The following is a 71423-nucleotide window of genomic DNA, read 5'->3' as shown; positions in this document are numbered from 1 at the left end:
CCTCACTTGCGACATATGCCTTCAATGCGATTATGTCTCTAAGTCGTGCCTCGACACGTGGGAGCTGTAGTCGCATCGAGGGTGTTACAAGTTGGTAATCAGAGCCTTCCCCGACCTTAGGAGCCCCCACTGATTGATCGTTTTTAGCAGCCGAGTTGTGTCTAGAAAAATGTTTTGAGTCATTTAGAATTATATATCGGAGAGTTTAGGAATTCTTTTTACTTCCCAGTCTCCTCATCGCTCTGGTAAGGCATCCTCACGTAGAGTTTTGACTCTTCTCTTCTCAAATTTCACTAAAAAAAATTAGGATCACGCGGGTATCTTGGAATCGTTCCGATGGTTTTGTGACGAGAACATTGTCTTGGTGCCTCCTGTCAGGGGTTTTGTGGAAGTGTCCCGGGGAGTTGAGCTCCGAGGTGTTGTCGTCACAATTTTATCGTTGCAGTTCTGGAATACCTGAGTTTAGTACGCCGACATCGAAAATCTCTTTTATGCAGTTCGTTGGTGAGATAACCTCGACGCCACCCAGTACTGGGGCGGGAGTTCGGGAGTATTGCCATAACTTGTATAACGGTCCAGCATGCTCAGCATTACTTGCAGACTGCTTTCACTTGGCTCATGGTGTTACATCAATATCGTTCAGTTTTTGTTCCAGGGAAGCGAATGGGCTGGCACATTTCTTGGCTAGGACTTGTTATGATTCTAAAACTAGCTATGTTTGGGTGGTTGTTACTCCTGAATTCTTATTACCTCGTGTACTTTCATGATGTAACTCTGCCACCACATAAATAAAAGTGCCAGTAGGCTTTCTTTTCAAAAAAATTGTTGTAATTATGAATATTCTGTTTTGATTGCCATGTCGTTATTACTTTCCAATGACTACAGTCCCAGAATTATAACTATACAATTAGTTAGGCTAATTGGTTTGATGCTAACGTCTCATATTAGCAAAATTTTAAAAAAAATCAAATGTTGCCAAAAAATTGGTAACCAATCACTAGCCAATATTTGGCCTTTGTCAAATTTTAGCATCCCGGCTTTTGGCGTCAAACAGAAAATGCTCATTCTCCCTTAAATGTCAATTATTTTTAATGTTACAAAAGGAGTAAGTGCAGACATCCAACGCATCTTGTTGAGTTAACGGCCTATATTTCCTCGACTTTTAGCACTAAACATGTCTAGCACGCTCAATGTTATCATTACCATTAAGTTTGTAATTATTACTATCCAATTATTATTGTCTCGTAATTATTACTTTCCCAAAATTACTACTATCCAATTATTGCCCATCTACCGTACTTGAAATACGTAAGGTTCAATTCAATCGTCGATTCACAAAAAAAAGGATCCTCTTTTTTTGTGGAGAAAATGGGAATTTTATTCCATAACTACAGGGTTACAATCAAGATGCAGAAGTTATTCAAGGGTCAATGTAAGTTGAATAGTTGTCATTCTAAATGGAGTGAATATATCGAGCCTTTTCCTTATGTCATCTTATACAAGAAGGGTAAAGAAAATGTCGTAGCGATTGCTTTTTCTCGCAAATGCATGTTAATCACCCAACTTGAACACTATGTCGTTGGCTTTGATCATATTAAAGATTTGTATGAGCATGATGCTTTCTTTGCGCCTTCTTTTGTTAATTGTCAAAATGGAACTTGTTGGGAACCATATATTACATGAAAGACGGTTATCTAATGCGTGCTAACAAGCTTTATGTTCCCGAGAGTTTTTTTACGTTTACTACTTTTGCAAGAATCACATGGTGGGGGACTCATGAGGCACTTTGCGCGTGAAAAGACTTATGTGACGTTGCCCACAAGTACTTTTGGCCAAGGGTGTTTCGCGATGTTGGACGCTCTGTCAACCGATGCAATACATGCCGCAAAGTTAAGCTCAAAGCTCAATCCCATGATCTTTACATGACATTGCCTATTTCATGTGCACATTGGGATGACATAAGCATGTATTTCATATTTGGTTTGCCTAGGAATAAAAATAAAAAAGACTCGATATTCATAGTTGTTGATAGATTCTCTAAGATGACACACTTTATTCCATGCCACAAGACCGATGATGCTTGACATGTTGCAACTTTATTTTGTAGGGAAATCTGTAGGGTAACGTAGTAATTTCAAAAAAATTCCTACGCACACGCAAGATCATGGTGATGCATAACAACGAGAAGGGAGAGTGTTGTCCACATACCCTCGTAGACCGAAAGCGGAAGTATTATGACAACGCGGTTGATGTAGTCGTACGTCTTCATGATCGACCGATCCTAGCACCGAAAGTACGGCACCCCCACGATCTGCACATGTTCGGCTCGGTGACGTCCCACGAACTCACGATCTAGCAGAGTGTCGAGGGAGAGCTTCGTCATCACGACAGCATGATGACGGTGATGATGAAGCTACCAGCGCAGGGCTTCGCCTAAGCACTACGACGATATGACCGAGGTGCATTATGGTGGAGGGGGGCACCGCACACGGCTAAGAGATCAATGATCAACTTGTGTGTCTATGGGGTGCCCCCTCTCCCGTATATAAAGGAGTGGAGGAGGGGGAGAGGGCCGGCCTCCTAGGCGCGCCCAAGGGGGGAGTCCTACTCCCGGTGGGAGTAGGATTCCTGCTTCCCTAGTTGGAGTAAGAGAGGGAAGGAAGGGGGAGAAGGAGAGAAGGAAAGGGGGCCTGGCCCCCCTCCCAATTCGGATTGGGCTTAGGGGGGGGGGCGCCCCAACCTTGGCCGCCTCCTCCTCCTTTCCACTATGGCCCATTAAGGCCCATTGACTCCCCGGGTGGTTCCGGTAACCCCCCGGTACTCCGGTATATGCCCAAACTCTCTCGAAACCTTTTCGATGTCTAAACATAGTCATCCAATATATCGATCTTTATATCTCGACCATTTCGAGACTCCTCGTCATGTCCGTGATCATATCCGGGACTCCGAACTACCTTCGGTACATCAAAACACATAAACTCATAATACCGATCGTCACCGAACGCTAAGCGTGTGGACCCTATGGGTTCGAGAACTATGTAGACATGACCGAGACATGTCTCCGGTTAATAACCAATAGCGGAACCTGGATGTTCATATTGGCTCCCACATATTCTACGAAGATCTTTATTGGTCAAACCGCATAATGACATACATTGTTCCCTTTGTCATCGGTATGTTACTTGCCCGAGATTCGATCGTCGATATCTCAATACCTAGTTCAATCTCGTTATCGGCAAGTCTCTTTACTCATTCCGTAATGCATCATCCCGCAACTAACTCATTAGTCATATTGCTTGCAAGGCTTATAGTGATGTGCATTACCGAGAGGGCCGAGAGATACCTCTCCGACAATTGGAGTGACAAATCCTAATCTCGATCTATGCCAACTCAACAAGTACCATCGGAGACACCTGTAGAGCACATTTATAATCACCCAGTTATGTTGTGACGTTTGGTAGTACACAAAGTGTTCCTCCGGTATTCGGGAGTTGCATAATCTTATAGTCATAGGAACATGTATAAGTCATGAAGAAAGCAATAGCAATATACTAAACGATCAAGTGCTAAGCTAACGGAATGGGTCAAGTCAATCACATCATTCTCTAATGATGTGATCCCGTTAATCAAATGACAACTCATGTCTATGGCTAGGAAACTTAACCATCTTTGATTCAACGAGCTAGTTATTTGTCTATGTATTCACACATGTACTAAGTTTCCGGTTAATACAATTCTAGCATGAATAGTAAACATTTATCATGATATAAGGAAATATAAATAACAACTTTATTATTGCCTCTAGGGCATATTTCCTTCAAAATCTTGTGTGTACATGGAGCGCCCAAGATAACCATCTAATACCGTGATGTTAAATACTAGAGCTAATTTCGGAAGACTCTTTGCGCCAAGCTAGGAATCAAGCTCTTGTTCTCATTGGTGTATCATCCTCAAACAAATGGCCAAACGAAGGTGGTCAATCACACACTATCTATCCTACTTCGCTTACTCATTAAAAAAACGCCAGGGAGTGGGAAGAGTGCTTACCCATTACCGAGTTCGCCTACAATCATGGAAGACATTTGACAATGATGAAGTCTCCCTTAGAAGTGGTCTATGGCTTGGATATCCTTCCGCTTCCTCTACAGGAGTGCACCAACAATGGATTTTCAAGTCTCAAGCCAACTACATGAAGAAGATGCATGAAGAGACAATACTCACCATCGAGCACAAGTGCAATGGCATGCAATATCAACGCCAAAAAGAGACACATGGTGTTCAACCCCGGAGACCTTCTGTGGCTACACCTTCGAAAGGATCGCTGATACGTCTCCAACGTATCTATAATTTTTGATTGCTCCATGCTATTCTATCTACTATTTCGGACAATATTGGGCTTTATCATCCACTTTTATATTATTTTTTATTGCTCCATGCTATTTTATCTACTTTTTTTTGCCTATTTCAGTGTTTCGAAGAAAAGGAATATCAAACGGAGTCGAAACAGAACGAAATCAACTGGAGAAGTTATTTTTGGAAGGAAAGCTACCGGATGGACTTGGACCCTACGTCAGGAGATAAGGGAGGTGCTCGCGAGGGTGGGGGCGCGCCCACCCTCCTAGGGCGCGCCCCCTGCCTCGTGGGGCCCCGAAGCTCCACCGTCGTACTCCTTGCACCCATATATACTCTCGTACCCTAAAACTTCGAGAACAGAGATTAGATCAGAAGTTCCGCCGCCGCAAGCCTCTGTAGCCACGAGAAAGTCAATCTAGGCCCTCTCCGGCACCCTGCCGGAGGGGGCCATCATCACCAGTGGCCATGGAGGAGTATCCCGGAGGGGCCATCATCACCATGAAGGCCAAGGACCAGAGGTTGGAGGCCATGGAGGAGGAGCACAAGGGGGAGAACCTCTCCTCCTCTCTTCTGGTGGCGCCGGAGTGCCATCAGGAGGGGAATCATCGCCACGGTGATTGTCTTCATCAACATCACCATCATCATCGTCACCATCCTCATCTCGTTTACACGGTCCACTCTCCCGCACACCGCTGTAATCCCTACTTGAACATGGTGCTTTATGCCACATATTATGATCCAATGATGTTTTGCCATCCTATGATGTTTTGAGTAGATATCTTTTGTCTTTGGGTTGATTGATGATCTAGATTGGTATGAGTTGTATGTTTTACTTTGGTGCTGTCCTATGGTGCCCTCCGTCTTTGGGTTGATTGATGATCTAGATTGGTATGAGTTGTATGTTTTACTTTGGTGCTGTCCTATGGTGCCCTCCGTGTCGCGCAAGCGTGAGGGATTCCCGCTGTAGGGTGTTGCAATACGTTCATGATTCGCTTATGGTGGGTTGCTAGAGTGACAGAAGCTTAAACCCGAGTAAGAGGGATTGTTGCGTATGGGAATAAAGAGGACTTGATGCTTTAATGCTATGGTTGGGTTTTACCTTAATGATCTTTAGTAGTTGCGGATGCTTGCTAGAGTTCCAATCATAAGTGCATATGATCCAAGTAGAGAAAGTATGTTAGCTTATGCCTCTCCCTCATATGAAACTGCAATAGTGATTACCGGTCTTGTTAACAATTGCCTAGGACAATTCCGCACACCGATCCACCATTATTCCACACTCGCTATTTATATTATTTAGTAATATATTCTAACTTCATGATAACATCACCTACTTTTATGTTTTAGCTCTCCGTTACCATGCAAAGTTATCTTCTTCATACCCACAATGTAGTTTTATTTCTCGTTGCTAGTTCGAAGCAAACGTTCGGTGCACGTAAAGTCGTATCAGTGACAGATAGGGCTTGAGAGAATATTGATCTTACCTTTAGCTCCTTGTGGGTTCGACACTCCATACTTATCACTTCCACCTTTGGAAAGTGCTACGATGATTCCTTGCACTTGGGGATTATCAATCGCTTTCCGGAATAATGCAAGTCCAAGCTTCTACCCAAGCCGATGGCCCCTTTAGGGTTCTATAAAGGGTCAATAACAACGCCTACAAGATCGACATCCCTTGTGAAAAGTACTCGCTGAGCGAAAATTTCAGTGTCATCGACTAGAGCGAAAAGTTCACGATCCGAGAGCGGACCCCCCCCCCCCCCCGAAGGGGGGGGGAGATGGTGCGGACCGCCCCACGAACATCCCCATGGATTCTACACCAACACCTGAGGTGCTAAGTGGAACGATGACTGGAGCACATGCATGCGCCACCGAGAAGGAGGTTAACTCGCTCCTCTTTGAACCACCCTTAACTTCATATGAGACATGGCTACTACCTCAAGAGGAGACCTTGTGCATACTTAGTTACCATGGAAATGGCCATGGAGAAGCAAGGGAGCAATACCAAGCTAGGACGTGAGAGGTGTAGGGTTAAGGAAAGAAGTTCGGTCCAAGTGGCCATCCATACATCTGTTGGGTTTCGTAGTAATTTCAAAAAATTTCCTACGCACATGCAAGATCATGTGATGCATAGCAACGAGGGGGAGAGTGTTGTCTACGTACCCAACGCAGACCGACTGCAGAAGCGATGACACGACGTAGAGGAAGTAGTCGTACGTCTTCACGATCCAACCGATCAAGCACCGAAACTACGGCACCTCCGAGTTCGAGCACACATTCAGCTCGATGACAATCCCCGGACTCCAATCCAGCAAAGTGTCGGGGTAGAGTTTCGTCAGCACGACGGCGTGGTGACGATCTTGATGAACTACAGCAGCAGGGCTTCGCCTAAACTCCGCTACAGTATTATCGAGGTATATGGTGGCAGGGGGCACCGCACACGGCTAAGGAATAGATCACGTGGATCAACTTGTGTGTTCTAGGGTGCCTCTACCTCAGTATATAAAGGAGCCAAGAGGGGAGGGGGGCGCCGGCCAGGGAGAGAGGCGCAGGAGGAGTCCTACTCCTTCCGGGAGTAGGACTCCCCCCCCCAATCCTATTCCAACTAGGATTCCCAAGGGGGGAGAGAGAGAAAGGGGGGCCGGCCACCTTCTCCTAGTCCTAATAGGACTAGGGGAGGGGGAAGTGGCGCAGCCACCTTGGGCTGCCCCTTTCTCCTTTCCACTAAGGCCCATGAAGGCCCATATGGCTCCCGGGGGGTTCCGGTAACCTCCCGGTAATCCGGTAAAATCCCGATTTCACCCGGAACACTTCCGATGTCCAAACATAGGCTTCCAATATATCAATCTTTACGTCTCGACCATTTAGAGACTCCTCGTCATGTCCGTGATCATATCCGGGACTCCGAACAATCTTCGGTACATCAAAATGCATAAACTCATAATGTAACTGTCATCGTAACCTTAAGCAACGAATGTCTTGCCTTCGGATCTGTGATAGAAGGTGTACCCAACAGTCTCCTTTGGGTATCCTATGAAGACACATTTCTCCGATTTGGGTTCGAGCTTATCAGGTTGAAGCTTTTTCACATAAGCATCGCAGCCCCAAACTTTAAGAAACGACAACTTTGGTTTATTGCCAAACCATAGTTCATAAGGCGTCGTCTCAACGGATTTTGATGGTGCCCTATTTAACATGAATGCGGCCGTCTCTAAAGCATAACCCCAAAATGATAGCGGTAAATCAGTAAGAGACATCATAGATCGCACCATATCTAGTAAAGTATGATTACGACGTTCGGACACACCATTACGCTGTGGTGTTCCGGGTGGCGTGAGTTGCGAAACTATTCCACAGTTTTTCAAATGTACACCAAACTCGTAACTCAAATATTCTCCTCCACGATCAGATCGTAGAAACTTTATTTTCTTGTTACGATGATTTTCAACTTCACTCTGAAATTCTTTGAACTTTTCAAATGTTTCAGACTTATGTTTCATTAAGTAGATATATCCATATCTGCTTAAATCATCTATGAAGGTGAGAAAATAACGATATCCGCCACGAGCCTCAATATTCATCGGACCACATACATCGGTATGTATGATTTCTAACAAATCTGTTGCTCTCTCCATAGTACCGGAGAACGGTGTTTTAGTCATCTTGCCCATGAGGCACGGTTCGCAAGTACCAAGTGATTCATAATCAAGTGGTTCCAAAAGTCCATCAGTATGGAGTTTCTTCATGCGCTTTATACCGATATGACCTAAACGACAGTGCCACAAATAAGTTGCACTTTCATTATCAACTCTGCATCTTTTGGCTTCAAAATATGTGTATTACTACTATCGAGATTCAATAAGAATAGACCACTCTTCAAGGGTGCATGACCATAAAAGATATTACTCATATAAATAGAACAACCATTATTCTCTGATTTAAATGAATAACCATCTCGCATTAAACAAGATCCAGATATAATGTTCATGCTCAACGCTGGCACCAAATAACAATTATTTAGGTCTAATATTAATCCCGAAGGTAGATGTAGAGGTAGCGTGCCGACCGCGATCACATCGACTTTGGAACCGTTTCCCACGCGCATCGTCACCTCGTGCTTTGCCAGTGCCCGCTTATTCCATAGTCCCTGTTTCGAGTTGCAAATATTAGCAACAGAACCAGTATCAAATACCCAGGTGCTACTGCGAGCTCTAGTAAGGTACACATCAATAACATGTATATCACATATACCTTTGTTCACCTTGCCATCCTTCTTATCCGCCAAATACTTGGGGCAGTTCCGCTTCCAGTGACCAGTCTGCTTGCAGTAGAAGCACTCAGTTTCAGGCTTAGGTCCAGACTTGGGTTTCTTCTCCTGAGCAGCAACTTGTTTGCCGTTCTTCTTGAAGTTCCCCTTCTTCTTCCCTTTGCCCTTTTTCTTGAAACTAGTGGTTTTATTAACCATCAACACTTGATGCTCCTTTTTGATTTCTACCTCCGCAGCTTTCAGCATTGCGAAGAGCTCGGGAATAGTCTTGTTCATCCCTTGCATATTATAGTTCATCACGAAGCTCTTGTAGCTTGGTGGCAGTGATTGGAGAATTCTGTCAATGACGCAATCATCCGGAAGATTAACTCCCAATTGAATCAAGTGATTATTATACCCAGACATTTTGAGTATATGCTCACTGACAGAACTGTTCTCCTCCATCTTGCAGCTGTAGAACTTATTGGAGACTTCATATCTCTCAATCCAGGCATTTGCTTAAAATATTAACTTCAACTCCTGGAACATCTCATATGCTCCATGACGTTCAAAACGTCGTTGAAGTCCCGATTCTAAGCCGTAAAGCATGGCACACTGAACTATCGAGTAGTCATCAGCTTTGCTCTGCCAGACGTTCATAACATCTGGTGTTGCTCCAGCAGCAGGCCTAGCACCCAGTGGTGCTTCCAGGACGTAATTCTTCTGTGCAGCAATGAGGATAATCCTCAAGTTACGGACCCAGTCCGTGTAATTGCTACCATCATCTTTCAACTTTGCTTTCTCAAGGAACGCATTAAAATTCAACGGAACAACAGCACGAGCCATCTATCTACAATCAACATAAACAAGCAAGATACTATCAGGTACTAAGTTCATGATAAATTTAAGTTCAATTAATCATATTACTTAAGAACTCCCACTTAGATAGACATCCCTCTAATCTTCTAAGTGATTACGTGATCCAAATCAACTAAACCATAACCGATCATCACGTGAGATGGAGTAGCTTTCAATGGTGAACATCGTTTATGTTGATCATATCTACTATATGATTCACGCTCGACCTTTCGGTCTCCGTGTTCCGAGGCCATATCTGCATATGCTAGGCTCGTCAAGTTTAACCTGAGTATTCTGCGTGTGCAAAACTGGCTTGCACCCGTTGTAGATGGACGTAGAGCTTATCACACCCGATCATCACGTGGTGTCTGGGCACGACGAACTTTGGCAACGGTGCATACTCAGGGAGAACACTTCTTGATAATTTAGTGAGAGATCATCTTATAATGCTACCGTCAATCAAAGCAAGATAAGATGCATTAAAGGATAAACATCACATGCAATCAATATAAGTGGTATGATATGGCCATCATCATCTTGTGCTTGTGATCTCCATCTCCGAAGCACCGTCATGATCACCATCGTCACCGGCGCGACACCTTGATCTCCATCGTAGCATCGTTGTCGTCTCGCCAATCTCATGCTTCCACGACTATCACTACCGTTTAGTAATAAAGTAAAGCATTACATCGCGATTGCATTGCATACAATAAAGCGACAACCATATGGCTCCTGCCAGTTGCCGATAACTCGGTTACAAAACATGATCATCTCATACAATAAAATTCAGCATCATGCCTTGACCATATCACATCACAACATGCCCTGCAAAAACAAGTTAGACGTCCTCTACTTTGTTGTTGCAAGTTTTACGTGGCTGCTACGGGCTTAAGTAAGAACCAATCTCACCTACGCATCAAAACCACAACGATAGTTTGTCAAATAGACTCCGTTTTAACCTTCGCAAGGACCGGGCGTAGCCACACTCGGTTCAACTAAAGTTGGAGAGACAGTCGCCCGCAAGCCATCTATGTGCGAAGCACGTCGAGGGAACCGGTCTTGCGTAAGCGTACGCGTAAGGTTGGTCCGGGTCGTCTCGTCCAACAATACCGCTGAACCAAAGTATGACATGCTGGTAGGCAGTATGACTTGTATCGTCCACAACTCACTTGTGTTCTACTCGTGCATATAACATCAACATAAATAACCTAGGCTCGGATGCCACTGTTGGGTTTCGTAGTAATTTCAAAAAATTTCCTACGCACACGCAAGATCATGTGATGCATAGCAACGAGGGGGAGAGTGTTGTCTACGTACCCAACGCAGACCGACTGCGGAAGCGATGACACGACGTAGAGGAAGTAGTCGTACGTCTTCACGATCCAACCGATCAAGCACCGAAACTACGACACCTCCGAGTTCGAGCACACGTTCAGCTCGATGACGATCCCCGGACTCCGATCCAGCAAAGTGTCGGGGTAGAGTTTCGTCAGCACGACGGCGTGGTGACGATCTTGATGAACTACAGCAGCAGGGCTTCGCCTAAACTCCGCTACAGTATTATCAAGGTATATGGTGGCAGGGGGCACCGCACACGGCTAAGGAATAGATCACGTGGATCAACTTGTGTGTTCTAGGGTGCCTCTACCTCAGTATATAAAGGAGCCAAGAGGGGAGGGGGGCGCCGGCCAGGGAGAGAGGCGCAGGAGGAGTCCTACTCCTTCCGGGAGTAGGACTCCCCCCCCAATCCTATTCCAACTAGGATTCCCAGGGGGGGAGAGAGAGAGGGGGCCCGACCACCTTCTCCTAGTCCTAATAGGACTAGGGGAGGGGGAAGTGGCGCAGCCACCTTGGGCCGCCCCTTTCTCCTTTCCACTAAGGCCCATGAAGGCCTATATGGCTCCCGGGGGGTTCCGGTAACCTCCCGGTAATCCGGTAAAATCCCGATTTCACCCGGAACACTTCTGGTGTCCAAACATAGGCTTCCAATATATCAATCTTCACGTCTCGACCATTTCGAGACTCCTCATCATGTCCGTGATCATATCCGGGACTCCGAACAACCTTCGGTACATCAAAATGCATAAACTCATAATGTAACTGTCATCGTAACCTTAAGCGTGCGGACCCTACGGGTTCGAGAACAATGTAGACATGACCGAGACATGTCTCCGGTCAATAACCAATAGCGGGACCTGGATGCCCATATTGGCTCCTACATATTCTACGAAGATCTTTATCGGTCAGACTGCATAACAACATACGTTGTTCCCTTTGTCATCGGTATGTTACTTGCCCGAGATTCGATCGTCGGTATCCAATACCTAGTTCAATCTCGTTACCGGCAAGTCTCTTTACTCGTTCCGTAATACATCATCTCACAACTAACATATTTAGTTGTAATGCTTGCAAGGCTTATGTGATGTGTATTACCAAGAGGGCCCAGAGATACCTCTCCGACAATTGGAGTGACAAATCCTAATCTCGAAATACGCCAACCCAACATCTACTTTTGGAGACACCTGTAATGCTCCTTTATAATCACCCAGTTACGTTGTGACGTTTGGTAGCACCCAAAGTGTTCCTCCGGTAAACGGGAGTTGCATAATCTCATAGTCATAGGAACATGTATAAGTCATGAAGAAAGCAATAGCAACATACTAAACGATCGGGTGCTAAGCTAATGGAATGGGTCATGTCAATCAGATCATTCAACTAATGATGTGACCTCGTTAATCAAATAACAACTCATTGTTCATGGTCAGGAAACATAACCATCTTTGATTAACGAGCTAGTAGAGGCATACTAGTGACACTTTGTTTGTCTATGTATTCACACATGTATTATGTTTCCGGTTAATACAATTCTAGCATGAATAATAAACATTTATCATGATTATAAGGAAATAAATAATAACTTTATTATTGCCTCTAGGGCATATTTCCTTCAACATCTAGGCCCTGTCCATGAGCAGTTCATCCCAAGTGACCATGTATCCCCCTCTCTCACCCCTGTGACTATAAATAGTCGTCCCCATCTTCCTCTGTAGGGTTTAGCAAAGTATACTGAAGGATATTGAGAGAGTTTTGCTCCTTGTACCTCCTCCTAGAGGAACAAGACCTCCATCTTGGAGAGGATCTCTCTAGATCTCAAGACCTCAATCTAGGAGAAGGATCTCATCATAGGTCTTGAAGAGCTCCTAAGGGAGAAGGATGCATCAGATCATCAAGCCGTCATCTCCACATGTGGATTTGGGAAGAACTACCCTAGCTACGCTGTCTCTTAGTTGATTGTGGATCTTGTTACCTAGCGTGAATTTTTGTGGAAGGAGTGCATGTGTGATCAGATTTTGTTTGAGTGTTTCTTTTCCTTGTTTTCTTCTTATTCCTCTTGATCCATCTTCAAGTGTGAAAAGATTGGCCCACCTAGGGCTTTCCCTACATCAAATGCACATGATCAGGAAAACACAATCATCATTAATGCGTGAGCTAGTCTTAGGGGCATGACTAGGGATCATATTGGTGTTTATGTTTCCGTACATGCAATTGAGCCATGCTTCGAATTCATATTCAAGAATCAATGCAATTATAGAACAGAAATATAAACTTGATTGTGAACATGAAACTAGAATAATATATTTATTATTGTCTTCATGGCATATTTCTAATAAAAAATTCAACACTCATCAGCATTGCCTTCAGACCTATCCTAGAGCTCAAAAGCAAGTGGGAAGAAATCTCTAGGTCTGAGGCACCCAGCAAGTAGTTGGCGTTCATATCACATATGAAGACCATATCAAACCTTGCAAACAATTGAGCTCCATCCTCATTTAGCCGTGCACACATTGGGCATAGTGCATCGTCGATCTACATCCATACATCGGTGTTGAATCCCGAAACTAGCAGGAAGGCTGTTGTGTGAAATACACCGTAGAAACTGCTTGGCTGTCATGGTACATGGTGTATTCCATATGTTAAATTCGTTTTTTCCGATGTACAGGAAAATTCGGTTTCCTGTGTTACTCACCAAAAAAAAATCGGTCAGTTCGGTATTTTAGCTGGTTAATCGAAGAAGCCGAATTCATCCCGCCCCACATGTTCAGTACAAGCTCTCCCGGCCCAATTAGAGACGCCTGGATGGCAAGGCCCAACCGCCTGGCGTTCTTTCAATCTTTGTTCACCAGTAATGACATGTATCGCTCATTATGAGCATTAAAACTCCGATCGCCCACTAGCATAGGAACATGAGCCGACCATTAGGAATCGTAACGAAGCATGTGTCGAACCACTAGGAGAGGTGCAGATTAGTTTTAGAAATCTTTGAAGGTTTCCGAACCATTTTTTACTCATTTTCTGGTTTACCTTTTATTTATTTATTTTAGATTATTTCATTTTTCCTATGTTCCTTTCCTTTTTTATTTTATTCTCTTTTTTGATTTCAAACTTCATAAATTAATTTTTTTTAAAAAATATCAAAAAATATATTCAAAATTACAAAGTTTGTTTGCTTTTTAAAAATGTTCATAATTTAAATTTCTCTTCATGATTTTGAATTTTTTTTCACGAATTTAAAGTTTGTCCAGCGAATGAGATTTGAAAATGTCCTGGAAAATTTCATGAATTTGAAAATTGTTTGATTATTTCAAAAAAATGTTTAGTGAAGAATGTTTGTGAATCTGGAAATTGTTCAGAGACCGAGATTTTAAAAATGTCCAGTGGAAAATGTTCATGAATTTGAAAAAAAAGAGAGTGAGTGGTTTTCAACTCATGCAAAACTTCATGAAGAATTACACATTCACAAGATTTGAAAATTGTTTAGTGAAAAGTGTTCACAGCTTTTTCAAGTTCGTGTAAAACTTCATGAACTTGAAATTTGTACGATGAACAAGATTTGAAAATTGTCCAGTAAAAAAATGTTCATGAATCCGAAAAGTGTTCGGGTTCTCATTTTCTTTCAAAATTTACTTAAAGGTCATGAATTTGAAATTTGAACAATATTCAAAAATATTTGTGAATTTGAAAGAAATGCAAAATCCCTACATTTTTTTGTTTGAGCGGTACAAACGAGTTAAAGGAAGCTCGAATAGTTGATCGCTGGTGCTAGGGCCTCCCTTTTTCCCGTTAGAGATGACAACAAAGTATCATCATGCTAAATTCAGCCAAGAATCTTGCCAATTAAAGGCTATGATATGTAGTAGTGAATCTTAGCAAGAATCTTTATCAATTAAAGGTCGAAGATCTTCTGGCTAGGCTTTTCAAAATGCAAAGGAATTACCAGATACTTTATAGGAAAATCACCTACTACACACTAGTAAAATATATCCGCAAAAGCATGTAATTCAATAGTATCCATGTTAATAGGCACCAAAGCAGTCTTGTGATAATTAATCCCCGTTCCAGAAACTTGTTCAAAAGAAGCCAAAATCCACTTAAGGCTAAGAGATATTCAATGACCATTCTCCAAAAAAGGAGGGTGTGTCTCCATATTGGAGGCACATGAACCCCTCCACTAAATTAGGAGACAACCCCACTAATCAAACTTGCTTGAGAGCCTTTGACTAACATCCCAGAGAAGGCATCTACTATCAGGTTAAGCAAGAGAGGAGACAAAGGGTTACCCTGTCCTAAAGCTTAACCAGTAAGAAAAGAAGTCATTATCCTCCTTATTTAACAAGTTTAGCCGTGCACACATTGGGCACGATGCGTCGATCTCCATCCATACCTTGGCGCTAAACCCTGAAATGCATAGAGAGGCTGTGTGTGGAAATACGTCATAAAAACTTCTTTGTTGACGGTGTACATGGTGCGTCCCATTATCATCGTCATGGCATAACATTCGGTTTTTCATTTTCTAGATGGAATAGCATTCGGTTTTCCGGTGCACAGGAAGATTCGGTTTCCCGTGTTACTCTTTTTTTAGCAAAGTTTGCTGTGTTACTGGGACTGACCAAACAAAATTCAATCGGTTCGTTATTTTAACACATACATACAGGTGTTTTTTTTAGAACAGAAATCGTCATTTTAGCAGGTTAACCGAAGAAGCCGAATTCATCCCGGCCCAGATGTTGAGAGTACAAGGCATCCCGGCCCAATTAGAGCCGCCGCCTAGGTCACGCCCCCCACCCCGACTCAGCCGCCGCAACCGCATCTTTTTCCCCATCCTCACCCCGACTCCCGACGGCCGACGGGCCATCATCCCGATCTCCGTCCCTCCCTGCTCGGCACCCGCCACCCCCATGGCGATGAGGGCGCCGGTCGACGACGCCATGGGCGCGGTCTTCATGCGCCTGCCGGCGGACGACCCCAGGAGCCTCGCCCGCGCCGCCGCCGTCTGCAGGAGCTGGTGCGCCATCCTCTCCGACCCCGGCTTCGCCCACGGCTACCGCGCGCTCCACGGGGGGCCGCCCATGCTCGGCTTCCTCCACAACGAGTACCGCAACGGCAACCGCTTCGTCCCCACTTCGACCTTCCGCCGCCGGCCGTCCCAGGACCGCCCAGACTGCCAGGTCCTCGACTCCCGGCACGGCCTCGTCCTCCTCTACGCCCCTGCGTACGACCCCCCTTTTGAGGCCCGCGACCTCGTCACCGGCAACTGGTGGGACATCGACGACGACCCCAAGTGCCGCGACATCATGCACTGGCCGGGCGACGGCCCCGACGACTTCTTCAGCGGGACTGGGATACGCTGTAATGCCACGGCGCTCTGCGCCAAAGATCGATGTGGCCATCTCGACTGCCATGGCGGCGGTCCTTTCCTCGTGGCCTTGGTGGGCTCTGTGGAGGAAGGAGGCATTGCCCTCGCCACTGTCTACTCGTCGGAGACTTGTCAGTGGAGCGACAAGATCTCTGTTCGGAGCCCGGGTTTGCACACTGACGACGGAGGGCACACTGCTGTGGTGGGAGATAAGGTCTATGTCCCCAGTTATGAGTGTGACAGTCTCGTGGAGTTCAACATTCGTGAGCAACAACTATCTGTGATCAATGTGCCAGAGAACCTGGGCCAGGGATTCCTTTACCTCATCGGTGTGGAGGACGGCATGCTGCTGTTTGCATCCGTGCTCAAGCCTAGACTCTATCTATTGTCAATGGAGGCTGGTCCTAGAGGAGCTGCGGCATGGGCACGATGCAGGGTCGTCGAGCTCGAGCCATTGCTCCCTCCCCGTGCCCTCTTGGACATGTCGGAGTCGAACATCTGGGCGGTTGGTTTTGCGGAAGGGGTTAGCGTCATCTTCCTCAGAACACCTGCTGGGTGTTACGCAATTGACCTTAATTCAGGCCGAGCCAACAAGGTGGGTGAATTTAGCATTGAAAAGGTCATGCCCTACGCGAGGTTCTGCACTGGAGGTACTTTTTCCATTTTTATATACAAGACCACAAACTCAAATTACAGGTACCAATGTAAAAGTTAATTTCTACTTTGAAAGTCAGCTTTTCTTTTCGTTTAGTGAGATCATTAATACCCCACATGCATGCAAGAAAATTGAGTGGAGGAAGTAGCTGACTGTCATTATGACTGCATGCATGCAACTATTAAAGAGGTTGCTAGTACGAGAAAATCTCATTAATTTTGCCTCAATTAATGTTGATGGCCTTGTATAGATGCAAAACATATATTTCATAGTGGTCTTGTATATAAAAATGGAGGGAGTACATACAGACTAGTCAACAAGGTGCATGATGAACAGGGCATTGAAAAGGTCATCACCCCCATGGCGATGCCGCTGAGTCCGCCGCCGCTGGTTGACGACGCCATGCGCGCGGTCTTCATGCGCCTCCCGGCGGACGACCCCAGGAGCCTCATCCGCGCCGCCGCCGTCTGCAGGGGCTGGCGCGCCATCCTCTCCGACCCCGGCTTCGCCCGCGGCTACCGCGCTCTCCACGGGGCGCCGCCCATGCTGGGCTTCCTCCACAACGAATACCGCAGGGGCAACCGCTTTGTCTCCACCTCGACCTTCCGCCGGACGGCATCCCATGACCACCGGGACTGCCACGTTCTTGATTCCCGGCACGGCCTCGCCCTCCTCTACGCCCCTGGGTACCATGCCCCCTTCGATGTTTGCGACCTCGTCACCGATAACTGGCGGGAGATCGACGACGACCCCAAGTGCCACAACATCATGCACTGGCTGGGCGACGACCCCGACGACTATTACAATGGCAGCATACACTGTAATGCCACGGTGTTCTGCGCCATAGACCGATGTGACCACCTCGACTGCCATGGTGGCCCTTTCCTCGTGGCCCTGGTGGGCTCTGCGGATGAAGGAGACTCATCGGAGACTCGTCAGTGGAGCGACATGATCTCCGTTCAGACCCCGGGTCTTCAAATCGATACCGGGGGGCGCACTGCTGTGGTGGGAAATAATAAGGTATATGTCCCCAATTATGAGGGTGACAGCGTCGTGGAGTACAACATTCGTGAGCAACAACTGTCTGTGATCAAGGCGCCAGAGATCCTGGACCAGGGATACCTTGACCTCCTGGGTGTGGAGGATGGCATGTTGCTGTTTGCGTCAGTGCGCAAGCCTAGACTCTATCTATGGTCAATGGAGGCTGGTCCTGGAGGAGCTGCGGCATGGACACGACGCAGGGTCGTCGAGCTCGAGCCGTTGCTCCCTCCTCGTGCCCTCTTGGACATGTCGAGCTCGGATGTGTGGACGGTTGGTTTTGCTGAAGGAGTTAGGGTAATCTTCCTCAGAACTCCGGCTGGGTTGTACGCAGTTGAGCTTAATTCAGGCCGAGCCAACAAGATGGGTGAATTTAGCATTGAAAAGGTCATGCCCTACACGAGGTTCTGCATTGGAGGTACATACAGACTATCTCGTACTGTTTTTTCAAACACGTGCACCAAGATATGAATGCTAAACATGCCATTGACTAGAATTTCAGTGTTTTTGCTTGTGGCTTACATTGTTGAGTAGTTTAAGTTCAAGAGTGCCCAAATACGTTGATGAATATGTTGCTTTATTCCTCTCATTTTCTGCTTAGGTAGATAGATATTTGTATTCAGGTCTGCTCGCCTTCTCTGGTTTTCTGTCTCTAGATATGTAGTACTGCTACATTATTCTGATGTTGAGTCATGCCGCAAAGTCGGCTTATTGTAGGCAACCACTAGTAGTCTGTGATTTTTCCTGTCATGCCGTCTTTGATGTTGATACAAGCCAGAGGAAAGAAAGAGTAGTTGGTGCTGATTAAGTAGGCAGCTGACCTGAAAACTCAATGGTGAATGTGTAGTAGGGGCTATATCCTGTATGTTTTGTTTGGATGCTCTAGTATGTATGTTTTTTCGCTGGTTATGCTCAAGAGTTGGTTAACCTAGTCAAAGCTTTGCTAATCAGACACTGAGCAGTTTTCGTTGTTGTGTACCTCCAACGCGGATGCATTCCATCTATATATAGTTTGGTGGATATGGACAGCTAAAGATGAAATGATTTTGAGGGGGCAAAGTGCTCCTTTCCCTGTTTTGTTCGTCATGTTATCTGATCAATTCTTTGTTACGGTGCAGCATGGGGCCGGTTGCCGGCCTCCAATGAAGCCCCACACGCAGTTGCTGGTGGTACGATGATGTAACCAAATGGCGTCAAGAAAGATGGATCTCTCTACTTTTGCCTCCCAGAAAGACTTTGAAGATGAGCTGCTGCTGCTGGCTGCGTTGGATGGTTTGGTTAGGGTTATTTACAAGAACAAGAGCTCTTTGTATCTGCTACCTCTGTCTTTGTGTCTTCGTGTCAGGGGTCATCCTCCTTTTCGGAAAAAAAAAGAACTTCTGTCTTCGTGTTTTAGGAGTATGTCATGCTATGAAATTCAAATTTCAAATACAGCCCATGTCTTGACAAAGACAAGCTTGGTTTCAACCAGTGGTATTAATGTGGCTGGATTTACAGCTTATTATGATGAGTAAGGTGCTACTCAAAACTGGATTGCCTTGTTTTCACTTGAGTTATGGATCGTGCTTAGATTTCAAAACATTGTGAATGGCGCACACATGCTATTCATTTTAAAGAAGCTCGTCTTCTTACAAGCTATGTCATGGCAAGCATCTCAATATCAGGAGCAGATGCATTCAGTGAAGTTTGTTGAATCTTTGTTTTGCATATTTACACGCATGCGTGTGTATGATAAGGATACACTGGAATTCATGTATTTGTTCTCGGTTTGTATCATTTTTATCTTAGGGTAATTTCTATCAAGTACTACTAGTCCGACATCAAATTCTGAATAAATAAATTTACAGAGCTCCATCTTTCATCGAACTTATACGATACTTTGAAGATTAACAGTAGCAAGAAACTGCTAATAGTGCAAGAAAGCAGAGTAATAACCAGTGACAGCAACAACACATCAACATCACAGCATTGCATTGCACCATATGGGGTGCTTCTTTCAGACCCCAGACTTGGTTCCAGGTGCCTCAAACTCACCAGTATAGTGTGGATCCCTTAACCTTCACCGAAGGCGCACCGGAGTCGTCGTGTTTTCCTCAACATTGTATTCCTGTTCCATGTCCATCCCATACATGACCATTAAACACCATTATTGTAAGATCTCCATAAACCGCCTGTTGCAGCTGTTCACATGGCATAAAATGCCATACCTTGTTGTCCTAAGCCTAGAAGTAATCAAATGATTGAACCCTACTCTTCTTCAGAAAATAGATCATGGCCTACACCATCTAGCTTACTGAGGAACCCAGAATCCAAACCAATTTACTAGTGACAAAAAAAAACATGAGTGGTTGTACCTGATGAAGCACCTGAATGGCGAAAATCTTCCGGTACTTTGGCAGTGGCTCTCTTTCCTCAAGGTTGGGCAATCAGCATTTTCCCAACCTCCGCAGTTACTTTTTTCTAGCAAAAACAAAAGAAGCACAATTAGTCCATCCGTAGAAAGAGCATATCAACGCTGATTTTCGTATCAGATGATAACCCAATACACCCATTTATATTGGTCAAACATCATTCTAAACATAGGTGAGGGTATTATACAAGGTAAAATTGGAAAGCAAAGAAGATGTAAAGCCAAAGAGGAAGTGCACAAATTATGTGGATATGGTATCATCGCACACTCACATTCTTAATCGCCATTCATCTTAGAAACTAAACATATTTGTTGTTGGATGGTAGAATGACATTATAAATAGTGACAAATGGAGCACATTTTGCTGCCTCTGATTATGCTACTAAAACAAGACAATAATTGAACCAATTTTTAAGTAACAACATTTATCACAAAGGCAGAAGGGTATAATTGGCAAAGGAAACTTGCATCAAACTCAGTTCTAGACTTCTACTGCCCCATTTCACTAGGCAACTGCAGCCTCATTGAACTACATTACAGAGAAGTAAATTGCTAGGACCATGACGCTTAACTACAGAAGAGGAGCTACAGCCGTATCGATATCTTTATGTGCAGAAATACAGAAGAAGTTACAAAGAATGTTGCTGAAGAAGATTCTGAAGATAATGATAGCACCCTTTAGATTCAAGACCGGGCCAAACTGTGAACTGATGACATATTTTAGAACGGCAATTTAACCTCTGATGCGTGGTAACCAGAAGGCAAAGGTGGTGACATTTCAGATGAGGAAGATCACTTAGTAAAATGCTTAACTATTGTGATTAAAAATTTGAGCAGTCTCAACAAAGAATTGGTAATTGATCAAAGAAATTGGCTTTTATCAGCATATTCTCTGTACCCAACAACTACACAGAATCAAGTTGTATTGGTTCAGGAGTGGAGGGGCTTCTTCTGCCTATTAAAACAAGTTAAAAGGAACTACAGAGATGATTTGCAACAGAAGTAGGCCATTAACAAAGTTTCTAGTAATCTGTAAACAAGTACTACCAATATTTTTTTTGTGAGGGCGACTTTGTTTACGGTCAAGAGCACACTTTACCTCTCCCTCAAACCAATTCTATCTCAACAGAGTTCCAATTTGGTTCTGTTCCACAGATTGCTTTCCTCTTTTGATCTATAGGCTGAACAGCAGATCGTTGGTCCGATCGACCATTCTCGTAAATTAATGATGCATCTTTTCAAGAAAAACATCTGGGAGTTATATGATATCTCTGAGAGTTAAGATTTTATCTGGTACAGCAAATAAAAGTTCACACCATTGGAAAGGCGCCAAAAGTGTTGCATTTCTGCAGTGATCTAGCAGGATCCATGTTGAAACAATTAGGTTCTCATTTTGAGGATGACATGTGTGCTCTTCTTACGGTAGAGCAGAGAGATCATCATGTTGGCATATCAATAAAGATTTTGAATCTGTTAAAATCAGATCTGAACTTACTTCTCTAGAAACTGCCAATGTAAAAAGAATGTATCCTTGTATGAGAAGATTTCCCCATTTTTTTCTTTCTATTCTTCACTTTTTTATTTTAGAAATCTTGACAAATTTCGAAAAAGTTCAAAGTCTTCAGAATTTGTTTGAAATTACAAAATTTATTCACCTTTTCAGAAAAAAAATTGAATTTCAAATTTGTTCACTCTTTTAAAAAAATGTTTGGGAATTAAATTATCCTGTGAACGAGTTTTGAAAAATATTCGGTGAAAAAATTCAAGAATTTAAAACCCCTACAATATTTTGTCTGAGCGATACAGACGCGCTAGATTAGTCCATGGACTGGCTAGATTAGCAAAGTTCTTTGATTCTGGTGTTTGGATGAATGAAGCTCCTGTTTCGATCACCCATCTTCTTATAAACACGCAACACTTATTATAAATGAATAAAGAGGAGGTTTTTTAGTTTAAAAACGCACAGATTTTTTTGAGGTGTAAAAAAACACAGGTTAACCTTTTTTATTTTGAGTGCTTAACACAGTTTTTTTTAGGCAAGAGTGCTTAAGACAGGTTAACCTTTTTTTAGACAAGCTTAAGACAGGTTAACCGAAGAAGCCGAATTCATCCCGGCCCAGACGTTCTGTGCAAAGCCAGCCCGGCCCAATTAGAGACGCCTTGACGACTAGAACTAAGGTCACCCCGACTCGGCCGCCGCCACGACTCCACCCCCATCCCTGACCCCGCCGGCCGACGGGCAATCCTCGCGACCTCCACGCCCCCTGCTCGGCGCCCGCCATCCGCATGTCGATGGCGCCGAGTCCGCCGGCGCTGGTCGACGAAGCCATGCGCGAGGTCTTCACGCGCCTGCCGGCGGACGACCCCAGGAGCCTCGTCCGCGCCGCCGCCGTCTGCAGGAGCTGGCGCGGCATCCTCTCCGACCCCGGCTTCGCCCGCGGCTACCGCGCGTTCCACGGGGCGGCGCCCATGCTGGGCTCCCTCCACAACAAGTACCGCAACGGCAACCGCTTCGTCCCCACTTCGACCTTCCGGCGGCGGGCGTCCGAGGACCGCCCAGACTGCCAGGTCCTCGTCCTCCTCTACGCCCCCGCGTACCAAGTCCCCTTGGACGCCTGCGACCTCGTCGCCAACAAGTGGTGGGAGATCGAGGCCGTCCCCAGGTGCGGCGACACCATGCACTGGCACGACATCTACGAGGGCGTGCTACACTGCAATGCCACGGTGCTCTGCGCCAGAGACCGGTGCGACCACCTCGACTGCCATGGCGGCGGCCCTTTCCTCGTGGCCTTGGTGGGCTCCGCGGACGAAGGAGGCATCGCCCTCGCCACCGCCTACTCGTCGGAGACTCGTGAGTGGAGCGACAAGATCTCCGTTCGGAGCCCGGGCTTGCAGATCGACGACGGAGGGCACACCGCTGTGGTGGGAAACAAGGTCTACGTCCCCAGCTACGAGTGTGACAGTGTCGTGGAGTACAACATTCGTGAGCAAACACTATCTGTGATCAACGTGCCGGAGAGCCTGGACGAGGCACACCTTGACCTCATAGCTAGGCGCGGAGGACGGCATGCTGCTGTTCGCGTCCGTGCTCAAGCCCAGACTCTATCTATGGTCCATGGAGGCTGGTCCTAGGGGAGCTGCGGGATGGGCGCGACGCAGGGTCGTCGAGCTCGAGCCGTTGCTCCCTCCCCGTGCCCTCTTGGACATGTCGGACTCGGACGTGTGGGCGGTTGGTTTCGCGGAAGGGGTTAGCGTCATCTTCCTCGAAACACCGGCTGGGTTGTACACAATTGCGCTTAATTCAGGCCGAGCAAACAAGGTGGGTGAATGGAGCATTGAGAAGGTCATGCCCTACACCAGCTTCTGCACTCGAGGTACAAACTAGCCTCATACTGTTTTTTTCAAACACATTCGTCAAGTTATGGACTCTAAACACGCCATCGGTCATATCATCTGATCAAGCCTTTGTCTGTTACGGTGCAGCATTCCGTCGGGTGCTGGCCTCTGACGAAGCCTCACGCGCGCTTGTCGGTGGCGGTACGACGGCGTGACCAAGTGGCGTCGAGATGATGGATCTGTCTACTTTTTTCCTCCCAGGAAGACTTTGAAGATGAGCTCCGGTGGGTGTCTTCTGCTGCCGGCTGTGTTGGGCAGTTTGGTTATCTCTCTGGTGTTGCCTGAACTCAAGTTAGTTTGAGTGTGTGTGTGACCCAGCAGAGCAGGACATCTATGGTTCTACCTTGCAAGTTGACACAGACTTGGTTTCAATAGCATTATTATTAATGTAATTTTGTTTTGGGATTCAGCATTTCAATAATAAGGATACAATGCAATTCATATATGTATCCTCGGTTTCTATCATTTCTAGTAGCACCAAACACATAAACTGAAGTGCTCCTCGTCGACAATCAAATTCTGAATACATAAATTTACAGAGCCCCATCTTCCATTGTAAATGTACATGCAACTTTGAAGACTGGTAGTAGCAAGAAACTGATAATAATACATGAAAGCAGCGTAACCAGTGACAACAACACATCAACACCACAACATTGCATTGCACCAGAAGCCAGAAGGATGCTCTTCCAGATTACAGACTTGGTTCCAGGCTCTGGTGCCTCAAACTCACTAGCAGTGTGGATCCCTTATTCTTCATCAAAGGTGCAGCAGAGTTGTCGTGTTTCTTTGCGACATTGTATCCCTGTTCCATGTACATACCATAAATGGCAATTAAACACCATTATTGCAAGATCTCCGTAAACCGTCTGTCGCAGCTGCGCAGATAGTAGTATCAAATATACCATACCTTTTTGTACTAAGCCAGTAAGAAAAATCAAATGATGATCGGAGCCCCACTCTTGTTCCGGAAGGAAATCACAGCCAACACCAACTAGCTGGCTGAGGTACCCATAACCCAAACTAAGTAACTTGTGAGAACAAACATTAGTAGTTGTACCTGGTGAAGCTCCCGAATGGCCAAGATCTTCCAGTACTTCGGCAGTGGTCTTCGTTCCTTAATATTAGGCAAGCAGCATTTTCACAACCCACGCAGTTACTTTTCTAGCAAAATCAAAAGAAGCCCAATCAGTCCATCTGATAGAAAGAGCATATCAACACTGACTTTCGTACAAGATGATAACCCAATGCACTCACTTATAGTATTGGCTAAAAATCATTCTAAGAAAAAAGTGAGGATATTATAAAAGGGAAAATTGGAAAGCAAAGAAGATGTAATGCCAAAGAGGAAGTACACAAATATGTGGATACGATGTATTGTCTCACACTCACATTCTTAATCACCGTTCATCTTAGAAACTATTCATCTTTGTTATCGGATGGTAGAATCGCATCATAAATAGTGAGAAATGGAGTCTTTGCTGTCTCTCATAATGCTACTAAAACAAGAGAATAATTGAACCAATTTTTAAATGATGACATTTATCACAAAGGCAGAAGGGTGTAATTAGCAAAGGAAACTTGCATCAAATTCAGTTCTAGTGCGCTGTTTCACTAGGCAACTGTAACCTCATGACATACATTACAGAGAAGGAAACTACGAGACCATGAGGAGAGTTGTTTAACTACAAAAGAGAAGAAGTTACAGGCATGCCTGACGCATTTATGTGCAGAACTGCAGACGGAGTTAGAAATTATCATGTTTAAGCGTTGACGGATGAAACTAAGGGACTGAATTTAGCAGCTAGGATACTAGTTAAATTGGCTAAAAGTTTGTAGGCTTGTAGTCTGCAAAGAATGTTGCTGAAGAAGATCGTGATGGCACCCTTTCCATTCAAGACCGGGCCAAACTGCCAACTGGTGATATTATAGTATAGCAGCAAACGTCAGACAGCAAAATTTAACCTCTGATGCGTGTAAACAGAAGAGAAAGGTGGTGATATTTCAGATGAGGAAGAATGCTTAGTAAATGCTTAACTTCTTGCGATTAAAATAAGAGCAGTTTCAACAAAGCATTAATACTTGATCAAGAAAATTGGATTTTATCAGCATATTCTCTGTACTAACAACTACAGAATCCAGTTGTGTTGGTCCAGATAGGGCATATGGTCCAACGTCAGAAGTGGAGGTGCTTATTCTGGCTATTAAAACAAGTTAAAAGGAACTACAGAGAAAATTTGCAGCAAAAGTAAGTCATTAACAAAGTTTCTATTTATCTGTGAACAAGTACTACCAACGTATTTTTGTGAGGGCAACTTAGTTTATGGCCAAGAACACACTTTACCTCTCCCTCAAACCAATTCTATCTCAACTGAGTTTCGATTTGAGTCTGTTCCAGATTGCTCTGCTTTTCCGATTCATAGACTGAAGGGCAGATCGTCGGTCCAAGTGACCATTCTCGTAAATTCATGATGCATCTTTTGAAGAACATCTGGGAGTTATAACTTTGCACCATTGGAAAGGCACCGCGAGGTGTTGTATTTCTGCAGTGATCTAGCAGGATTCATGTCAAAACAATCAGATTCTCATTTTGAGGATGACATGTGTGCTCTTCTTACAGTACAGCAGATAGATCATCATGGTGCCATATCAATAAAGATTCTGAATCAGTTGAAAGAAATTCTGGACTTGCTACTCTAGAAACTGTCAATGTAAAAAGAATGTATCCTTGTACAAGAGTGACCCATAGTATGTCGAGAGGTAGTCCCATCTGATCTTACGACCAGAGCTAGTGCCCTGTACCACTGATTCAAGCAATCTTGAGTGTTACACCTTCTGAGAGACTCTAATCTTGCTATCTCAATATTTGAAACTCCTTCTTTCACTAGAATTGGTTTTAATGCCTTGAAAGTTACATCGTTTGGTGGTGTGCTCGATGCCAACATCTTCTGAAATATTTTCACAGCCTCCTCCATTTTCCCACCAGATACGTACATCTGAATCACAGAATTATAACTTAATGCTTGAGTTAGAAGCCCTAAAGCTTGCATTTCCTTGGAGATCCTGTGAGCTTCATCGTAGCGAGCAACTTTCTTGTACAAGCACACCATCATCGCATATGAAAATTCATTTGCGCTTCCCGTAATCTTCAAATTCTCAAAAAGCTCACGTGCTTCGTTCACCATACAATGGTCACTGTAGAGGCCAATCATGCAGTTGGATGCATAAAGGTTGGTGTCAGTATCTAATGATTTCAGAAGCTTGTATGTTTTTTGAGCCTCTGCCAGATACCCTGCTTTTGTGTAGAGTTTGATCAAAGAATTATAGATCGAAGCACTCTCACATAAACCAGCCTTTGTCACTAAACCAAAATATGCTGCAGCTTGCTGGACATTTCCAACTTCAGCATATGTATCAATTAAGATAGAGTAAACATATGCATCCGCGTGGACCCCCAAAGTGACCATTTCTCTAAATAGGCATTCAACCATGTGCAAATTCCCATTCTTAGTAAAGCTGCTAATCACCACAGAATATGGAACACAGTCAATCGGCATTTTAGCTGCTTGCATCTTTCTCAAGTAGTAGAGTGCTTTCTCTGGCAGTTTAGCAGTTGACAGGAGCTGAATGAGAGAACTGTAAGTCAAGTAATCAGGTAGCACGCCGTACCTCTCCATGCCAGCAGCTATCTCACAGGCCTCATCAAGCTTCTCTGCTAACCCATATGCTTTGATCATAACATTGCACACAGAAACGCTAAGCTTCTTCCTCTCCAGGCAACACACAAAGGCCTTTTCCGCGAGGTTTATGTACCCTTTCTTCCCAAATGCATCAATATTTGCAGAAAAGCACTCGGACTCCATCTGATTACAGAACCTCTCAAACCAACACCACGACTGCTCAAGCATCCCAGCATTTACATACATCCTGGTTAGAGCTGACTGCGTGTATTCATCGATCACCAGGCCACTCTCGTCCATTTCTTTAACAAGGGCTTCTGCTTTACTGACCATTCCCCTGGTACAGTACCCATACAATAGCGTGCGGCAGCTCACAACATCCGGCACCAAATTTTCGGCTTTCATCTTACAGAAGTAGTGCTCCGCGACATCAATTTCATTGCTTTCTCTGTACAGTGAGATGAGTGTATTGTAAGTCCTGGTGTCAGGAGGGCACTGAAACTCCTCCATCATCCTCACCAAAGAAGCCACCTGCTCCATCCTATGGTGTTTACCCCAGACATGAATCAGTGTGTTGAATGTAATAATGCTCGGCGCAACACCTTCCCTCAACATTTGGTTGAACATGTCTGACACTTTCTCAAGCTGCCCAGACTTTCCATAAGTATCAATCAAGGTGTTGTAAGTGTACAAGCTATAGCAGAGATGTCCATCCGACCCTGTATCTGATTCAGAAGACCATCTTTGAAAGAAAATCTCTGCCTTGTCATACTCTCCAGCCTTCTTATGCGCATGAAGGACAGTGCTCATGGTGACCTCGTCAGGCACCAAGCCGCGCTTGCACATGTCCCCGAGCCACAGCAACGCCGCCGTCTCCCTGCCCCCTTTGCAGTACACATCGATCAGCGTACCGTACGTCGCGTTATCCGGCGCCACGCCGCAGGAATGCATCTGGCGCCACAGGCCCGCGACGAGGTCCCATCTCCTCGCGCGCCCGACCGCGCAGAGCACGACATTGTAGTGGATGACATTGACCTCGTGCCCCCTCTGCCCGCGGAACCAGTCGAAGATCTCGACCGCCCGCCGCCAGTCCTTCTGCTCCTTGAGGATGATGGTCCTCTCCCGGCTGCTCAGCGTGTCCCTCCACGGCCACAGCGCCTCCCCGACGTCCCGGACGCGCTCCAGCGCGTACAGCATCGCCGGGATGGACCCGCCGTAGCCGGCCAACCTGCCCCTACCCTTTCCCATTTGCGCGGCAGCACTCTGCCCGGTGGTGCCGGCGACGGTGGGTGGAACCACCACCGCATTGGGGCAAGCCTCGGCGGTTCTCGCCGGAGCCGCTGAGACCGCGTTGCTCTGGAGCGCGAGGCCTTTGTCCCTGCGGCTGGCGCCGGGCACCGAGGCCGCGAGGCTCGACTGCGGATTCAGCGGCGGCGGCGGCGCGGGAGCACGGTGGAGGAACCGGTCGCACGGGCTCAGCATCGCGCCCTGCAAAACAGCCGGGCGTGAGTTCCGCCGGTATTTGGGTCCAGAAATGGGAACAAAGCGGCGAGCTCATACCTCGAAAATCAATGGCCGGGGACTGCGGGCCGGGCGGGGGAGGCAGCGGGAGCGCGACGAGGGAAAGGGGGAAACGGCGGCGGCGGCGGCGGCGCGGGTGTTTCAGGCGTCGGCGGTGGGCGATGGGCGGCGCCGAGGTGCGGCACGGCAGGCGGTGGCGGGCTAGAGGAGAGATTTTGGGGCGGCTTTGGGTTGGGTCAGCAGCAGGAGGAAGGAGATGAGTTTGGGGGGATGTGGATGTGGATGTCAAAATCACTATCTCTCACTCTACCTGACCGGAAGTTTGCTCTGATATTTCACCCTAAAATTTCGAAAGTTGCTTTCAAATTTTTGAAAACTCGTCACAATTTTTGTGAGAGGTGGTCTCGTTTCAGAATGTTTATCCTAATCTTTTGACAAATTACTCTGTTTTTTAGAAAAAAATATGACAAAGACTCTAAAAAAACATGACAAACTTTATTAAAAGAGTGTCATGGGTTGGGTTGTGAAAGCGGGAGAGTGAGTGGGGCGGTCTTACATCATCACTTGTCACAGATCTTTATTTATTTAAGAATATTAGGCTACCACTTTTCTTGACCATTTTATTAAAAAAAGGTTTTATCATTTGTCACTAGTTGTGTCCCACTACTCAGTATTTTCATTAAAAGTTATAATTGATAAAAAAAATCATCGTTTCATGAGATGTTTGCTCAAAAATGCCATTAGAAACCTAAAAAATTCCATCATTTTGTTAGGTGTTTGCTCAAAAATATCATTGGACAGTGTTACTATCAGGTCCAACCCATTGACTAGACCCGGTCATGGACAACCCGGCCCGCCGGCCCGAACCCGAAGCCCGACATTCGGGCCGGGCTCAGGCTCCATTTTCTGACCCGAAGCCCGACCCGAAAGCCCGAATAAAGCCTAAAATATGTATAAAAACATATTTTATTCAAAATATAGGTATAATAAATTAATATAATATTTTGAAAATGATTAATTTAATTAAAATATGTCACTGTTCATGTACTTCGGGCCGGGCCGGGCCAGGCTTGGGCTTGGGATTTTATCTTCGGACTTTGTCAAGCCCGGCGCGAACCCGACCCGGCCCGACGTTTGCCCGGGTTTACCATTGACCATGTTACATGACCAAAATATCCCTAGACTTAAATATCATCTCTTCCTATCTCACAATGATAAGTGTGTAACCCACTTGTTAGGAGTAAACAAGTGAATAATTTTAAAGAAAAATATGAACGTTGTCGGGGATCGAGTGGGACACACATTATCATAATGAGGTAGAAGGATAGTTGACATGTTGGTCCATGGGTTTTTGGTCATATAGCATGGTAAAGGGGCTTTGAGCTGACAGTAATAGTTCAAATTTACTTATGCAGGAGCCGTCCATCGCATGGAACACCGCACCCGTCCGCGGACCACCCTGAGGGGTGGGGGGAAGGGAGTCGGCCATCCAATCGTAGCCGCATACATTTTCAACTGAATTCCAACTAACCGGACAATTTCATCAAACTCGACGGAATTCATCAAAGTTCGGATGTAAAATAGCACAAAACATCTATAAATAACATGCAAATATGTCTAGTACAACAATAGTTCAAATTTAAGGAGATTTAACCGGATGTCCAACAAGTTTTTATGAATGGATCATGTTATCTCACACATACTGCCCCTAGAGCTTCATCCAACAATGTATGTGCATGTATGGTCTGTCCTCAGACCGGTAGTACATCACGGTAGCGCGTGCAGGCTACACGTGTAGAGCAACAATGAGTGAATGAATCAGTGAACAACAATGAGTGAGTGAATGAATCAATCGCGCCACAATACTTCATGACGGAGTTTTGGATGTGTACCATTGATACGCTAAGGACTTGACACCGTGTTCATGGATGATGTGCATGTCATAGGACGCGTTGTGCTTTCGCGCATGAAACGAACCTTGCACGCGCTGACAACGAAGTTCGTAGGTACGGTCAATCACGCATCGCATAACAACTCATCCTCCTTCATCGAGTACCCCGCCATCCTTCCTACTCTAAAGAACGACACGAAGTTCGAAAATAAGCTGCCATTTTTTTTGAAAGACCCGTCTGATCACTGGCTTCATTGATTTAGCAGAAAGCAGTGGAAACATGTAGATCAAGTGGATGAAATTAGAAAAGTACAGTTAGCTCTCCTCTCTTGCGGCTATTTTTCACTAATTGTGTCCCCGAAAGGAGGCTCTATGCATTTGGCTCCGGCCAATCTCCATTACTCGATATTGGTCCTGATCGCAGCGACGACATCTTCAACCCGAGGCGTTTTTGCCCGAAAAAACGCAGTGGTTTCTTTCCCTCCATAATTCCCAGGCGATCATGATGATCAGAGCTCTGACTCCGTGCCTGTTTGCAGTAGCAGTCTTGCTGATGAGGAGTTGGCAAGTTTGTGCCGAGCTGAGCCGAGACCTCACTTCTGGTGCGAGCGTAGAGCAACCCAACCATCTGGCGCATTTCCCCTAGACCTGTTGCAGCCCCAAATTAGATGAGTAGATGTCTCCAAGTTTCTGGTGCACAGGGGGCAGAAATAGCCATTGGGCCAGCCTCTTCTCTGCAATCTGTCATTGCACCAAAGGCGATCCCTGACTAGGAGCCACATGAACATTTTGAGCTTGTTGGGAGCCCAGACCTTCCAAATGGAGCTGTTGAAGTTTGTGTTGTGGGGCTACTGACATTGCATCTGGTAAGCGGATTTGGCAGTGTATGTACCGTCGCGAGTGAGCTTCCAAGTGATTTCATCTTCTTGGTCAGGAGCCATGGCAATGCGTGCTGCGTCAATCAGCCGCCACATCTGCAGAAACTGAGGTGTTATTGCGGCAGTATCTCCATGTTGCAAATCTAGTATCCACTGATCATTGGTGAGAGCCGTCCCAACCGACCTGTTTCTGCGACTCGCGTGGCTGAACATAGCAGGGAAGGTTATGGACAGTGGCTCATTGCCGATGCAGCAATCCTTCCAGAAGTTGGTCTTATTTCCATTGCCAACTTGAATCGATGTCGCTTTGCCGAACAGAGCCCTTTCTTGATCGTCAGGAGTTGGGATCACGACAACCCATGGCTTATCCGACCGCGCCCATGCGAGCCACTGCCATCTTAATCTTAGCGCACGGTTGAATTTGTGCAGATCCAGTAGGCCAAGGCCTCCGTGATCGAGAGGGGAGCAAACCTTGTCCCAGGCGACCTTGCACTTTCCACCAGAGAGCTCATCGTCTTGTGCCCATAGGAATCGTCGTCGTGATTTGTCCATCTCCTTCAGAATTTTCTTTGGCATCTTCAGTGTTGTCATCGCAAAAGTTGGGAGGGAAGAGAGGATGCATCTAACTAGAACTCTTCTTCCAGCTATGTTGAGAAGCTTGCCCTTCCATCCGGCCAACCTTGCTTTCACCCTATCAATCAGAAATTGAAAATGCACCATTCTGAGGCGAGTTGGCGAGATTGGGAGGCCCAGGTAAGTTATTGGAAAACTGGCAACTTGTCCACCAAATCCCTGTAGCATTTCCGGCACATTCACTTCTTCACAACGAATTGCAACAACTGATGATTTTCTTTGATTCAGTTTCAGTCCAGTGGCTTGTCCGGAACTGTCCAGCAGATCAACCAGCTTGCCCACCTCCTGAGCTGATGGGTTTGCAAAGATGACCGCGTCATCGGTGTATAAGCTAACCCGCAAGCTTGGACCGCGGCCCGGCAGAGGTGCCAAAACCCCAAGATCCGACGCAGCTGCAAGCAGATGGTGGAGCGGGTCAATTGCAAGGATGAAGAGCAGTGAGGAGAGGGGGTTGCCCTGTCTTAATCCTTGCATGTGCCAGAAGTGATCGCCCGGCTCCCCGTTTAGCAGCACCGAAGAAGAGGCCGACGAAAGCATAACGCGATCCAATCTTGCCATCTCGGAGGAAAACCCAGCTTTTGCATAAGCTCCAGTAGGTAAGCCCAGGAGATTGAATCGAAAACTTTTGCAATATCCAATTTGAACAGAAGGGCCCTTTTTTCTGCCGGTGTAGCGCCCTGACATAGCCGTGCACATATTGATAACTTTCATGCAAGCATTTTCCTTTTTGAAACGTCGTTTGTGCAGGGGAAATCAGGTCTTGCAGTCGAGACGCCAGCCTCATCGACAAAACTTTTGCAATCAGCTTAGCAATGGAATATATGAGGCTGATTGGTCGGAAGTGGCCCATCTCTGTTGCTCCATCCTTCTTTGGCAGCAAGGCGATGAAGGCAGTATTCAGATCTGCAAAGTTGTCACCCGCTAGGTTGTAGAATTTTTGAAAAACCGCCATGATATCATGTTTGATAATGTGCCAACATGATCTGAAAAATTTGCGGGTGTAGCCATCCGGCCCAGGTGCTTTTTCAGTCGGAGAATAATAAGCTGCCATTTGACCAAACACCTGCCGGCGTGTGGTGTTCGTCATGGACCGCCTTGGCGAGGGGGGGGGGTACCTACATGCACACAAATCCTAGGTGGACGGCCGTGGGTGGGGGGCCGCGACCGTCCGACAATGCCTGGGCGGCAGCCGTAGAGTAAAGCAGCGGTGTCAGACGAGGAGGTTGCAGATGCAAACCAAGGGTTGTAGGGGCGGAGTGGAAGTGAATGGGATCGTAAGAGAGGATTTGAGTGGGTAGGGGGTGTCGGAGTCCTACGTGGAGGCGGTCCATACTCCCGCAAAGCCCCCTAGTTTGCTTCTAATTTGCTGGGAAAAGGACGTCCGGATCTCTCCACAGACAGATATGATACCATGTTGGTTAGCAGAATGAGTCCAGAAACTCAGTTCGAACGGATGCAGGCGGTTTGAGGATCAGAGTTGGAGATGCCTTTAGTAGTTAAAATGGATGGAAGTGTCACAACAGAAGCAAAATGCAGGCTTAATGTCAGATAATAAAGAAAAAGTTTTGAACAGTACTTAGTACATCAAATAGGAAAACAAAATTGATGGCAGCCTTTAAGGAATTGTCTTGACGCGCAGAGAGGAGCTGCCACTGCCAGGTCGTGTGCACACCACACCACAGTCCACAGCCGCCGTCACAAACTCGCGCTTGGCTTCCCTGGAATGCTGCAGGAACGTGCGTACAGTACAGTAGAGGCAGCAGGCCGTTGAAAAAAGGGACGAAGGCAGGTTGCTTGCTTGGGCGACGCGCCGACGACTCGCTACATATGCATCCGTGGCGTGGCGCTCTCTCAACCACGGACGGACCCGTTGCTCCATTTTGACGGCCATTCGCTATATATATTATCCGGGTCGCAGGGCACGCCATAGCCTCGCTACTTCAGGCGACGCCTCTGATCCGATCGGAGCAGTCCATGGACCTCCGGCTCCGGCAGCACACCATCCAGCTCGGTGCGACTCATGGCGCAGCGGCGACGCAGCCGGGCGACGGTGGCGCGATGAGCTCCGAGCTGTACCTCGCCGTGTGCGGGGGGGAGAAGGAGGAGGCCATGGCGCTGCTTCGCCAGCTGCACCACGGCGGCTCTGCTGCGGATGATCGGGCTGCTGGTAATGTTCACCAAACTTGTACTAGCTGCTGGGCTATCTCCGATCATTCGTGCGTTCACATATTTAGAGTATACTTTTTCTGTTCGCCGATCAAAGTCAAACCAATTCTGAATCACACCCAGGTTTGGTAGTACTAGAAATTCTGAATCGAACCAATTCTGTTCGCCGCTCAAAGTCAACCGCAGGCAAAACTCAGGCACACGCACTCGTTAGGTTCACATTTGAACACCACCGCAAATCGCAAATCTTGTTTTTTTTCCTTTCGGTTCGACCAAATTGCTACGATTTCTAGATTTTATTTTCCCCGGGTTTCTACCAGAGTTTGAGAAAAATTGACTAAAGTTCAAGTTCTGTCTAAGTTTGTCTGAATTCATGTGTGGCCGATAATTTGCAAATAAAAATAAAAAATGCGTCATCGATACATTTTGGCCGATATCCGGATATCTTGGTGCCTAGTGATTTAACTGAGATTTCAGAATTCCATGTGGAATTTCATTCAAAACGGCGAATTGTTTCAGGCATACACCTGGTGAGCGCAAAGAGTAACAATGTTCTTCACTTAGCCGCGGAGCACGGGCGCGACGAGCTGATCCATCATCTCGTCGGCTTCGGGGGGAAGAGTTTGCTCTCTGCCCAGAACTCTGCTCTCGACACGCCTCTGCACTGCGCGGCGAGGGCGGGGCATTGCAAGGCCGTGTCTGCTCTCGTCCAGCTCGCGCTGGACTACGGAGACGAGAGCGCGCTGTGGTGCAAGAATGCGGCTGGGGACACGGCCCTTCATCTGGCAGCGAGGCTCGGCCATGGCGTGGCGGTTGAGGCCATGGTCTCGGCGGCGTCTGGGCTGGCCTCTGAGGTCAACCACGCGGGCGTTTCGCCGCTGTACCTGGCGGTGATGAGCAGGTCGGTGCGCGCCGTCAGAGCGATAACGACCAGGTGCAGGGACGCGTCGGCCGCCGGCCCGAGCTCGCAGAATGCGCTGCATGCCGCCGTCTTCCAGGGCTCAGGTCAGCTAGCTAGCGAGCTCCGTCATGCATGATCCGTGGACTCCGAAATTGGATGCATTTGTTGAAACTCGGCTGACATATCTGAACTTTGTTAGAAATGGTTAGCCTGCTGCTGGAGTGGAAGCCATGCGGCCCATCCCTGGCTAGCCAAGCGGACGACACGGGCAGCACCCCGCTCCACTTCGCCTCGTCCGACGGCGACCGCTCCGTCGTAGGTGCCATCCTGAGCGCGACGCCGCCGTGCGCGGTGCGCGTGCGGGACTCTGGCGGCCTCTCTGCTCTGCACGTCGCGGCCGGGATGGGCCACGCCCACGTCGCCATGGCGCTGATGGACGCCTGCCCGGACGCTGCCGAGCTCCAGGACGACAGCGGCGGAACCTTCCTGCACGCCGCGGCCAGGGGAGGCCACTCGGAGGTCGTGCGGCTCGCCATCAAGAAGCCGATGCTGGGCGGCGGCGGCCTCCTGAACACGCAGGACGGGGACGGCAACACGCCTCTCCACCTGGCGGTGGCCGCGCGCGAGCCGGCCATCGCGGAGGCCCTGCTGTGGACGGGCCAGGTGCGAGCCGACGTGACGAACAACGACGGCCACACGCCGCTGGACCTCGCCGCGAGATCAACCGATTTCTACTCCATGGTGAGCCTGGTGGTGACACTGACGGCATTCGGAGCGCAGTTCCGCCCGCAGAGGCGGGACCACGTGCAGCGATGGGACAGCCGCAACATAACAAAGGCAATCGAGAAGACGTCCGACAGCCTCGCGGTGGTCGCCGTCCTCGTCGCCGGCGTGGCCTTCACCGCCGCCAACAACCTCCCCGGGTCGTACGAGCAGGAGGGGAACACAAATGGGATGGCGGTCCTCCGGAGGAAGACCATCTTCAAATGCTTCCTCATCCTGGACGGCGTCGCCCTGGTGACCTCCATCCTCGCGGTGGTCCTGCTCGTCTACGGCAAGGCCTCGCGCTCCGCCCGGTCGTGGAAAAGCTTCGCGGCGGCGCTGCATTGCATATGGGCGTCCCTGATCAGCATGCTCCTGGCGTTCTACGCGGCCATAGCAGCCGTGACGAGCACCACGGGGGTCTACGACATCAGGGTCTTCGTCGTGAATCTCGTCCTCGTCGTGCTCTTCATCGTGCTCTCCGCCTTCGTCAGCCCTCCGGTGTCGCACCTCATAATGTGCAAGTTCCTGTGGCAATGTGGCTTCAGAGGACGCCAAGGTGGTGTCGTCCGCAGGCGTATCAGCCAGCAGTATCCAGTCGTGGGTGCTTTCGTCTTCAACCTGCTTCTATTCAGGGCTGCGCATTACGTTATACTGTTTGCCGGCTTCATCATTGTCTCCACCCTGCGTGGCGGCTCCGACGTTCGTTAGAGCATGCTCACTAGTGTAGCCAGCTGCTTGCTATTTGTTCTTGTCATGTTATCTATATTTGATCTTATAGGTAGCATAACATGTATAGTAGTCAGTTGTAAATAGATATCACTGTTAGAATAGGTATGTGCAGACGACTAGGACTTGGACTAGGACTTGGATTCCATGGTGTATACGGACCTGTACGGCACCGCCTCAATCTGTAAACAATCGCTGCATCTCTGTAATATAAATATACGTCAAGGTGTACCCAACAGGGCACCACGCATCAACCAATCCATCTCTGTTTTTTACATGGTTTCAGAGCCTTCTCTTCTAAATCATATCTACTCCCTCCGTTTCGAATTACTTGTCTTGGATTTGTCTACATACGAATGTATCTACACTCATTTTAATGCTAGATACCTCCGTATCTAGACAAATCTAAGACAAGTAATTTGGAACGGAGGGAGTAGATGTCTATCGTTCCCTTCGGCCGTTCCTCCGGTGCTTCTTCCTCGATCAGCCAGCCCATGGCGACGTTTGGCGACACCGCCCGTGAGAAGCTCGGCCGCGACAACTTCCTTCTATGGAAGGCGACGGTTCTTGTTAGAATTAATGGGCAAGGCCCATAGCAATTTCTGAAATCTCAAAGCCCATGTGTAAAATGGCAAGTGGTGGTGCTAAGTTTAGTCCCACCTTGGAAGTTGAAGAAGAGTTGGACCTTTTTATATAGTGGGTTCTCTCTACCACTCTAAGTGATGTGTGAGAAGAGAAAGGGAAAACCACACGCGCGCGCTCGCTCGCCTCGTTTTTTGATTTCTTGTCCGGTAAGTATACGAATTAGAAACCGAGTCGGTTTGGGATTGTGGTCGCGACACAATACCGCCTCTGGTCCTAATATATATACAGCTACCGGCTGCGGCCAGATATACACCGAAAAACACCTAGGGTTTTGCCTCATCTCACAACTTGCGCCGCCATCGTAGTCTACTCCATCCCAAACGCCGGCGTGCATCGGCGCGTGGGAGAGCAGGTCTCCGGAACCGTTCATCTTTGCGATCCTGCACTGGGAGAGGACGAATTAGGTTTTTGGGAAGCGCTGTGCGCGACTGCTCAAATTCGTCATCACGGGTCGTCTTCCGTCCAAGTCGGGCGGTGCTACTCATCGTCGTATTCATCGCCGTCAGCAGCAGATCGTCGCCAACATCGTCATCAACACTGTCGCACCCATAATAGCTAACGATCAATACGTCCAACATCCTCGGTTCATGTCTGTTTCTACAGCTACTGTTATGTGTTTGCTGCTGTTATGCATGTCTTGCTGTTTTTCTAGTTTGCTAGATTTTTGCATGCTACTATCTCTTCTAGTCATGGATTATTTACTGGAATTAATCATGAACTTGCCTAATTTTCCAACAATCCAAAAACCTAATTATAGGCAATTTCCTGAGTTAACTATGGTTGGATTCACTGATGCACTGAGGCCGGATAAGTTTACCGGTGTGCACTTTAAGAGGTGGCAGGTGAAGACCACGCTCTGGCTTACTGCTCTGAAAGTTTTCCACGCTAGTGTTGGTGCTCCAGAGGGAATGACCGACGAAGATCGGAGAAAATTCCAGGAAGCCAATACTATGTTTGTGGGATGCATTCTGAGTGTTCTTGCTGACCGTCTGTGTGATGTGTACATGCACATAAACGACGGAAAAATTCTGTGGGATGCACTGAATGCAAAATTCGGTGCAACAGATGCAGGCAGTGAACTGTACATCATGGAGAGTTTTCATGACTACAAGATGGTGAATAACCGTTCTGTGGTTGAACAAGCTCATGAGATACAGTGCATTGTGAAGGAACTTGAACTCCTTAAATGTGTTCTACCCGACAAATTCGTGGCTGGGTGCATGATTGCAAAGTTGCCTCCTTCATGGAGGAATTTCGCCACAACTCTGAAGCATAAGAGACAGAAGATATCAGTTGAAAATCTGATTGCATCTCTTGATGTTGAAGAAAAAGCTCGGGCTAAAGATACCACTGAAAAAGGAGGTGAGGTTCAGCCTACTGCTAACATGGTGCAGAGGTACCCACAGAACAAGAACAAAGGGAAGAACAAACCTATTTTCAACAAGCCTACCAAGACTACTACCTTCAAGAAGAAGAAGTTCAACAAGGCTGAGCTAGAGTGCTACGCCTGTGGGAAGCCTGGACACTTTTCCATGGAATGCCCTGAACGTGCAGACCGCAGAGGGAAAACAAGCTCCAAGACTGTCAACATGGTGACCGCTAGCAATACTGATGGGTATGGTAATTTACCTATTGTGCTTTCAGTATTTCAATCATCTTCGTGGTGGATTGATTCGGGTGCTAACGTTCATGTGTGTGCTGACATCTCCCTGTTTACTTCTTATCAGGTCGCAAGGGATTCTTCCGTCCTAATGGGGAATGGGTCACATGCTTCTGTTCGTGGCATTGGCACGGTGGATCTGAAGTTTACTTCGGGAAAGATCGTGCAACTAAGGAACGTGCAACATGTCCCTACTATGAACAAGAATCTAGTTAGCAGCTCCCTTCTATGTCGAGATGGATTTAAGGTAGTTTTAGAGTCCAAAAAAGTAATCGTGTCAAGATTTGGACAATTTATAGGAAAAGGCTATGAGTGCGGAGGCTTGTTCCGCTTTTCTCTTTCAGATTTTTGCAATAAGTCAATAAACCAAATTTGTGCTAGTGTTAATGATGATGCAAGTATTTGGCACTCTCGTTTATGTCATATTAATTTTGGTTTAATGTCTCGGCTATCCAGCATGAGTTTAATTCCGAACTTCACAGTTGCCAAAGGTTCTAAGTGCCATAGTTGTGTGCAATCTAAGCAACCTCGAAAGCCTCATAAGGCTGCCGAGGAGAGAAACTTGGCACCTCTAGAACTCATACATTCTGATCTTTGTGAGATGAATGGTGTGTTGACAAAAGGTGGAAAGAGATATTTCATGACTTTGATTGATGATGCGACTAGATTTTGCTATGTTTATTTGTTGCAAACTAAAGATGAAGCATTAGACTACTTTAAAATCTATAAAGCTGAAGTAGAAAATCAACTAGAGAGAAAGATCAAGCGTCTTAGGTCCGATCGTGGTGGAGAGTATTTTCCAAAAGTTTTTGATGAATTTTGTGAGGAACATGGTATTATTCATGAGAGGACGCCTCCCTATTCACCTCAATCAAATGGAGTGGCCGAGAGGAAAAACCGCACATTGACTGACTTGGTGAATGCCATGTTAGACACTGCTGGTTTATCTAAGGCATGGTGGGCGAGGCTCTATTGACTTCATTTCATGTCCTGAATAGAGTTCCCAACAATAATAAAGAGAAAACCCCTTATGAGGAGTGGGTTGGGAGAAAACCATCACTTTCTTATTTGCGCACTTGGGGATGTTTGGCAAAGGTCAATATTCCTATTCCTAAGAAACGTAAACTTGGACCAAAGACAGTTGATTGTGTCTTTCTAGGGTATGCTCAACGGAGCATTGCTTATAGGTTTTTAGTGGTAAAATCTGAAGTACCTGATATGCATGTTGATACTATAATGGAATCTCGTGATGCAACATTTTTTGAGAACATATTTCCTATGAAAGATATGCATAGCATTGCTAGATTTTCTTCTGAGATAATTCCTGAATCTAGTACAACTGATGAATATTTCGAACAATCACATGAGGAAGTCCTTGAGAAGGATAACAATGAAGTTCCTAGAAGGAACAAGAGACAAAGGATTGCAAAATCCTTTGGTGATGATTTCATTGTATACCTTGTGGACGACACACCCAAGACGATTGCAGAAGCATATGCATCTCCGGATGTAGATGATTGGAAAGAAGCTGTTCATAATGAGATGGACTCAATTCTTTCTAATGGAACTTGGGGACTAACTGATAGACCATATGGTTGTAAACCTGTGGGTTGTAAGTGGGTGTTCAAAAAGAAGCTAAAGCCTGATGGTACTATTGATAAATACAAGGCGCGGCTAGTGGCCAAGGGCTACACTCAGAAAGAAGGCGAAGATTACTTTGACACCTATTCACCTGTTGCTAGAATGACCACCATTCGAGTGTTACTTTCCTTGGCTGCCTCTTATGGTCTTACCATTCATCAAATGGATGTAAAGACAGCTTTTCTCAATGGAGAGTTGGAAGAGGAGATCTATATGGATCAGCCTGACGGGTTTGTGGTAAAGGGTGAAGAGAGAAAGGTGTGCAAGTTGTTAAAATCTTTGTATGGTCTGAAATAGGCACCTAAGCAATGGCATGAGAAGTTTGAAAGAACTTTGACTTCTGCAGGATTTGTCATTAACGAGGCTGATAGGTGTGTTTACTATAGCCATGGTGGGGGCAATAGTGTCATATTATGTTTGTATGTGGACGACATACTGATCTTTGGTACAAACATTAATGCAATTAATGAGGTCAAGTCTTTTCTATCAAAAAGTTTTGACATGAAAGATCTGGGAGAAGCCGATGTAATTCTAAACATCAAACTTATTAAGGATGAGAGTGGGATTACATTAACGCAATCTCACTATGTTGAGAAGGTCTTGAACCGATTCAGTTTTATGGATAGCAAGCCTTCTCCAACACCTTATGATCCCAGCGTGACACTCAGAAAGAACAAGAAAGAAACGAGAGATCAATTAAGATACTCTCAAATTGTCGGTTCACTCATGTACTTAGCTAGCGCTACAAGACCCGATATCTCTTTTGCTGTGAGCAAACTGAGTAGGTTCATGTCCAACCCGGGTGATGATCATTGGCATGCACTAGAAAGGGTCTTGCGTTATCTGAGAGGTACTATGAGTTACGGAATTACTTATTCAGGGCATCCTGCTGTGCTAGAAGGATATAGTGATTCAAATTGGATCTCCGATGTTGATGTACTTTACGCAACAAGTGGGTATGTATTTACACATGGTGGTGGCGCAGTGTCATGGAGGTCTTGCAAGCAAACCATATTGACGAGGTCAACTATGGAAGCAGAATTAACTGCTTTGGACACAGCTACTGTTGAGGCAGAATGGCTGCGTGAGCTCTTGATGGACTTGCCGGTTGTTGAAAAACCTGTACCGGCTATTCTTATGAATTGTGATAACCAAACGGTTATCGCTAAAGTGAAAAATTCTAAAGATAATGCAAAGTCATCAAGACACGTGAAAAGACGTTTGAAGTCCGTCAGGAAGTTGAGAAACTCCGGAGTAATAACTGTTACGTATATACAAACAGACAAAAACCTAGCAGATCCCTTTACAAAGGGACTATCACGAAATGTGATAGATATTGCATCGAGGGAGATGGGTATGAGACCCATAGATGTTACACCATAGTAGTAACCCAACCTTTGTGATCGGAGATCCCGTGAATTAGGATCTGGGAAGAACAAGCTATTGGTTAACTGAGGAGAGTAATAACTTATGATCGTCTCCAAGTGAAGATGCAAAACTCTCAGAGCTGTAAGGCTCAGATCTGTAAGGCAGGTCGGCAACATGCCTTAATGTGGTTCTATTGGCTATAATTAGCAAAGATGTTGTCCTACAGAGCAGTCTTGAAAGAACACACCTATATGAGTTCTGACTGTAAACGTCGCAGTCTATGAGATTTGGGTGATCTCTAGTAAACTCACGAAGAGACCAGGGAGTATGACGTATAAGCTCCAAACCGCGGGGTAGCCTACTGACGGTCAGGTACTGGTTAAGACTTTGAGTGAAACCTGTTCACACAAAACTAGCAATTCAAGGCATAGTCCATTGTCAAGTTGTGAATGGATGTAGCTTAAAGTTCTAGGCAGAAGTTCAACTTAACAGTCTCTGCTGAAACACTGGTATATTAAACAAGTGGTGAGAGAAGGCAAATCTCTAAATGGGTATTTGAGATCTGGTGGGGGATTGTTAGAATTAATGGGCTAGGCCCATAGCAATTTCTGAAATCTCAAAGCCCATGTGTAAAATGGCAAGTGGTGGTGCTAAGTTTAGTCCCACCTTGGAAGTTGAAGAAGAGTTGGACCTCTTTATATAGTGGGTTCTCTCTACCACTCTAAGTGATGTGTGAGAAGAGAAAGGGAAAACCACACGCGCGCGCTCGCTCGCCTCGCCTGGCCTGGCCTGGCCGGGCCGGGCCGTGGCGTGGCGTGGCGTGGCGAGGCGAGGCGAGGCGAGGCGAGGCGAGGCGAGGCGAGGCGTACATGCGACATACGCGTGAATGGTCCGCCGAAATCCGGTCCGTCTCCTTGCAGGAGCGCAGCTTCCTTTTGCCGTTTTATTTTTATGTCTTGGCAGACAAGTTTTTTAATTTCTTGTCCGGTAAGTGTACGAATTAGAAACCGAGTCGGTTTGGGATTGTGGTCGCGACACAATACCGCCTCTGGTCCTAATATATATACAGCTACCGGCTACGGCCAGATATACACCGAAAAATACCTAGGGTTTTGCCTCATCTCACAACTTGCGCCGCCATCGTAGTCTACTCCATCCCAAACGCCGGCGTGCATCGGCGCGTGGGAGAGCAGGTCTCCGGAACCGTTCGTCTTTGCGATCCTGCACCGGGAGAGGACGAATTAGGTTTTTGGGAAGCGCTATGCGCGACTGCTCAAATTCCTCATCACGGGTCGTCTTCCGTCCAAGTCGGGCGGTGCTACTCATCGTCGTATTCATCGCCGTCAGCAGCAGATCGTCGCCAACATCGTCATCAACACTGTCGCACCCATAATAGCTAACGATCAGTACGTCCAACATCCTCGGTTCATGTCTGTTTCTACAGCTACTGTTACGTGTTTGCTGCTGTTATGCATGTCTTGCTGTTCTTCTAGTTTGCTAGATTTTTGCATGCTAGTATCTCTTCTAGTCATGAATTATTTACTGGAATTAATCATGAACTTGCCTAATTTTCCAACAGTTCTACCCCCAATTCGAGGAGCACAGCTTGATGGATACCTCGACGGCACAATTGAAGTCCCGGCCAAGACCATTGATGTCCAGAAGGCTCACAAATCAGGCACGGAGACGGTGCCAAACCCCGAGTACGCTCGCTGGGTAGCCCAAGACCAGCAAGTTCTTGGATCGCTGCTGACCTCTCTCTCCCGTGAAGTACTCACTCAAGTCGTCTCTATGAGGACTTCCGCTCAGGTCTGGACAGCTCTTGAGGAGATGTACTCCTCTGTCTCTCGGTCACGGATTATCCAACTCCGGACCCAGTTCGCTGGCACTCGAAAGAACGAGATGACTGCCACAACATACTTCACAAAGATGCGAGGCATTGCCGATGAACTCACAGCAGCAGGGAAGAAGATCGAAGACGACGATCTCATCTCTCAAATTCTTGCAGGATTAGACGTAGAATACAATCCTTTTGTCTCCTCCATTGCCGCAAGAACCGACGCCTATTCCCTGAGCGAAATTTATGCTCAGTTTCTTGCCTTTGAAGCACGCCTGGAGTCTCAGAATTCTGGGTCACAACAGTACAACTCTTCCGTGAACCTAGCTGCACGAGGAGGACGCGGCAAGGGAAATCGAGGCGGCAGAAGCAATGGTGGCGGGAACCGCGGTGGCTACGGCAACAACAACCGCGGCGGCTACAACAACTACAGTAACAGCAGCCATAACTATGGCAACAATAGCTACCCCAACAATAATCGTGGCGGAGGACGATCAGGAGGTGGAGCAAATTTTCCCCATGGTGAAAATCCTACCTGCCAGATCTGTGGCAAGGTTGGGCATCCAGCTCATAAGTGTTGGCATAGGTTTGACCCAGAGTATGTCACCGAAGAGAGATATGGTGGAGCAGCCACTACTTCGTATGGAGCTGACTCAAATTGGTACTTTGACACCGGAGCAACCGATCATATTATAGGGGAGCTCGACAGGCTGACGACACGCGAGCGCTACAATGGTCCTGAACAAGTTCATGCAGCTAATGGTGCAGGTATGGCTATTAGTCACATCGGTCATGCAGTCATCAATTCTTTTGATCATACTCGAAAATTTCATCTTAACGATGTACTTCATGTTCCCCAAGCCACTAAAAGCCTAGTTTCGGCAAGTCGTTTTGCTTCTGATAATAATACCATTGTGGAAATTCACCCTCATTCTTTTTTTGTAAAGGACCCAGCAACGAAGGCAATCCTTCTAAGCGGCCGATGTGAGCAGAGTCGTCTCCCTTCTCCAATAGTCAAGTTAGTCAAGTCTTTGGTGCTTCAAGACCGTCATTGACAAGGTGGCATGATCGCCTTGGTCATCCAGCCTCTCCAATAGTCAAACAAATTCTTAGGAATTTTAATTTGCCATGTTCCAATGAGTCCAGTAGTGAGTCTGTGTGTGATTCATGCCAAAAGGCTAAAAGTCACCAACTTTCGTATCCTAGGTCTTCGAGTATATCTAGTGCTCCTTTAGAGCTTGTTTTCTCTGATGTTTGGGGTCAAGCACCCGAGTCTGTTGGTCGAAATAAATACTATGTAAGTTTTATTGGTGATTATAGTAAATGTACTTGGATATATCTCTTGCGAAATAAATCTGATGTATTCCAATGCTTTCATGATTCTCAACGATTAGTTGAGCGCATTTTTAACACCAAAATCATAGCCATGCAAACGGATTGGGGTGGTGAGTATCACAAACTCAACTACTTTTTCCAACGTATTGGCATCACTCATCATGTTTCGTGTCCACATGCACACCAACAAAACGGTTCTGCTGAGAGAAAGCATCGTCATATTGTTGAAGTTAGGCTTGCATTGCTTGCTCATGCTTCCATGCCTCTTAAATTCTGGGATGAAGCGTTTCTTTCCGCTGTCTATCTTATTAATCGTGTTCCTAGTCGTGTCATCAATATGATTTCCCCGCTTGAACGACTCTTCAATGAAAAACCTGAGTATTCATCTCTTCGTGTTTTTGGTTATGCATGTTGACCTAATCTTCGACCATATAACACTCGCAAATTAGCTTTTCGTTCTATTCAGTGTGCATTCCTAGGCTACAGTAACAAACACAAGGGATACAAATGTCTTGACATTTCCTCCGGTCGTATATATATCTCGCGTGATGTTATTTTTGACGAGTCTGTGTTCCCTTTCTCGCAACTTCATCCCAATGCCGGAGCACGTCTTAGAGCCGAAATTCTACTTTTGCCTCCAAACCTTGAGAATTCTACGAGTATTGATCAAGGGGGTGATGATTTGCATGATCATGTAACTAATCCTACTAATGAACCTGATGCTTGTGTTGACAGTACTCAGGAACATGAACATCAGAGGCAAAATTTGGTGCAAAACACCTCTGGTGGCTCTGATTTTATGTGTGCAGCCGATGGCGCAGGGCACGAGGCGGACTGCAGCGGGCCGCGCCCATCTGCAGGTTCTACGGCGTCGGGACCCGCTCCTTCCGCGGGCCAGCATGGCGAGCCGATCTCCAGTTCCCAGCCGCCATGTGGTGCACGCGGGTCCTCTTCTTCAGGCGCCGAAGCGAGCACGCCCACCCGTGGGAAGCATGTGGCTCGTGCCCAATCAGAGACGCATGTGCCTCGGTCTTCTATGCATGGAACGAGTGCATCTCCCGCACAAGGCCAACAGACGCCCTCAACTGCTTCCTTTTCGGGATCATCAGCCAACGAACCGTCCTCAGGTGACAACAACGATGGATCTTCTGTGGCTTCCCCTGTTCAACAAATAGTGCAGCAGCCTGGATCTTCTCCTGTTCAGCAAACAGTGCAGCAATCTTCTGTTCCGGATCGTGCTTTGACCCGCTCACGCAATAATATTTTCAGACCCAAGATTATCACAGATGGACGAGTTCGATGGTGCAAATTGTGTACGACAGGTGAGCCAAATAATCTGACCGAAGCTCTTCATGATAAAAACTGAAAAGAAGCTATGGACGAGGAATATTCTGCGTTGATAGAAAATAATAATACATGGCATCTTGTGCCAGCTCAGAAGGGTACAAATATCATAGACTGCAAGTGGGTCTACAAAATAAAAAGGAAATCCAACGGAGAGATTGATAGATACAAAGCACGTCTTGTTGCCAAGGGATTCAAGCAGAGATATGGGATAGATTATGAAGATCCTTTTAGTCCGGTTGTCAAAGCGGCAACAATTTGGTTAGTTCTTGCTTTGGCTGTGTCCAACAATTGGTGTCTTCGTCAGCTAGATGTGAAGAACGCGTTCCTTCATGGTGTTCTAGAAGAGAATGTGTACATGAAGCAACCTCCAGGATATGAAGATCCAACCAAGAGGCAATATGTGTGTAAATTGGATAAAGCTCTATATGGTCTGAAACAAGCTCCTCGGGCGTGGTTTGCTAGACTCAGCTCGAAACTATTGGCTTTGGGATTTTCCTCTTCACGGGCGGACACATCATTGTTCTTCTTCAAGCGAGGTGGAGTTTCAATGTATCTTCTTATCTATGTGGATGACATCATAGTTGTGAGTTCATCCGATTCTGCAGTGGAAGCCTTGCTCAAAGATCTTCTATGTGACTTTGCTCTCAAAGATTTGGAAATCTCCATTATTTTCTTGGCATTGAGGTGAAAAGGAAAAATAACGGAATATTGTTGACACAAGAGAAATATGCGAATGATATCCTCAAACGAGTTGCAATGCAACATTGCAAACCGTTGGATACACCACTCTCAGTTTCAGAAAAGTTGTCAGCCGAAGATGGTGATCAGCTAGGTGATGAGGATGGAACTAGATACAGAAGTATAGTGGGAGCATTGCAGTACTTGACCTTGACAAGACCGGATATTGCTTTTGCTGTGAACAAGGTTTGCCAGTTTCTTCATTCACCCACTAGTACACACTGGACTGCAGTTAAGCGAATTCTACGATACATCAAAGGTACGATTGGAGTAGGACTAAACATTACAAAGTCGAAGTCTACTCTTGTGAGCGCCTTCTCAGATGCAGACTGGGCTGGTAATCCTGATGATCGTCGATCCACAGGAGGTTTTGCTGTATATTTTGGTGACAATCTTGTTTCTTGGAGTGCTCGAAAGCAGGCAACAGTCTCGAGGTCAAGCACAGAAGCAGAGTACAAATCCCTAGCCAATGCGACAGCCGAAATCATTTGGATCCAAACACTTCTCAAGGAGCTCGGAGTCAATCAACCTAGGGCCGCATGTCTATGGTGTGATAATCTTGGAGCAACATATCTCTCAGCTAATCCAATATTTCATGCTCGGACTAAACACATTGAGGTTGACTATCACTTTGTTAGAGAGAGAGTTGCAGACAAGCTTCTTGAGATTAGATTCATTCCTTCCGGTGATCAGGTAGCGGATGGCTTCACGAAAGCACTTGCTACTAGACAATTAGAAGTATTCAAACGCAATCTTAACTTAGATAAGCTATGATTAAGGGGGTGTGTTAGAATAGGTATGTGCAGACGACTAGGACTTGGACTAGGACTTGGATTCCATCGTGTATACGGACCTGTACGGCACCGCCTCAATCTGTAAACAATCGCTGCATCTCTGTAATATAAATATACGTCAAGGTGTACCCAACAGGGCACCACGCATCAACCAATTGATCTCTGTTTTTTACAATCACTTTATTAATAATAGAGAAAAATAGGTTTATGGTCCCTCAAGTTCTTCAAAAGTATAGACTTGGTTCCTTCAAATTTTTTGGTAGACATTTAATTCTTCAAGTATCAAAATCAGATAAGTTTGGTCAAAAGCCAGATTTTAAGCACGTTAAGCATGTTTTGACCATGTTGACCAAGTTCATCGGTCAAACCTGGTCAACATGGTCACCGGTCAAACAAATTAAAAATATACTGATTTTTTTTAATTTACTGTTCATCGGTAAAATCCGGTTAACATGGTCAAACCCGATCAAAATCTGGTTTGGATGAAACTTATACGGTTTTAAGACTTGAAGGACCAAATATCTACCAAAAAAATCTTAAGGGACCAAATCTATATTTTTGAGAAACTTAAAGGACCAAAACATACTTTTCTCTTATTAATATCCGGCACATCTTACTCTCTCATAAAGTTCCTTAAAGCCTGTTGTTCGCTTTTAAAAAGGAGGATTACACCCACCTCGTATCGATTGATGCACAATGTATGCAGGCTTTCTCATGAGAGGTAACAGTTGTAGAATGGCCTCCAGAGATGTTGTTAAGATGCTCACGCTCGTATGCGGCTCTACTAGCAGAAAGTCGTTTCGCTGGATACGATTCAAGGAAGACGGTAAAGAAAAGTTCTTTATGGCTCAATTTTTTTTTGATTTTTTTTGTATGTGCATACATATATGTGTAGTATTTATGTATGAAGTTTAATCAATATACATATTTAATGTGATGCATACAAAAAAGATAAATACATGAACCAAGGTGGGCTTGACTTTTGTTGTTCTTGGGCTAGTTTTTGTCTTTTTGTCTATAATACATCATAGTATTAGTTGTTGTGACTCTTTGGGCGTAAGGCGATCCACGAAAATATTTTTCAGCCTCCATTTTCAACTCATTTGTTTGTTAATAGTTTCCTGGCTGATCTTGATCAACTCCCCAAAAGCAAAAGGATGTTTGTTGTTTGCTGCTCGGGGGTCAGGACATCTCCAACGCTGACGTGTAAATTCTATCCAGCATCCGTTCACGAACAGGGGGGTCAATCCGTGAACACGAATGTGGGAGACTGTCATCCAACACTACCAGTGTACATTTCAAACACGGTTCAACTAAACCGGATGAAATTCATGCAAACACTGCGGATTTTGTTAAAGTTAGGATATAATTTACATAAACGGATGATGTTTCGACAGTTTAACTAAAAACCATAAAAAAACCAATCCCTATATCGGACAACCACCTCGTACGCGTGGTCGCTCTATCTTGCCGCACTGCCGTCGCCGTTGCCGCTGGAGGGACCCGTGTCGTCGTTGTCATCGATGTTGTCCCTCCAGCAGCGGAAGGACGTGGAGGGCCGCGGCAGCCTTGTGTGGTGGATGCCTGCTGCTCGCGGAGGAGCCGCTCCGCCTTCTGTTGCGCGGTGCGGATGGCCGCCTGTGCCACTATCGCCGGCGCCGGCGGAGCCCTAGCGGTAGCTTTGCCCCATCCGACGTTGGAGGACAGTCGCTAAGAGACCAGTCCCCGCTGATCTTGGCGAGCGGCCGTCTCCGTGGTGGTGACAGAGCGATCGAGCGCCCACGAAGCGGTGAGGTTCGGGTCATTCTGGACCCATTCCGGTGCCACGCCGTTCTTGGCGAACACGGAGCGATGACCGGCATTGCGTCGGTCGTACCGTGCATGCTGCCTTGCTGTGCGCTCCTCCTTGGATAAGAAGACCCTCGAGCCCGAGGCACCGTCGTAACCTCCTCCTCCAAGGTAGTGGAGGATGCGGCCACGCGCCTTCGTGATCGCAGGTGGCAGCACCTTTTTATCGAGCCGCTGCATGCTCTGGGCTGACATGACTGTAGCGTGGCAATTGGCGCGTGCGTTTGATGGAAAGTGCGGGTGGCATTTTTGAATGGGTCAAGGTAGTCAGAAGCGGATGTGGCAGCAGTCTAGACACTCGCACCCCCCACTTTGTCTCCGATTTGCGAGAAAAGGTGCGTTCGGACCGCCGAGCAGACCGCTATAGGACCATGTTGGATGGAAAATCATGTCTGGACCGCGCCGTCCGGGTGTATGTAGGCTGTTTGAGGGTCGGCGTTGTCAAGGTGTCTTCAAAATTAATGCATATGGTGCTGTTAGTAGGGACAATCAGCACACGCGCGCGCGGAGGGGGGGGGGGTTGATGCAGTTTGTCGGTAAAAACCATATGGGACCATCTTCCATTACTGTCAATGGTGTCATGGATGTCCCTACACTTGAAGCGATGGGTACCGGGAGGCACATGTGCTTGCTCTTGACCTAGTGCCATCTCGAGTTCTTATATCTAATTGTAAATCGGTAATTTAAGATATTGAAGAGAATATGGGAGGAGCCCTTGCCGCGGTGATCAAAGAAGCTAATAGCACTACTGTTGGGTGCCTCATACCCGCCTCAAACGCCCAGGCGGGCGGCCAGATCACTGACCAGGTAAAAAACCTGACTCACCCAGACGCCCCAAACCGGTCTCAAACGTCGGGGTTGACCGGCGCCTGTCATATCCAGCACAAATCTAGGCAGGTATGGGGCCGCCCGGATGAAATCCAACAGTCTGATGGTCGACTCCTCCGGGGGGGTGTGAACATCGTGTGGCGCCACTCCGGCTTGCCACCCGAGGGCCAAAGTCTAGCTATTTAAGCCGGATATCGACCCTCGGTCCTAGCCACATCCGCTTCCTCTTCGCGCCGTCAACCCGAGCCAAATCCACTCTTCTCCCTTTGTGCCTCCCTCTCTTCTTGCCATTCAAGCTCACCATGGCCCAATAGAGGGTGACCACGTATGTGATGCTGACGCTGGAGCGACGCCTCCAGCTCTCGAGGAGATCCGGGCTTGGCGCATCACCCGGATTGCAGTCGGTCTACCTCTAGATTCGATGGAGCCAGAGGAGGATAAAGAGGAGGAGGAGGAAGAGAAGGGGGATCCGTAGCTGGAAGGGGAGGCGCAGCAGCAACCACCCATGAAGGGGGCAGATCAGTAAGAGGAGGATGCGGCGGAGCCACAGTTGTTCGAGGTTGCCCAAGCAGCGGAGATGACAGAGTAGAGCAACATCTTGGAGTCCATCCAGGATAAGGCCTATGTGGAGACCAACTGACGCTTCATCCGACAAGAACATGCGGAGATCTAAGAGCATTTTGCCAAACTAGAAGCGGAGGAGGAGGTGGAGGGCGACGCGGAGGCAGAGCCGGAGGAGCCGGAGTTACGGCTGTCGCCGATATACCCGGAGCCCGACACGGAGATCATGGACATCTCCGACGAGAATGATAGTGTGGTGTAGGTTTTAGTTGATCTACATAGTACGTAGGTTTTCCTTTTTACATGCTTTGTATGGATTTAAGGTTTGAAATATGAGGTATTCAGATGCAGACAAGAGACAAGGAAATTTGAGGGTTGCCCGTTCGCTGCCCGTAGACGCTTCTAGGCACGTCCACGGGCGTACGAGAGGGCCGGATCTGATGTCCGCGGTTGTAGATGCTCTAATGATACAAGAAGGGATTTTCAAGATTGTTGTATTATTCATGAGTCAAGATGTAGAAAATATGAAGCCGACAGTTTAGCCAAATTATCTTTATCTCTAGATTTCAATACACGTGTGGTTCGGTGTTTCACACGATATTGTAACCATTCCTCCAAACTTTGTTGAATAAATAAGACGAGGTTTCTAGAGAAAACATCATATTAGTTAATGAATTTTTACAGGTACATAGAGACCATCCATTATGTACTATTTTTGGGGATTTTTTCCCCAATGAAGCCCGGCAAGGTGTGAAAATGCTGCACTCATTCTGCTAGCTCTCACGGACTAGAATATCTAGTGTCAGACTAGAATATCTAGCTTGACCAAAATTCAGATAGTGGGCGCTAGAAGAAAAAAAAAATCCTATGCGACCTAGTCGTACCCAACTAAACAAGAGACCCTTTCCCCTGTGTTGACAGCTGGCAATACGAATCTCAAAGCAGCGGGCATCTCGTTCCCCACTTGGTTGTTTCCGTTTCTAAATCGTGATTCCATTTCGATCTACCCATAGCTTCCAAACTCCAGCGGTCTGGTTCCACCCCAACTAATTGACCCCGCCAGCCATGCTCCTGGTGTCGAGGAGGAACCAACGGACCCCGGCAAGGTGCGAAAATGCTGCACTTTGTTCTGCTAGCTCTAACGGACTAGAATATCTAGCAGGCAAAACCACACCAAAATTCAGTTAGTGGCCGCTAGATGCCAGTCACGTATAGTAGGAGTAGTTTGAAAGTCTAGTCTAGGGACATAGACATGTCCAGTTGGCGGCTCACCCTCTTGTGCAAGTGCAGCGCTCGACACGGGGATCATGGACATCTCCCACAAGAATGATATTGTGGCATAGGTTTTAGTTGATGTACGTAGTATGTGGGTTTTTTCCTTTTTCATGCTTTGTATGGATTTAATGTTTGAAATATGAGGTATTCGGTTGCAGACAAGGAAATTTGAGGGATGCTTGATCATTGTCCGCGGACGCTTTTAGGCACGTCCACGGGCGTATGACGGGTCGGATCTGATGCCCGTGGCCGAAGATGCTCTAATGATAAAAGAAGGGATTTTCAAGATTGTGTCTTATCCATGAGTCAAGATGTAGAAATTATGAAGCTGGCAGTTTGGCTAAATTTTGTTTATCTCTTGATTTTAGTATACATGTGTGGTTCGGTATTTCAAACGATATTGTAACCATTTCTTCAAACTGTGTTGTTGAAAAAATAAGATGAGGTTTCTAAAAAAACATCATTTTAGTTAATGAAATTTCACGGATACTTAGAGACCATCCGTTATGTACTCGTAGGAAGAAGTCCTGTTTTTTGGGATTTATTAATTTTCCCCCAACCGAGTCCGGCAAGGTGCGAAAATGCTGCACAAGTTCCCTAGCTCTCACGGACTAGAATATCTAGTGTCGGATTATAATATCTAGCTTTCTCAAAATAAGAATAGTCACGTAGTACTAGTCTCAGGACGTAGGCATCATCCTGCATGTGCAGGTGCAGCGCCACACGATGGTTGTTAGGGAAAAAGAATCTTATACAGGATATTATTTTTTTCCGTCCGTTAACGTTGCCGATTGTTGCTTGGCAATTGGCATGTGAATCGCCCAGGCAGCCCTTTTTCGTCCACGTCCTCGCCAGACCAAACAAGGGCGGCGCGTCGCCTCCTTTTGCACCCGCGTACGCCGGGGATCCCTATCCTCCTCTTCAAATACGCGCCGCCCGGGGCGAGGGGAATCAAGCAAAAGCACCCGCACCCGCACCACGCTAGCTAGCTGCCTCCTCGTCGTCCACCGCGTGTCTCCTCTCCTGCCTGCTTGCAGGTGCAGGAAGAAAGAACGACGCGCAGCCGTCGCACGTACACACGCCCGCGGAGATGCTGTCCACTGGTGCGAGGCAGCCGCGCTGCACGTTGTGCGGCGCGGGGGCGGACGTGCACTGCCACGCCGACGCCGCGTTCCTCTGCGCGCCGTGCGATGCCCAGGTGCACGGCGCCAACTCCCTGGCGTCCCGCCACCGCCGGACGCGCGTACCGCCCGAGCCCAGCCACGTCCGCGCTGAGGTTTCGGCAACGACGATGGGCCTGGACCCCTGGGCTGCGTGCCTAGGTGACGCCGCAGCCCGCCGCACGCCAGTCCCGCCCGAGCCCAACCACATCCGCGCCGAGGTTTCGGCTAGGGCGATGGGCCTGGACCCCTGGGCTGCGCGCCTAGGTGCCGTCGCAGCCTATGTCCCGCCCGAGCCCAACCACACCCGCACCGAGGTTTCGGCCAATGCGATGGGCCTAGACCCCTGGGTTGCGCGCCTACATGTCGCCACAGCCGGCCAAACGCGTGTCTCGCCGCCCAGCGACGCCCGCGGCCGCTGCAGGGCCGAGCTCTAACTTTTGGCCAGGTGGATAGGCCTGGATGAGGGGGCTACGCGCCTGCGTGCCGCCGGAGCCTTCCGCACGCTTTGGAGCGAGTTCGTCGCTGCAGCGCTGCGCATTCCGTTGCGCGTGGCGATGGCGGCCGCGCTGTGGAGGGAGGTGGCGGCTCATGGCGGCGTCCACGAGCCCGGCAAAGCGCTCCAACGCCTAGCAGCCTGGGCGCACGTGCCAGCGAGTTCCCTTGTGACGGTGGCGATCGGGCGCGCGCGCCAAGTAAGGATGGCCATAGTGGACGTTGGGGAGGACACGGTCGACTGCGCGATCGTGAGCCCACGCCAGACACCACAAGAGCTTAACTTATTCATTTAGCACATATCCTACCAACAAATATGACGGTGCGTTGCAATAGGAGAAAATTGATGTATTACTATGAGAAAAAGGCTAGTTTCTCCGTTCACCCAATCGCCCAACAGCATGGCACAAGCAACCACCCTTCGCAAAAAAGTAAGTAAAACAGATTCGCAAAAAAGTAAGTAAAACAGATTTTGCCTAAAGCCGGCTAAAAACTTGTTTTCTATAAATCCATTACTAATACTTGCTATCCAAACAACCACTAAGGGAACAGTTAAAAAATTATATTGTGATCTTATACATCATCTGTATTAAGCCTAAATCTAGGGTGGAAATGTTTCCATGAACTATCGTGTGACTATTGGAAATATGCCCTTGAAGCAATAATATTGTATTATTTATTTTCGTGTTTATAATTAAGATTTTATATTTTATGATATAATTGCTATGATATTGGAATGTGCAATTCAGTGGAAAACTTATATGCCCGTGTGGAATGATAAATGGTGAAACCCGATTCCTAGTGTCGTTTCTGCGACTAGCTCAAGTTGTTTTTTGTGATCATGTTTTCTGAATCTTGGGATATTGTAAGTGTAATGATAGTCCAAAACAATATTGATAATATGACATTAGAAGAATGATCATATTGAATTGACCAAAACTTGATTGTTATACGTTGAGATGATATGTCACAAGTCAACCAATATAACATAGAGAGTTAATGTATGCTTTAGTTCTTTAGACCGTGAGAGTATCATAGTCACTTCTTACCGTATGATTTTATTTTTGGGTTGCTCAAACACCCTCTATAACACGGTGATCATAACGATACAAATATATCAATAAGTTTGACAAATGACTCGATAGCTCAAGAGTGGGATTTGCTCCTCAAACCATGCATGGAGATATATTTTTAGAGCCCTCTCGGTGTGATATCATTCATTATAGTCTGGCCAGACACAGGTGACTAGGTCGCAGGGATGCCGAAACATGCCAATGAGAAAGAAGAACAAAACAGGAAGTGTTGAGACCGGTATAGTGAACACGAGGATGACTCCAGATGATACTGATTCATCTCACCCCAGGTTTTGTAAAGTATCGCGAAGCAAAAGAAATAGCATGCGATAACCAAAGGTTCACTCAACTGTCATTCTTATGTTCATAGGGATCAATATGGATATCCACGGTTTCGCTATTGATCATTGGACAAAAGGGGTTCATTCATGTCTATATTTTACCGAACCTATATGGTCGCAAGCTTAGGGGAATCACGATTTGTTGAGTGCTATTGGAGTAAGAAAGAAACCGAAAGCGTTTTGGAGTCACCAGAAGAGTTTCGGGGTTTATCGGGTAATACTAGGAATTGATATATAGGTGGAAATTGTTTTCGAGGACTTAAATATAAATTATAAAGGGGTCTAATATGATTAGGAGGCCCCTAGAATTTATTTATAGTCAATGGGAGAGATAATGGGCCCTAAGGCCCATTAGTGGAGACGCCCAAGGGGGAGGCTGAATTGGGAGGTGGAGTTCGACTCCATCAGCCCCTAGGCCAGCCCAAGTGAAGGGAAAAACCCTCCCCAAGTTGGCCAGCCCTCCCTCTCCATTCAACCTATATATACTAGAGGATTTTGGCCCTTGTAGACACAAGTTTTGGAGCCTCCTCTAATTCTCTAGTTCTAGTCCTAGTTGATCCAATTAGAGTTAGATCTAGTTCTCTCTAATCCTCATAATCAGAGGCCATGTGTGGCTCTAATCTTCTCCCTCTAATTTTCCAATAATGATTAGCTCTGGACAGCGAAGCGCTGCCGAATCGTGAAGCATGTACACTTGCAAACTATATAGAGGTCGTGCTTTCAGTCTTTTGATAGAGGGATCGTCGCGGGCGGTTCAAGGGATTACCGTGGACGGTCTGTGAGTGTTCAAGTACGATCTACACCGACTCTTCTTCCACTACAACTCAGAGTTGGTAACGATCTAAACCGCTAATGCATCTTCATAATGTTCCTCATTTGATCGTAGGACAAAATTTTCTGTTTTGTACTTTGTTTTCCAACAGTGGCATCATGAGCGATTCTATGAGTTGATGCAGGTTTCGGTTTAGATCACATGAGGATGTGAGGGTTTGATGATCTTGTTCTGCTTCCCTCAAGTGTTGCTTCGGTTCAGTTCATTGACGACATGATGTAGCTTTATAAAAAGTTCTGGCAATCGACTGGCTCTGTTTGTTGATCAGCTAACAGTTCTTTGGGCTTCGTCATAGTCACGAATAGTCAACTATCGTACACATGAGAGGGCAATGAAGATGTACGATTTTCATGGGGGTCATGCGTATTGATAAAGTTTAGTGTGGGACTAGAGATCTTAATTAAGTCTCTTCCCTCACGTACACCGGAAATTAATTTAGCAACAAGAATTATCACCTTGATGGTGTATATAGTTTGTGTTCTTAGAAAACCCTAGAAGCCTCATAATTAAAATTTGATAAACCGATTAGAGGACGCCTTACTTGGTTTTGTAGGATACATATGATGTGGTATAGCCTCCGTAATAATAATGAGTTTATGTATGAGATGGTTATGTGATGTAATTAATTAAGTGACTTGTATGTCACAGTACGGCATAAATTGCTGGAGCCACGGGATTGTCACTTTAATGTAATAGAATAGCTGTAGAGATGGCCTACAGGTTACAGGTGATGGTGACAAGTTTGCACGGAGGACCTTGGCACAAGGAGGTTGTACAAGACGCAGGGAGGAGGGGCTGCAATTTTTTTTGCTACGACAGCCTTTTTGGAATGGCCGCCATGGCAACGATGTGTGAAATTGGTGCCACGACAAAGTTTTTAAGAAAGTTGCGACGGCAACGATTTCTGGAATTACGGCCACGTCAGCATTTTCTTAAATGGCTGCCATGGCAACGATTTTTCTGCTTCCACGGTGATGTCTTGACTAAGGATTCAAGAAGTGTATGGATACTTCCCGGCGCCAAGGGCTATACCGTATCATGCTATTATGAATTTCCTGAGATTTATCCCCTTTTGATTGCACCCTTTTGATTGTGTAGTAGTCGTTTTTATTAGGGTGGTCTCTGACAAAAACTATCAAGTTGTTAGTGCGTCGGGTTGCCTTGTGACTCCCTCGTAAGTTGATTGGATCACTTCTTTTGCCGCAAGAAAGGTAATATTAGGAAAAATCATGTTAAAATTTTAGCCCTATCGGAGTTACGGATCTCTGGGAATATAAGAAATGGATTTCGGCCAGAAATAACGACGCGGAATCAGAGAGAGAGATCCAATCTCGAAGGGGCTCCTGCCCTCTGTGAGCCATGGCAGCCAAGGACCACAGGGGAAACCCTCCTCCCATCTAGGGTGGAGGCTAAGCAAGAAGAAGAAGGAGGAGGATCCATCCCCCTCTCTTCCGATGGCGCCGGAGTGCCGCCGGGGGAACCATCACGACAGTGATCTATACCAACAACTTTGCGTCTGTCATCACCAACTCTCTCCTCCTCTATGCAACGTGTAACTAATAACCCACACGTATATGGGATTGCAACATTTTTCGAGGGTAGAGTATTTAACCCAAATTTATAGATTCGACACAAGGGGATCCAAAGAATATTCAGAAGTATTAGCAACTGAGTTGTCAATTCAACCACACCTGAAATACTTAATATCTGTAGCAAAGTGATCAGTAGCAAAGTTGTATGGAAATTTGATAGTAGCAATAACAATAGCAATATTAACAGTAACGGGAACAGTAGCAGTTTTTTAGTGATCATAATAGTAGCAACAGCGAGCAACTGAGTTGTCAATTCAACCACACCTGAAATACTTAATATCTGCAGCAAAGTGATCAGTAGCAAAGTAGTATGGAAATTTGATAGTGGCGATAATAGTAGCAATATTAACAGTAACAGGAACAATAGCAGTTTTGTAGTGATCATAATAGTAGCAACATCGAAAGTAACTTAGTAAAGATCAATATATGAAAAGCGCATAGGCATTGGATCAGCGATGGATAATTGTGTTGGATAATATTCATCATGTAGCAGTTATAACCTAGAGCGACATAGAACTAGCTCCAATTCATCAATGTAATGTAGGCATGTATTCTGTATATAGTCATACGTGCTTATGGAAAAGAACTTGCATGACATCTTTTGTCCTACCCTTTCGTGGCAGCGGAGTCCATAAGAAAACTAAGGGATATTGAGGCCTACTTTTAATAGAGAACCGAAACAAAGCATTAGCACTTAGTGAATACATGAACTCCTCAAACTACGGGAACCACTGAAAAGAATCCCAATTATTGTCACCTTGGGGTATGCGGATCATAACTTGTAATAGGTGCATATAACTTGCAAGATACGATAAAGAACACACATATATTTATGAAAACATAATAGATTCAAATCTGAAATCATGGCACTCATGCTCTAGTGATAAGCATTAAGCATAGCAAAGTCATAGCAGCATCAATCTCAGAACATAGTGCCCCTCCGCCACCATGGAGGCCATGGACCAGAGGGGGAACTCTTCTCCCATCTAGGGGGAGGCCAAGGAAGAAGAAGAAAGAGCGGGGCTCTCTCCCTCTCTCTTTAATGCTATGGTTGGGTTCTACCTTAATGATCTTTGGTAGTTGCGGATGCTTGCTAGAGTTCCAATCATAAGTGCATATGATCCAAGTACGAAAAGTATGTTAGCTCATGCCTCTCCCTCATATAAAAATGCAACAATGATTACTGGTCTAGTTATCGATCGCCTAGGGACAAATAACTTTCTTGTGTGACAAAAGCTTTCTACTAAACAACTAACTTTTATTATCTTGCAATTTATTGTAGCTTTACTCTCGTAAAGTACTTCTAGTTTCATTCTTGTTCTAGGTAAAGCAAACGTTAAGTGTGAGTAGAGTTGTATCGGTGGTCGATAGAACTTGAGGGAATATTTGTTCTACCTTTAGCTCCTCGTTGGGTTTGACATTCTTATTTATCGAAAAAGGCTACAAACGATCCCCTATACATGAGGGTTATCACACCGTCGTAGCCATCCATTCCGTCGCCACCGCCGCTGGAGGGACCCATGCCGTCGCCGTCGTCGTCGTCGTTCTCGTCCCTCCAACAGTGGAAGGGCGTTGTAGTGACAACCTTGTCCGGCAACTACCTGCCGCTTGCGAAGGAGCCTCTTCACCTCTTGTTGCGTGATGCGAAGGGTTACCTTGGCCACTGTCGGTGTCAAAACCGGCGGATCTCGGGTAGGGGGTCCCGGACTGTGCATCTAGGCTGGATGGTAACAGGAGGCAAGGGACATGAAGTTTTACCCAGGTTCGGGCCCTCTCGATGGAGGTAAAACCCTATGTCCTGCTTTATTAATATTGATGATATGGGTAGTACAAGAGTAGATCTACCACGAGATCGAGGAGGCTAAACCCTAGAAGCTAGCCTATGGTATGATTGTTGATGTGTATGTTGTCCTACGGACTAAAACCCTCCGGTTTATATAGACACCGGAGAGGGTTAGGGTTACACAAAGTCGGTTACAATGGTAGGAGATCTTCATATCCGTATCGCCAAGCTTGCCTTCCACACCAAGGAAAGTCCCTTCCGGACACGGGACGGAGTCTTCAATCTTGTATCTTCATAGTCTAGGAGTCCGGCTGAAGGTATAGTCCGGCTATCCGAACACCCCCTAATCCAGGACTCCCTCAGTAGCCCCTGAACCAGGCTTCAATGACGACGAGTCCGGCGCGCAGATTGTCTTCGGCATTGCAAGGCGGGTTCCTCCTCCAAGTACTTCATAGAAGATTTTGAACACAAAGATAGTGTCCGGCTCTGCAAAATAAGTTTCCACATATTGCCATAGAGAGAATAATATTTACACCAATCTAATCTGCTGACGTATTCCGTAGCGTGTCACACTACGGCCAAGCCTTTATCCGAGTCGTTTCATTATCCCACCTCAGCGCGTCATGCGAGGCGGTTTCCTTGGCACGTCTTGTTAAAGCAGAGATCGTGTCCCCTTATCCCGGGATTCTCATCAATACGGGCGTGGGTAACCCAACCGCGCCATTGATTACGGTGCTTGGAGATAAGCGAGTTTTACCAGGCTGGTGGGGACATGTAGTTGCGTCCACCCATATAAGGGGATAAGGATCCACCTTTTCACCTACGCCTTCTTCCTCCTTCGCCTATCCATTCTTGCGCACTCGAGCTCCAGCGCCCAAGTCCGCATTCCCCACCTCAACCTTCTCCAGCCATGTCCGGAGCAGGAGGCAAGTGGATGGTCTCCTCCGTCATGGAGGGACACATCAAAAAGCTGAGGAAGGCCGGATACCTGTCTAACGACATCGCGTACCGGCTTCCCGAAAAGGGGCAGCTCATCCCCACCTCTAGGCCCCATGAGAGGGTGGTGTTCCTCCCCCATTTCCTCCGCGGACTGGGCTTCCCTCTCCACCCATTTGTCCGGGGGCTCATGTTCTACTACGGCCTGGATTTCCACGATCTGGCCCCGAACTTCGTCCTCAACATCTCGGCGTTTATCGTCGTGTGCGAGGCCTTCCTCCGTATCCGCCCCCATTTTGGCCTATGGCTCAAGACTTTCAATGTCAAGCCGAAGGTGGTGCGCGGCAACCATGCGGAGTGCAGAGGCGCCATGGTGGGCAAGATGGCCAACGTCCTATGGCTCGAGGGCTCCTTTGTGGAGACCCTGAAGGGGTGGCAATCGGGGTGGTTTTACATCACCAAGCCGTGCGACGCCGAATGGGTCGCACCCCCTGAGTTTCGATCCGGACCTCCTACGCGGCTCACCTCCTGGAAGGAGACGGGCCTGTAGTGGGGTAAGAAGGGAGAGCTGACCGGACTTCAAACATGCGTCCAAACCCTGGTGGACGAGAAGCTCAAACTTGTAAACGTAGTCCAGGTTATGCTCATCCGCTTGATCCTCCCGTGTCAGCAACGGGCTTTCAACCTATGGGAGTTCGACCCGGCGCGGCACCAAACTCTGAGCAGGCTCTTCGACACGATGTACGAAGATGCCTGGAAGGTGCTTTTTAAGGGCGTCGAGGCTCCCGCATCCGCTACCGAGGATCGCGGATTCAGTGCGCAGCGTCATGCTCTCGCAGTAAGCTGTTTTTTCCTTTTACAGGGTATCAGTTTTTCATAGTTTGACTCCATGCGGGATCTAAACTCCCTTACCTTTGATAGGATTGGCAGGTGACATCCGGACAGATCAACTGTCCGGCTCCTTTGCCCGAAGGCCCAGCGGACGCTCGCGTGGCGAAGCTGCTGGTTCCGGCACCCTATGTGGTGCCGTAGAAGAAGGCCGCGAAAAAGGCCGCGGGGACTCGAAAGAGTGCCCGGCGCCAGGAGGTGTTGGATCCATCATCCGACGGTTCCGAGGCGCATTCCTCCCGTGAAGACGAGGAGGAAGAAGAAGAGACCTCTCCCCCTCCAGCGGGGGGAGAGAAGAAAAGGAAGGCCGCCCTCTCTGGGGAGGCCGGAGGGTCCAAGAAGGGGAAAACCCTTCCTCCGGACTGCTCCACCGACGCCGACGACGGCGGAGAGGAGTGGCAGCCCAGGGCCAAGCCCCTGGAAAAATCGTAAGTATCCGGATACCGGAGTAATTCATAGTATTCGTTTATTGCACAGTTTTCCCTTACGTCGAATATGTTTATGCAGCCCACCCAAAGACCGGCTCGACGCGTCGTCGAGCGGCTCACTGGACTCGTCAGATGTGAACTCGCTTCCGACGGCTTCCTCCCCCCGCCCTACGGACGACACCGAAGTGTTGTCCCAACAGGTTCCAAGCCGGGAGGAGGTGGTCCTGGAGGCGCCGCAAGGCGACCTCCCGGACTCCAGGAGTAAAGGGGATGAAACCCCCCCAGGGATCCAAGTCCGGCTCTAGGCCGGACACCGCTCCGGAACCTTCAAAGGTTCCAGAGTCTGGCGGGGGACCTCCTTCCAAGAGGAGCAAGTCCACCGTGCCGGTGGCCCCCGTCCAACCGGAGGCGCCGAACAATATGTTGGAGGCGCTCCAAGGCGCCACCAACGACGAGGAGCACCGCACTATTATGAGTGCGGTGGTCCAGAAGGTTCAGTCCGCCAAGAGTGGACTGACTGAAGCTTGTACTAGCCTTTTTAACAGGCTTTGAGGTAAGTAAAGAATGTGTAAATAATATTACCGCATAGATAGTAGCCCCTGATGCTCTGTTTGGCGTTCGAGAAGAAAAGCCGAATAGAGGATCAAATAAAATTCGCAGGAGTCTAACAAAAATGAGTCAATATGCATATGCAGGCTTCTCTGCTTGCGTCTGCCGCACTGACTGCGGAAGTGGACACGCTAAAGCAGAACCTCGAGCGGTCCGAGCAAGAGCTCGGGCGTGCCAAGAAGCAGCTCGAGGACAATGAAGGTAAGAAATACCTTGTTTTTAAATATATATATATATATATATATATATATATAAAGGTGCAATTGCAAAGAATGACAGGATTATCGTGGCTATTGTAGGGGCCACGTCTGAAGTGGCGACCCTTAAGCAAGCGCTGGTCGAGGCCGAGAAGAGGGCGGCCTCGGAGCGCACCGAGTGGGATAAGTATGAGGCCGAGGTTGGCAAGGTGCGGCAAGAGCTCCAGGCTCTCATGGAAAAACATGAGAGTTTGGAGCTTGACTCAAAGACGCGAGCGTCCGAGCTCGCGGTGGCTATTGAAAATGCCAAGTCTGCCAAGGCCGAATCCCAGAAGATCCTCCAGGAGTTGGATGAGGTGAAGAAGATAGCGGCGGGTAAGGCATTCTTTATGAAAAGCAAACACATAAACGTGAGTTACTTGTTACTTGAATCCGGAGCTCTCCAGGAGCGTTCGCAGATCTTCCCCGGAGTGTGTCCGATGCCGCCGTATTCTATCGAGCCGAGGAGGGCAGCTCGACAGAGAAGGTGTTCTGGTCTCCGTATGCTGAGGCCGGACACCCCGTGCCCCTGAGCGACCAGCTGAAGCAACTGGTCGAGCTCCACAAGGCGGCCGAACAGGCCATGAAGGGCCTCATTGTTCGTCTGTGGCCTGGAGGGGCTCTGCCTGGGAGCTATTTCGGGCTGGTGCGGCGGCTGGTGGAGGCTTGTCCAAGGCTCGAAGTCATCAAGCGCTCGGTCTGCATTGAAGGTGCCCGTAGGGCCCTTGCCCGTGCTAAGGTGCACTGGGGCAAGCTGGATGCTGAGAAGCTTGTGAAGGACGGGCCACCGCCGAGGAAAGAGCATCGCAAGCCCGAAAATTACTATAAGGATGTTCTGAAGGGTAATTGCCTTGTGGCGGATGAATGTTCCAGGGATGTAATTTTTGTGTGAAACTTGCTCATTTTGTCCTGTGCGCTGAAAACTTGTTTATATGCGCTAAGCAATGCTGTTGGAACTTAAAATATTACCTTCTGTACGGCTGTTTATCAATTCTGAGACATGGCGAGTCGCCGGCTTCTGCCCCCGTGCCGCTAGTGCTGGGGTGTTCGGGGATAAACCTGAGCGCTCTTTTTTCCATGTTTGGGTCCTACGAGGGAGGCGCTCAGCCCAACGAAGAAGGCAATCGGACTATAATGCGTGAACACTCTCACTTAGCCATAGAATTCTATAATTTTAAATTTCGGCGAAGCCCCTGGTATTCGGAAGACCGAGTTCGGGGCGCTATCCACGCCTTGGTCGGACAGAGCCGGCTCCTCGCCCTAAGCGGCATAAGTCTTTAGGGACTCGAAAAACCTCTCGAATAGCGACCAGCTCTCGCTTCATCATGACAGTCAGTTTTAGCTTTCTCCACTGAGGTGCTCGACCCAGCTCAACTGGGGCACAATCGCAGTGGTTCTCCTAGTGCTACCTTAGCCGATATGGCGGAACGTAAGGCACCAAAACACAGGAGCCGGGCAAACCCAACTATTGACCCAAGACATGATTCGGAGCCGATGCATATAATGCTATAAGTTCGGGGTGCCGCACTTGTTAAAGTGTTCGGACTTCTCACACCATATTGAGGGGTACTAAAGCCCCTGGCGTATTTTGGCCGTACCAACGTGTACGGGGGCAACATGTAGTTAAGGAACATATATAAAGAAAAAAGGTAATGCAAAAATAGACGAAAGCTATGCATTGTTTATTAAAAAGGGCTGCGATCAAAGCAGAACGATACAAATAATGCGATAAGTGGAAGGTTGGACTAGTTAACATGTCCGTTCCAGGGGCAAGATGCGGAATAGTATGCGGAACAGGTATACTGCTCGTGATAGAGACCACCTGGGAGTTCCGTAATGCGGCGTGGCTTGTCTGCTTCCCTGGTTCTTGCATCGTTTGTGCGGCAATTGAACTGCCGAACAGGCCTTCCGGAGGATGGAGTCCTGAAAGTAAGAGAAAATTAAAAAATCGGCAGCCCCTGGTTCGGTTTAAGCCGTGTTTTGGGCGTGCCGTGATGGTGCCCCTCCCCCTGTACCCATGGTATCTCTAGAGCGTAGTTATGTACGCGAAGTACTGGCGTCGCCTTTTTGCGAGGGTTGGGGTTGGGTCCGCATTGCTACGCCTGCTCGGATCGTGCCAGGCGGTCTTGTTGTAGGTTACTCCGTGCGCGCTTGACGGTGTCTGGTCGTTTAGTGGCCGGACTGGAGAACTGCCTGGAGAGGCTGCTTTGTACTTCCGCTGCAAGGGCCGCCGTGTGCTCCTCCGTTCGGAGGGAGCGTTCGGTGTTTCCATTGACCGTAATTACTCCTCGAGGGCCTGGCATCTTGAGATTAAGGTATGTGTAGTGCGGTACCGCATTGAACTTAGCGAATGCGGTTCGCCCGAGCAGTGCGTGATAACCACTGGGAAACGGGACTGTTGGGGATATTACTACTGGGCGTAAACCGGCCTATCTGGGCCGGGTTAACTTCATCAGTAGTTAATTATGTTAAAGCCCAAGAAGGCAGATGAGAGCTCAAGACCCATAGTTGGTTCAAGGCCTGTAGCCGTAAACCGACGTTAGTATTTAACTTGTATTGTAAGTTAGGAATAAGTAGAGACCAAACCAGACACATCTATGAGCCAGTATTGGGACTCTGTGAACCGACGGGTGTCACCCGTGTATATAAGGGGACGACCCGACGGCGGTTCAAGGACAACAGACAACAACTCAAGACTTAGGCGAAGCTTATTTGCTCCCTAGTCATCGAAACCCCATCAATTCCATCACAACTAGACGTAGGCTTTTACCTTCATCGAAGGGGCCGAACTAGTATAAACTCTCTTGCGTTCCTGTGTCCGCTTTAACCCCTTCAAGCTAACCCGTCGCGATGGCTCCACGACTAAGTCCTTTCTCTAGGACATCTGCCGTGACAAAACCATGACAGTTGGCGCCCACCGTGGGGCTATCGCACGATGGTTTCAGGTTCTTGGAGGGCCGCTTTGAAGGACTCGAGGGCTACGCTGTAGGCCGAATGACTAAGAGTCGTCGCGGCAAGCTCTACATCGATGATGCAGGCTGGGGCCCCAAGGCCGGCTCAGTCAAGTATGGGTACCGGGTCCCCTTTGGTGGCATTCACGTTTTCATCGGCAAGATCGGTGAACCGGGCTCTGAGCCGGACATCTGCACCGACCTCGTCGAGACGGCTCAGCGTGCACGATCCGCCCGGGTTAAACCAGCCATGAAGCGTGCCTTTGTGGGAATCGTCCATGGAGGAAGTTATGAGGATGGATCGGAATCTCGTGGCAAGACCGTCGTTTGTTCCGACGACGAGTCATCAACCGAAGAAACCGAATCTGTATATCAGCTACAAGATGGCCGGATTGGGGGCTGTTCTGATGGCGATAGTATTCCGGACCCCTCTGATCTGCCCAACCGAGTTGGAATATTCATGGACGGCACACAGGCAGTGCTTCATTCTTCAACCGCTGCGCCAATGACCTTCGGTTCAGTAGCAGCGACGGCTGCCGGGGCAGGAGGCTCTGTATGCCCGCCGGCTCAAGTTCTATCAGATCTATTTGATGCATTGGCTGTGCTCATGGCAGAAGCTAATCCGGCGGATCAGGACACCCACAACGCGGAGATAGAAAAGGTGAAGGAACAGATCACCCAGGCCAAGGCGTACCTGGCAGCTGAGGATGCCAGGATGACCGCAGAGCGGGCCGCTCTAGACGCACAAGCCTATAGGCTCATGTTGGACCAGAACGCGTCGCATGAAGTCATGAAGAGGAAGTACCGATCCCGTTTGCCTTCGGTTTTCGAGGCCAGATACCTTTTCAACACCCCAGGAGCAGGAACCAGTAATCCGCTGGAGGTAAACCGGGCGGAGGCTCCCGCGACCGGTGCGCCGGTTCAGCCCCGTCGGATGGATCTGCCTCGCCAAAACACTGTTATACCTTAGGCTGTTTCGACACCTCCGGGTCACTACTCCAACCCGATGGACAATCTCGTTGCCGCTGCTGCACGGCTGGAGGCCATTCCAATTGAAGGTGACTCACCGCAGGCAGTAGAGACGCGACAGGTCAAGGAGCTTCCGAGGACAACTTTGGTCCAACAGGAAGCATACTCGTACAGCCACGACCGAATTCACTTGACCCCTCATCCAAGCCGGAGCTATAGCAGGCATATGGATGAACCGACAGTGTCAAGTAATGAACGACGTGGAGCACCCCGCGGCAACAACCCGGTGGGTGGTGCTGATAACGCTCAGGAAGTGGTGGACCGGGCCCGAGCGCGCAGGGAGGCCGAGTTAGCCGCACAGTATCAGGCTCGGCAGCTTACGCCGGTTCGTCCTACTATCTCGATCGAACCTGGTGTTACTTCTAGTTCTTTGGGGGTGCCTTGCCTTGTCCCCGCTTTACGCAATGTGCGCCTGCCCAAGGATTTCAAAGGCCCACGCAAGGTACCAAATTACACGGCGGATCAACCTCCAGAGACATGGGTGGAGAGCTATGAGATGGCCATGGAGATGCTTGATGTGGATGACGCGGCGTGTGCGAAATACTTCACCATGATGCTTGAAGGAACGGCCCGTACTTGGTTAGAAATCTTGTCGGCTAATTCTATTAGTTCATGGGCCCAATTACGAGCCCGGTTTATCAACAATTTCAAGGATACGTGTAAACAGCCTATGTCGATAGTGGACTTAGCTGCCTGCGTCCAGGAGGAAGGAGAATCAACGACTCATTGGGTGCGCCGGGTATCACATGTGTTGCATTCATCAGACCGCATCAACGCTGACACTGTAGTCTTAACCCTAGAAGGCAACTGCCGGTTTGGACCCCTAAAGCTGAAGTTGGGACGGATGAAGCGCCATTGCACGGACATGGGAACCCTCATGGCTGCTTTGGTAAAGTATGCTGATTCTGATAGTACCAAGGATCCCGAATCTGATGATGACAAGGCAGGGAAGGGAAAGAGGAACAACAACTCCAAAGGTCAGCAGCATCACTTGGCAAGCAATGGTGGTGGAGGCAAGCGTAAAGCGGATGGTAACATGGACTTTGTGGCTAATACCAACGCGCAGGACAAGGGCCAGTGACGCAGGGGTAAACCGCCAAATCGCAATGGGGCACCCAACCCTAACCCGGACCGCCTAAATTATCTACTGAGCCAGTCCTGTCCAAGACATGGGACGAAGGAGGTGCCAGCAAACCACCTTTGGAAGATTGCTTCATTATGTAGGAGTTTAAGAATTCTAATTCTTTCCGGTATGATCACGGTTCCGGCGGTGGCTCAGGGTCCGGGCCGGGTTACGGTGGAGGAAATTCCGGTTCAGGATTTAATGGTAATCCGGGTGGACATAATAATCAAAATAATCAGAACAACCAGGGTGGTTACAACCAACAGCAGCAACAGTCAGGTTACTAGAGCAACCCAAAGCAGTTGAATAGTGGGCAGTACCATGTTTTCACCAATAGCTTGGACAAGCGAGACCGGAAGGTTCAGAGGCGGGCAGTCAACTCTGTTGAACCGGCCGTGCCCCGTTATCTATGCCAGTCTAAATAGCCAATCATATGGAGCAGAGAGGATCACCCTCCCCAGGTTGATAATCCGGGTCAGTTGGCTCTGGTGGTGGCACCTCAAGTGGGAGGCTACAAGTTCACTAAGGTGCTCATGGATGGAGGGAGCAACATTAATATCTTGTACTATGAGACCTTCCATCGTATGGGACTAACAGATAAAAATCTCAAACCGTCCAATACGGTGTTCCATGGTGTGGTGCCTGGCAAGTCAGCATATCCTGTTGGTAAGATAGCTCTGGAAGTGGCCTTTGGAGATGATCATGATTCCAGGTCGGAGATACTGACATTTGAAGTGGTGAAAATCCAAAGTCCATATCACGCCCTGTTTGGGCGACCGGCCTACGCCACGTTTATGGCACGACCCTGTTATGTGTATTTGCAGCTCAAGATGCCGGGTCACAAGGGGACAATAACGGTTCACGGAAGCCGTAAAATCGCTTTGGAGTGCGAGGAAGGAGATGCGGCCTACGCAGAGTCGGTTTGTGCCACCGAGGAGCTGAAGTATTATAAGGACAATGTTGATCCGGCGGACATGAATCCATTAAAGAAGCCAACTACGGAGCATGATCCGGCCCTGAAGTTCAAATCGACAGCTGAAACTAAGCTTGTTGACTTCGTGCCTGGCGATTCGTCCAAGCAGTTCAGCATCAGTGCCAACTTGGATCCGAAATAGGAAAGCGCGCTCATCGAGTTCATCCGTGAGTATCGGGAAATTTTTGCATGGAAGCCCTCTGACATGCCAGGTGTACCGAGACAACTCGCCGAGCACACCCTTAATGTGGATCCTAAATACAAGCCGGTGAAACAGTTCCTCCGTCGGTTTAATGAAGAAAGATGCAAGGCGATTGGAGAAGAGGTAGCCAGGCTCTTAGCAGCTGGCTTTATTGTTGAAGTTTTTCACCCTGAGTGGCTTGCTAATCCGGTGCTAGTCCTTAAGAAAAACGACACCTGGCGCATGTGTGTGGATTACACAGATCTTAATAAGGCTTGTCCAGCAGATCCTTTTGCCCTCCCCCGTATTGATCAAATTATTGATGCTACGGCGGGTTGCGAGCGTTTAAGTTTTTTGGATGCATATTCTGGCTATCATCAGATCAAAATAGCAGTTAAGGACCAGGAGAAGACGTCATTCATAACTCCCTTTGGAGCCTTCTGCTATGTGTCTATGCCCTTTGGGCTCAAGAGTGCCCAGGCAACTTATCAACGGTGTGTACAAAATTGTCTTCACAAGAAGATTGGCCGTAATGTACATGCTTACATGGATGATATTGTGGTCAAATCCAGGGAGAAGGAGACTCTGGTTGACGATTTGAAGGAAACCTTTGATAACCTGAGGACGTACAAGATGATGCTTAATCCGGCCAAGTGTGTCTTTGGTGTACTGGCAGGCAAGTTATTGGGTTTTTTGGTGTCCAACAGGGGAATTGAGGCCAATCCGGAGAAGATCACAGCCATCACCTCCCTGACTAAACCGAAGTGTATCAATGATGTTCAACGCCTGGCAGGCCGGATTGCCGCGTTGAGCCGGTTTATCAGCCGCCTTGGTGAGAAGGCAATCCCTTTGTATCAGATGTTGAAGAAGACGGATCAGTTCGTCTGGAGTTCCGCTGCTGATGAGGCATTTGAGGACTTAAAGCGGCAATTGGCCAATCCGCCTGTGCTCGCCGCTCCCATTGATAAGGAGCTGTTACTGCTGTATGTAGCTGCTAATGCTCGTGCGGTCAGCGTGGCTATTGTGGTGGAGCGAAAGGAGGCAGGTAAGGAGCATCCGGTTCAACGTCCGGTCTATTATATCAGCGAGGTGCTCATTGAGTCCAAGCAAAGGTATCCGCATTGGCAGAAGCTGGTATATGGAGTTTTTATGGCAAGCCGGAAGCTCAAGAAATACTTCCAAGGGCACCCCATTACGGTGGTCAGTTCTGCTCCCTTGGGGGATATCATCCAGAACCGGGAAGCGACTAGCCGGATTGCCAAGTGGGCTATAGAGCTTGGGCCGCACGGTTTGAAGTATGTGCCTCGGACGGCGGTTAAGTCTCAAGCACTTGTTGATTTCATCAATGATTGGACGGAACTGCAAGCGCCTGAAGAAAAGCCGGATCACGCATATTGGACCATCCATTTTGACGGATCCAGGCAATTGGAAGGCTCGGGGGCTGGAATTGTATTAACTTCCCCACGAGGTGATAAGTTTTGTTACGTTCTCCGCTTAATGTTCCCTTGTACTAACAATGCAGCTGAGTATGAAGCCTTGCTCCATGGTCTCCGGATGGCTAAGGAGATGAATCTAAGTCGAGTTAAGTGCTTCGGTGACTCGGACCTCGTGGCTCAGCAAGTATCTGGCACTTGGGACTCCAAGGACCCACTCATGGCAGCATATCATCGTGAGGTGGATATTGTTGCAGGTCACTTTAAAGGCTATCAGGTGGACCACGTGGACCGACGGAAGAATGAAGCAGCGGACGCTTTAAGCCGGCTGGGCTCTCAGCGCAAACCGGTCCCGCCTAATGTTTTTCTAGATGTGCTGCACAACCCGTCGGTCAAGATCCCTGGTGAAGCGGATTTGGCTATTCCTGATCCGGAGGCTCAATTGGTGGCAGCTCTTCATGTTATTCCGGATTGGATGCTTCCTTACCTGGCGTACAAGAACCGGGGTGAGTTACCAGAGGATGAGACTCTGGCCCGACAGATAATCCGGCGATCCAAATCCATGACTATTATCAACGGCGAGTTGCATCATTGCAGTGTGTCAGGGGCGTTTCAACGCTGTGTGTCTCCTGAAGAAGGACGTGAAATTTTGCGTGAAATCCACGAAGGAGA

General features: G+C 47.5%; 3 protein-coding genes and 2 pseudogenes across 9 annotated transcripts; 4 read left to right on the top strand and 1 right to left on the bottom strand.

The window, feature by feature from the left end:
- The first annotated feature begins 15576 nt into the window (after positions 1 to 15576).
- Positions 15577 to 19372, top strand: LOC125510273. The gene is made up of 3 exons (XM_048675412.1): positions 15577 to 16746; positions 17143 to 18262; positions 18963 to 19372. The coding sequence occupies exons 1-3, from the start codon at positions 15694 to 15696 to the stop codon at positions 19025 to 19027; spliced, it is 2238 nt and encodes a 745-aa protein (XP_048531369.1). The 5' UTR covers positions 15577 to 15693; the 3' UTR covers positions 19028 to 19372.
- Positions 19373 to 22472: 3100 nt separating this feature from the next.
- Positions 22473 to 24022, top strand: LOC125510272 (annotated as a pseudogene).
- Positions 24023 to 24141: 119 nt separating this feature from the next.
- Positions 24142 to 29140, bottom strand: LOC125510270 (pentatricopeptide repeat-containing protein At3g23020-like). 7 transcript variants are annotated; one of them, XM_048675407.1, is made up of 4 exons: positions 28891 to 29140; positions 25995 to 28818; positions 24561 to 24814; positions 24142 to 24455 (listed from the first exon to the last, which is right to left on the bottom strand). In XM_048675407.1, exon 2 carries the CDS (start codon positions 28810 to 28812, stop codon positions 26347 to 26349), a length of 2466 nt encoding a protein of 821 aa, XP_048531364.1. In that variant the 5' UTR covers positions 28813 to 28818; positions 28891 to 29140; the 3' UTR covers positions 24142 to 24455; positions 24561 to 24814; positions 25995 to 26346. The 7 variants fall into 7 exon arrangements, with proteins under 7 accessions (XP_048531364.1, XP_048531362.1, XP_048531363.1 ...); XM_048675405.1 differs by having other exon boundaries at positions 24142 to 24528; positions 24711 to 24814; XM_048675406.1 differs by having other exon boundaries at positions 24711 to 24814.
- Positions 29141 to 34092: 4952 nt separating this feature from the next.
- On the top strand, positions 34093 to 37086 carry LOC125510269 (ankyrin repeat-containing protein At2g01680-like). Its single transcript, XM_048675403.1, has 3 exons — positions 34093 to 34420; positions 34939 to 35424; positions 35520 to 37086. The coding sequence occupies exons 1-3, from the start codon at positions 34228 to 34230 to the stop codon at positions 36791 to 36793; spliced, it is 1953 nt and encodes a 650-aa protein (XP_048531360.1). The 5' UTR covers positions 34093 to 34227; the 3' UTR covers positions 36794 to 37086.
- A 7007-nt stretch (positions 37087 to 44093) lies between these two features.
- LOC125511800 lies at positions 44094 to 44232 on the top strand (annotated as a pseudogene).
- Positions 44233 to 71423: the final 27191 nt, after the last annotated feature.

Source organism: Triticum urartu, chromosome 5 (assembly GCF_003073215.2).
Source record: "Triticum urartu cultivar G1812 chromosome 5, Tu2.1, whole genome shotgun sequence".
NCBI lineage: Eukaryota > Viridiplantae > Streptophyta > Magnoliopsida > Poales > Poaceae > Triticum > Triticum urartu.
Note: the sequence above shows the minus strand (reverse complement) of the source record. Positions and strands in the feature narration are given on the sequence as shown.

Bases quoted from the DNA above. Each gene is read 5' to 3' on its own strand.
- LOC125510270 (XM_048675404.1), bottom strand. From the start codon at position 28,812: ATGCTGAGCCCGTGCGACCGGTTCCTCCACCGTGCTCCCGCGCCGCCG.
- LOC125510273 (XM_048675412.1), top strand. From the start codon at position 15,694: ATGGCGATGAGGGCGCCGGTCGACGACGCCATGGGCGCGGTCTTCATG. The intron at 16,747-17,142 runs GTGGGTGAATTT...CATGATGAACAG, and splicing joins ATTCAGGCCGAGCCAACAAG to GGCATTGAAAAGGTCATCAC. The intron at 18,263-18,962 runs GTACATACAGAC...GTTACGGTGCAG, and splicing joins CACGAGGTTCTGCATTGGAG to CATGGGGCCGGTTGCCGGCC.
- LOC125510269 (XM_048675403.1), top strand. From the start codon at position 34,228: ATGGACCTCCGGCTCCGGCAGCACACCATCCAGCTCGGTGCGACTCAT. The intron at 34,421-34,938 runs GTAATGTTCACC...GAATTGTTTCAG, and splicing joins TGCGGATGATCGGGCTGCTG to GCATACACCTGGTGAGCGCA. The intron at 35,425-35,519 runs GTCAGCTAGCTA...GAACTTTGTTAG, and splicing joins CGCCGTCTTCCAGGGCTCAG to AAATGGTTAGCCTGCTGCTG.